At 46.2% G+C, this 63,221-nt stretch overlaps 1 protein-coding gene across 1 annotated transcript; it reads left to right on the top strand.

Moving 5' to 3' along the window:
• The first annotated feature begins 34,310 nt into the window (after positions 1 to 34,310).
• LOC143962196 (activated CDC42 kinase 1-like) lies at positions 34,311 to 60,911 on the top strand. Its single transcript, XM_077471526.1, has 12 exons — positions 34,311 to 34,505; positions 45,729 to 46,049; positions 46,155 to 46,307; positions 48,617 to 48,894; positions 49,050 to 49,176; positions 50,525 to 50,671; positions 53,197 to 53,291; positions 54,774 to 54,938; positions 55,014 to 55,075; positions 55,270 to 55,661; positions 56,583 to 56,678; positions 58,832 to 60,911. Exons 1-12 carry the CDS (start codon positions 34,503 to 34,505, stop codon positions 58,952 to 58,954), a joined length of 1,962 nt encoding a protein of 653 aa, XP_077327652.1. The 5' UTR covers positions 34,311 to 34,502; the 3' UTR covers positions 58,955 to 60,911.
• Positions 60,912 to 63,221: the final 2,310 nt, after the last annotated feature.

The following is a 63,221-nucleotide window of genomic DNA, read 5'->3' as shown; positions in this document are numbered from 1 at the left end:
GAAAGGACCTTCAAACCTTGGTTCCAGTGTCTTTCTGGTATGTTTCTTTACATACACATAGTCTCCTGGTTGTAGATCGTGAGTACCTGTGACAGAATTAGGGTCTGGAAGAGAAGAATACACACTCTTGTGGATTTTAGTCAGACGCTGTTGCAACTGTATTACATACGTAGTTAAACTATCACATTGCAATTGCATACTTTGAGGAAAATATAAACCTAATCTAGGTGCACTTCCAAACAGTATTTCATATGGGGATAACCCTGTTTTTCCTGTTGGGGTGTACCTAATAGAGAACAAAGCTAAGGGTAGGCACTCAGGCCATGGTTTGTTCAACTCCTGCATAGCTTTTTGTATTTTCAGCTTGATTGTACCATTTACTCTTTCTACTGATCCTGAACTCTGTGGGTGGTAAGGAGTATGAAAACTTTGTTGAACCCCTAACATTGCCATCACATTTTGCATTATTTCTCCCGTGAAATGTGTCCCCCTATCTGATTCTATTGTTTCTGGGAGACCAAACCTAGGTATCAGCTCAGTAATCAGTTTCTTGGCGGTGGCTTTTGCCGTAGCTGATTTCACAAGATAACTTTCGGGCCAGCCTGAAAATAGGCAGATGCACACGAGAACAAATTCAAAGGGGCCGCTCTTAGGCATTTGTATGTAGTCAATCTGCAGTCTCTGAAAAGGATATTGGGCCCGGACCTGATGTTTACGTGGGGTTTTCACTCTCTGTCCTGGGTTATTAATCAGACAGATTTGGCATGCAGCACAGTAGTTCCTTGCAGTACTACTGAATCCAGGGGCTAGCCATCCTTGGCTTACAATCCTATACATAGAATTGGAGCTGACATGAGTGGGTAAGTGAACAGCCGCTGCCATTGCGGGGTATAGAGAAGCGGGTAGACATATTTTGTCTCCTTCTCTCCATACATTGTCAAGGCCTGGTGCAGCTCCCTCCTTAACCCAACGGTCCTTCTCAATAGCCCCTGCTTGTTCCTGTAGTTCCATTAGCTGCTGCCATGTGGTTTCGGGCATACTCACCTGTACCGTGGCTAAGGTCTCAGGGCTTACTTCCCCTAGAGCTGCCTTCTTTGCAGTTAAATCTGCAAATGCGTTTCCTTTTGCCTCAGTTGTTTTTGCGCTCGTGTGTGCCGCTATCTTCATGATGGCTACTCTTATAACCTTTTGAAGATTGTTCAGGACTCTTTTGATTCCTTCACCATGTTTAACAGGTGTGCCTGCTGCTGTAAGGTAACCTCTAGCTTTCCATATGTGGCCATAATCATGTGCCACACCGTAGGCGTATGCGGAATCAGTGTAAATGTTCCCTTCTTGTCCCTCCAAGTGTTCTAGGGCTTTCTCTAGAGCGGTTAGTTCCGCTTCTTGTGCCGACATGTGTGCTGGTAATGACTTTGCCTCAATTACCTGTGTGTCCGTTACCACAGCATAACCTGTGTGATATTTACCTTTGTCATCGGCAAATCTACTACCATCTATGTACAGTGTGTGTTCTGCATTTGTAATGGGTATGTCTGTGACATGTGGGAACCCCGTGGTTTCTTGTTCCATAAGTTGAAAACAATCGTGTTCATCAGATGTTATGTCATGAAATGAAAGTGTGTCAGAATCCTGAGTATCTTGTGCTGTATCTACACCATTATCATCATTACTCCCCCCTGTCAAATCTGTCTGTAATGGTAAAAGCTGTGCTAAGTTAAAAGAAGTGCATCGCTGAAAGGTAACATTGGGGGGTAGGAGCAAGGTGCATTGTAGACGCAGCTGCCTTGCCATTGATATGTGTTTTGGCTGGACCTGTGACAAGATGGCGTGTATGTCATGTGTGGTATGTACCACTACAGGATTGTCTAAGACAATTTCTGAGGATTTGTCAATGATAATTGACACTGCTGCAACTGCTCGTACACAGGACGGTGATCCTCTAGAGACAGGATCGAGAGCCGCCGAGAAGTATGCTACCGGCCTTTGTTTGATGTGTTGTTGTGTCAACACCCCTGTTGCGTGTCCCGTGATTTCAGCAATGTACAAATGAAATGTTTTGGTATAATCAGGGATCCCGATCGCAGGTGCCGAAATTAGTAACCTTTTTAAGGTGCTAAAAGATTCATGACCTGCTTCTGTGAGTACATAGGGTACTATTTTCAAGCAATCATATAATGGCTGCATCAGAGAACTGGCATGTGGTATCCATTGTCTACAATATGACACCATTCCCAGAAACATACGAAGTTGCTTAAAATTGCGTGGGATATTCATTTGTCTTATGGCCTGGACTCGGTCTTCAGTGAGGTGTCGAGTACCCTGGGATATACAGTGGCCCAAAAAGACAACCTTTTTCTGACATACCTGTAACTTAGTTCTATTCACCTTGCACCCTTTTTCAGCCAGGAATTGTAACAATGAGAGAGTGGCTTTTAAACAAGTATCGTTATCCGGACAACATAACAATAGGTCATCTACATATTGCAACAATACACAAGTGTCAGGCGGTAGCCATTCCCCCTATTTTTACCTTTTAAGGTTTAGTCAGTGGGGCATCGGACAAAAGACCGTCATAACCACTTATGGGTATGGTGTCACGGGACGTCATGTGTGGAGGGACTACTGAATCAGACAACAGACTGCGTGACGCTCCTGTGTCAACCAAACAAGGAATATGTTTACCTTCCACCTTCATCAACATGTGGAGCATTTTGTTCTCTGATTCAGCTAGGACTGGGGCAAGTCATGCGGTTGGATCGTCCCTATCATTGGTACGCCTCTGTCTGTAGTCCCTCGTGTCTCTGTCCGTGTTTCCTTCCTGTTCGTCTTTTTATATGTCCCACCTTGTTGCAGTAATAACAGGTAAGAGGTTTACGGGAGGAATTCCCTCCTTCATTGACCCGGGCAACAGTGTTAACTCCCGGTGTCCTTCTGGGTTTAGTTTCTGCTAAATCAGCCTCTATGCCTTGTGCTTTCTGCAACAATGTTCCTCTGTCCCGTATGGCTCTCCATTCGGGAGTACATGCCTTCAGTTTGTCACCTATTTGGGGTACTAGTCCTTCCATAAACTGTCGATTGAAAGCCCTAATGGTGACGGGTAAGGCTAAATCTAGACCTTCGTCAGCCATCATGCTTTCCATGTTGAGGTAAAATTCTGTAACAGTCTGACCTGGGGCCTGTTTTATGGGCGCTGTCGAACCCCTTTCCTGCTGTTTCCCTTGGCAAAATTCTCGTAACTGAGCTATAAACAGGGGTCTAGAGTCTATATGACGGGGATGTACTCCTGGCGGATCTGCCGCTGGATCCCCTTGTGGTCTATGTGGAGCAATTTCATTCATAAATTGATTAAACATCGTTAGTGTCATTTTATGTCTACACAAATCTTCCCCATCTTGCCAAGTTGCTTCATGTGTGTCTAGTAATTGTGTCACGAATCTACAGAATGCGGCAGGTTTTGCTACGGGATCAGGAGCATTCTGTATTAATGCCATAAGAGTGTCAGCCGACCAAGGTGTCCATGTCCTCAGAACGACTTGTCGGGTCACTGTAGGTGGCTGTCCTGCTTGACCCGCATTTGGATTATTTACTTGTATTACCCTAGTCCGACTATGGACTGGAGCTACGGGCTCTGGTCTTTGAGCGCCGCAATGCACACATTCCTGTGCCCAGTCTGGGTTCTGGGTACCGCATACTCGGCATACCCACCCTCTTCCTCTTAAGGAAGGATAAAGTTTTGGTCTTTCATTACCTGGTGTGGTGATGTTATAAGGAGGTGGAGTATCTCCCGTATTTACCCTATCGCCGGGAGCAGAAGGAAGACTTTTGTGTCGGACCTTCATATCCCATCCACCCTTTTCCTGACAATACTCCCATCCCTCCTCTTCAGCCCTGTTGGAAACCTTAATTAAACATTGTATTTGTGATACCCATCCGTTTTTCAATATCTCTCCCTGTCTGTCTCTCTTTATTTCTTCCCAACCTTCTACACTTAATCCATTTTCTCCATCCATTCCAAATTTCTTGAGAATCCTATTTGTGCCCTGTGCCTTATCCTTCCCATACAACATTGTAATTATGTCTTTAACAGCATAACATTTCTGAGATTCTTCCTGGGGTTTACCATGTGTCTGGCCCATTTTGACAGTCCTGCCTAGGTGGCGTTTGGATCACTTACTAAGTGTCTCGTTGCCTTCTCCTCCTAGGGTGCCAAAATACTAAAAACCTCTCCTGGATGAGATCGAATTACTTTATATGCTAGCCAACTGACAAATATTATGACCAGACTGACGGCTACAACATATACAAGCATTCCCTTTTGGTGGCCAAACACATATGACTAGGTCTCCGGGACTTGTGGAGACCTTATTTCCTTCCCATTACCATGGAATCTCTCAGCATTCGTTTCTTATTCCTGCTTTATCGAGGCAGTCAGGACTTATACTTTCAACCCGTTTTTAGGCTCATGAATCAAAAAGCGTATATCAAACTTAAGTGTCGGACCCCCAAAGTACTTTTACGAGTTAAGGGCGCATTCCGTTACCCATTGGGATGATATATGTTTCAATTCACACCATACAAACAGGGCTTATCTCATTCACAACAGACAGATGACAAGTAGACAGACAAGAAACAACGGTAACATAAGCCAAAATATTAAGTTCAAGACCCGCTTACTACAGAGGTTGGTGTTTACCTGAAGAACAATTCAGACAGATCAGGTGGGCACAAATCTAAGAAGCACAGAGTTTATAAGAAAATAAAGCTTTTCTTACCTGCGCAGGATTTGTCTGTGGTTCTTGATGTGCCCGACCATTTCGTTCCGTCCTTATGTTCGTTCGCCTCTTGTAGTTTCTTCAGCGAGTCCCTATTCGCGGCGCCAGAAATGTTAGGTGTGACCTCAACAAGTCACCTATTTGTCAGGTTATGTTACCGTTTCCCAATTGTTAGTTAGAGTTCTTATCCAAGCAAAGAGACACGGAGGTATTATTCAGTATTTCTGCTCAGAAGTCCGTCGTTAACTCTGACTGTCTCTGACTGACTCTGGCTCTGAGGCTTCTTTATTACATCTTTTATAGACAGAAAAGGGCAAACATCAGCAAATGTAAAAAAACAACATTTTCAAAGAAAAGACAATTCTCCGGGTGTTATCAGCTGATAAGACAATCTTCTGGGCGTAGACTGCTTTTTAGGGCTGATGCGGCCTCTTCTTGATGAGTACGTGACAATAGATGACGAGTCCTTATTTTAAAGAGAAGTATAGAGAAATACATGTATTTAGTAAGACATACGGTCAACCATTTTGTTTCAACATATACCTTAATCCTTACAGAGTGAAGGAGCTTTTCTTCCGTCTGTGATAATAATAATAACATTGAAAGTAAACACACGAGGAGCCAGATGATGATTCAACTTTATTAATGGGAAATTCCGCAAAGGGCAACTTATCAGCAAATATTGTATCAATGCAATATTATTATTGTTAATGTTTGTCAAATACTTGAATGTATTTTGTGACATAAATTGCTGGAATTTTTTATTCTGGATGTTCCATTTCTTCTCAAGTATATTTCATACGAAGATACCAAGAAAAAAAAAACAGATACAAGGAATATCTAAACCAGGGGTGCCCAACCAGTGGCCCGCGGAGCCCTCTGATGTGGCCCTCAACCTCCTGCTCTAAGATGGCAGGTTGGCAAGCCCAGATCACGGGTTGCCGACCAGCCATCCCAGAGCAGCAGTTTTGCGAAGGAAGCCGCTGGTAGTGGAAGCAAGTGGCTGCGGAGCAGAGCCACATATGCCAATGCTTCCTGTATAGTGCCCACTTCTGTCACAGGCGGAGTGATACCAAATGCTCTCCGCCTGGCACAGCAACAGACAGCAATACCATGAACGGAAGGCAGATATTAAAGGTACGTTTACTACTAAATTCACAGTATATATGGATATATCTGTTTTGCAGTTGTTACTGGGCTGCTTTCAAACTGATCCGCAGCTGCGGGTTACCCGCATTGAGCCATAGACTTCTGTTATTACCTGCGGGTTTGTTGTGCCTTCAGAAAGTGCGCCACACCTGCAGAATATAATAGAAGTTTATGGCAAAGTGCAGATAACCCGTAGAAAATCCACAGGTTCACTGAGCTGCACCTGCGGTTTGGGCAAATCACGGCGCATCAGTGTGAAAGCAGCCTTAGGCCCCTTTCACATGATTGGTCTGACCCAATCGGACTTTCTGATCACCTCTATGGAGCAGCAGATGTAAAATGGGCTTGTGTCTGTTTACATCCGCCTGCCTAAGAAAAAAAAAAAAAAACAGAAATGGATCTGCCCCTTCCATCTGGACAAATCAGATTGGATCAGAGGGCCCATAGAGTAAAGTGGGCTGTGTCTGGACACAGACCTGTCATCCTCCCACTCCGCGACCAGTTACCAATTCACTTAAGTGGCCCTCGCTCTTCAAAAGGTTGGGCACCCCTGATCTAAACCCAAGCAGAAAAATGCCACAACTGTCCTACAACCAGGTACCCATCGTCTTATCAGCCTATAGCAACTTGCGCGATTACAACTGATCCAAAACACGGCGGCAAGGCTGATAACAGGAAAAAAACCCTGGGAATCCATCTCTCCTTCGCTGAGGAGCTTACATTGGCTAACCGTAAAAAATCGGATCACGTTCAAGACCCTTTGCCTCACCCACAAATGCGTGCATAGAGAAGCTCCGCAATACCTAATGGAGAAAATAAATCATTACACACCAAACCGCAGTCTTCCATCAGCCAACAAAAACCTCCTCCTCGTGCCCAAAGCCCGGTAAAAAACCAAGAGGGATCGGAGATTCGCTGTCCAAGAGCCTCGGCTATGGAATGCTCTACCAATCAACATCCGCCTGGAAGAAAATCACCTGGCTTTTAGGAAAAAACTCAAGACCTTCCTCTTTTAGCAGATGTTCAAAGCTCGCCACAGCGCCTAGCGGCGATTCAGTTCTCATTGTGCGCTATACAAGTATTTCATTCATTCATTATAGCAATGACCAAGTACTGTCACCTGTTGTTGGCGTGTCTAGGCCAGCGGTTTTCAACTTGCAAGGTAAAGGGAGCCTCAAATGTGGCCCTTAATGTCTCCGAAGGGTAGCATATAGATTTTGTACACGTAAAGCTACAGAAAACTGTCACAGACTGAGTACTTGCTAGAGGAAACGGTCAGAGACTGTTCTTCTGGAGTGGTTATAGATGAAAGTCATGCTATAGGAGACAGTCAGAGACTAGGGAGATGTTTCATGAAAGCGCTAAATTTTACTACTATAAAGGGCCCCTTTACAAACGAATCCTCCCTCTACAGACTGCTGGGGTCCAAGGGCTGCACTCCAAATATCAAAGGGTTGCAGGTTGGGCACCGAGGGCCTAGGCCTCTTAGCCATCAGAAAGTTAATATATGTATAGGATCTTGGATGGTTCCACTGGGATAATCAGCAACGAGGAAGGTAACATCTGACACGTTGTGATGCCCACCATCCTGGAAATGACTTTGTGGGTAGGTGCAGGATGGTGCAGCATGGTGCAGCAGAGTCATTATACAGTCCAGTTGTAAAGAACAAGAATTTGTATTAAAGGAAAGGCCCAACTCAACAGATAACCCAGTGGGAGAACGCCATGCCAGGAAACACTCACAGTTCTGTGTGACTTGAGAATACAGTAGGTTCAGATGCACTGACAGCATCTGTTTCAGAGGGCGGAATGTGGCCTAGCCGGTCCGGTCCCAATAGGAAGGCTTCCGATGTAGGATGGCATATGCCTCGGCTATCCCTACTCGTCTGAAACCTCTCCCAGCCACTATCACTTTCCCTAACAGATGGGTGTTCTTTCTCTACCCTATCCACTTCAAAAAATGCATCCCAAAGTCTGGGATTAGGTAATTAAAAAAACAAACAACAAACAACATACAAAAACATACTTGTGGGCACACCCTAAAATGCTTGACCAGTGCAGATAAGAGGTACACCACCTTATGCAACTGCCTGCTACCCCTTTATTACACCCCAACCCGTTTACCGCCATCTTAACTATAAGAACGAGACCACACTTGCTTTTTGGGGTATAACTGGCCACAGCAGCCTTTATTTACAAAATATAAATATATATCAACTTTAACCATAATAATAATAACCAAACAAACTATCAGTTCTTTTCCCCGGTGGTCTTGTGCGGCACTTCCCCAAATCACATATCATCTTCTACACTGCGGGCCCGCTACCGTAATAGGCCTCCGGCCGTGATAACTTCAGCCCGGAGACAACTCCTTACCCGCAGTGTCCACTTTACCATCCTCAGCTAACCCGTGTTAGCTGTACCAAGGGAGCCCATGGCACTAATGAGTCCCCCACACTTCCATCTCCTGGGTCAGTTACCACCATACAAGACCACCACCACCACTTTACAGAATGCTGCCATGAATCCACAACCGCACCTAAAAGGTAAAAATGAGTACAGCAAACAACACACAAAAACAACAATCAGGGAGGGTGGGTGGGAAACTTCTTCCCTCCTGTCTCCCCACTCGAATGCCCGGGAACCCCTCCTCCTCCTCGTACCTAACCAAACCCCTCCCCTCCTGTTGCTTACTTGGCCACCCCCCTTCCTGAGCCAAACACTTCCCAAATAAATTAACCCTTGCTGCACCCTTCTCACACTAGTCATGCTGGCCCTTCTGCTATGCTCCACTTTGTTCCTCTCGCCCCCCCCCCTGGGCCTCTCTTTACATTCAAGATGGTGCTGCTGTAAGACCAAAAACAGTACAAAACAGATTACATCGCACACATGCAAAAATTACATTTATTCTGCAAGGCTAGTGTAGCACTGACCCCCGAACGAGCTGCTGGTTTTCTTTGGGCTTACCGTTACCTCACCTGTTCACTGTGTCCGTCTTAGGGGTCCCGTTGTAGAGTGGATTAAAAAATATTGGCTCCGACACTTATTCCTTTTTCCAAAGATTTATTTGAAAGAACATGAAGTTTTGCAATAGAGGGATTGAGGGTTAAGGGGAATTCAGGTGCCTTGTAATTGCGGGTTAGAGGTATTTCCTTGATCCAGAGGACAAATGGCTTCCACAGGCTGGATCTAGCAACCACCGGATAGGCCTCTCTCACTGACCTAGCAGCCGGTGAGATGCTCCAACAAAGTCTCTGCCACAGACTTGTCACTATAACACAATCTTCTGCCACAGGAAGGTACAACCATCAGCTTGTTGAGAAATTAAAGAACTGTCACACAGTACCAGTTTCTTTCAGCCAGTCCAGCAGTACTGTGTGGTAGGTGACCCGGGATGCGTCCTCCAACTGAGTCTCCAGGCTCTTTCTGAGATACCAGCCTTGTTGCTCGGTCCTCGCCTGAGAAAGTCCTCCCCTGGATTCTCCAGTCGCTTGGCTTCTCCCCGCAGGCAAGACAGCACAGGACCATCCCTGGATCGGTAGGCCCCAAGACTTTTGGGCCCACCATTTAAGTTACAATGCCTCGGGCCAGCTGGCCAGAGACAGGCAGCACACACCTCAGGCCAGGAGGGCCAGGAGGTCGGGATAACAAACCACAAAAATATGGCGCCTGTACTTTAAGTACCCAGAATGCACAGGGGGTGAACCACTCCCACTGGGCTATTTCTGAGTAAAAGGGGTACCCAATGCATTCAGCTTGTTGCATTTCCCAGTGGTGACAGCGACACCCACGGCCAAGTGGAAACCAGCACAACCCAGCTGAACTGGTACAGAAACCAGAACTTTGACATAATTAGTCTGAACCAAACTGCAGCTGCAGACAAACTTAAATTTACAAAAACAATAGCGTCTGCTCATTAGGAGCAGGGTGCTACACTAGTTAAAAACACCTGAACATGGTCATATAGTGCTAAGCCCACTTACTTTGACAAAGTACCCCGAATTAGTGGGTCTTACCCTAGTAATAGAACGAAAGTACCTGTGTTTCAACCATGGGAGATAAACTCTATATGGGAGAACTGAAGGGATTCCTCCTATGCAATGGTGGCCACTACTAAGAGATAATTAAGATTTCTGGGAGTTCTGGGAGAAGAATGTCCCCATAAGTTTTACATATTTCTCCCATCAGCCCCGGGGAGCTTTGTTGTTAGGTGTATCGGATGGAGCCGATTGTAGCTCCTTCAGGGTAATAGGGGAGTCTAGCTTGGTGCTTGCTTTAGAGGTAAGAGTAGGCAAAGTGACTGAGTCTAGAAATTATAACGGGGCGTCCTTCACATACAGGGCTGGACTTACCATTGGGCTTGACTGGGCTCAAGCCCATGGGCCCCGCCCAATAGGGGGCCCCGCAGGCCCCTGAGATACACAGCCGAGTGTACTTGGCTTGGCTCTGATCACAGTCACGCCCAGTCCCTCCCTCTGATGGACATAACACAGGAACTGAGCGTGACTGCGAGCCGAGTCGAGTAGACTTGGCTACTCTCGGCTCTGCTCGGGACTGTGAGAGGACCCAAGAGCCGCCAAGAGGACCCAAGATCCGCTGAGAGGACCTGAGAGCGGCCGAGAGGACCCGAGAGCTGCTGAGATACACAGAACTCTGTATCTCAGCGGCCCCATTTTTAAACTTCAAGGCTGCAATGGCAAGGCTGCAAATAACAAGGCTGCAAATGACACTGGACAAGGCTGCAGATGGATGGACAAGGCTGCAGATGGACACTGATAAGGCTGCATTGATGGGCATTTAAATGTAAGTTTTTTTCCTTAAACTTCCCTCCTAAAAGTTTTTTTCCTTAAAATTCCCTCCTAAACTTGGGGTGCGTGTTATACGCTGGCACGTGTTATACGTCGATAAATACGGTAATGTATAGAAGGTAGGGCCCAAAAGTGACTCAAGCCCAGGGGCCCCCACCACCCTAAGTCCTGCCCTGTCCACATACGATACTTTCCTGCTGTATAGATCGAAGTAGAAGTAGCAAGACACAGAGGCCAAATCTGGGGGGTTATGTTGCTTTACGACCAGCGACGGCACTGATGTAAGCCAGAGGTGGTTAGTATTTGGCTATAAAGAGGTGCCCTGTGTCCCCCCCCATCAAAAAATGCTTGCTGCATAAAAAACTTTATTCGAGCCTCTGCAAGGACGAGGATGTAGGCAGGTGCAGTTATCTACTCCTCCACTATGTGGCTCTGTACCAGAATAGTGTATGGTACAGCAAGTAGTGACAGCAGGTGTTAGGCCTTTTTAGGTAGAGCCGTCTCTCAGTGATGTCAGGGGTGAGTCAGCACCCTCATATAAGCTTGTTGGGGAGGAGCGTGCACACAAAATGGGCAAGGTAACTAAACACCCCACACCTGTGAGGGTGTAGCCAGCACACGTAGACCCTGAACAGGGCAGGAGGCCCGGTGGAGTGGACCTGTTTACAGGAGAAGCAGGCTGTAGTCATTCCTTCCCTTATGGAGGTGGGGGCTACAGTGGAATACAAAAGGCCCTTTAGACCAGGCTGGAGATCCCTGTGTGAGGCTTTTTCCTGGGAGAGATGTACCTAGCAAGGGGGTGACTATAGAGATTTCAGTCCTGCGAGAATGAATGACCCCAGGCCGAGGAGAGACTCTAAGAAAGATGGCTTCTGAGGTGCTGCACATGCATCCAGTTGTGACTACTATGGACCGTCCACTAAATGTGATTGACTGTGTAATGACAAGTGGCTCCGTAATGTATGTCTGCAATGCCATTTCCTGAATACCACCAGTAAAGTGCACAGAATGTATTTCTTGTGTGGACATTCCTTCCTTGGTCTACGGCTGGAAATGTTGTGTGGAGGCCTGTGGCCAAGAGTGGGGAACAAGATGGTGGAGGGTTTGGACTCAGCAGGAAGGACCGTGTTTTAGCAGAGCTGGAGATGGGGGTAGGTGCTTTGGAGCCAAAACCAGCCAACCATGAAAGCACGTAAATGCTGCTGCTGTAGCTCAGGTGATGAATGTGCCAAATAGTTAAGTTTAGTCTGAGTAACAGTTTTCATTACATGAGTTCCCCATCCTGTAGAGGCCCGTTTGATTTGAGATATCATTCTTGGCAATGAGAATACCTTTCAGATAAGCCTTCAGGGCGCCCCATGTCACAAATATGTGCAGATGGTTTACTTACTTCTAGGAACTCCCACATATACTGAATAATTCTGTCATGGGTTATAAAAAGATTCAACTAGTAATGGTTGATATTTCAGAATCCACCTCAATATGGGCTGCTCTTATACTTCCGAAAAAGGATGGGGGGGGGGACGATTTGATGGGCCCCGAGCAGAATATTCTACATGTGTAAGGTAGGGCAAGATAATGGTGTTTCCCAGTGCCATGTGGGCAAAAATATGAATAACGATGTTCAGTGTGGTATTTCAAACTCCAGACCAAGCGATGAGGGTGCTGGGGTGGGATGTGCCCCCCCAGATTTTAGTTGTGCCCCCCCCCCCAGGTCTCTAAGAGTGCATTTACTGATTCATTAGGCACTCTAATGGGGACAACTGATGTAAGGGGCACTCTGATGGGGACAACTGATGTAATCGGGCATTCTGATGGGGACACCTGATGTAAGGGGACACTTTGATAAGGACACCTAATGTAAAGGGCACGCTGATGGGGACACCTAATGTAATGGGGCATTGTGATGGGACACCTGATGTAAGGGGGCACTCTCTGATAAGGACACCTAATGTAAGGGACATTCTGATGGGGACAACTGATGTATAGGGAAATTTAATGGGGGCACCAGATGTAATGGGGCATTCTGATGGGGCTCCTGATGTAAGGGGGCACGCTCTGATAAGGACACCTAATGTAAGGGACACTCTGATGGGGACAACTGATGTATAGGACACTCTGATGGGGGTACTTGATGTAAGGGGCACACTGATGGGGGCACTTGATATAATGGGGCACTCTAATGGGGACACCTGAAGTAAGGGGGCACACTGATGGGGACATCTGACTCAAGGGGGCACTCTGACAGGGACACCTGATGTAAGGGGGCACTCTGAAAGGGACACCATATATAAGGAAGCACTCCCTTGGGGACACCATATGTAAAGAAGCACTCCCTTGGGGACACCCGATGTAAGAAGGCACTCTGTTGGGGACACCTGATGTAACAGGGCACTCTGTTGGGGATACCTGATGCAAGGGGGCACTTCTTTGGGAACACCTGATGTAAAGGCGGCACTCGTGAGGATCCCTGATGGGGGTTATGATAGTGATACTTGATCTAAGGAAGCACATATAAGGAGTTTCCTGCATCTCTGTTACACTGATGACATTATGCCCCCTGACTTTTTATAATGCACCCCCAGATCAGACTAAATCATCCGGCCCTGCTTCAGACATAAGGAAGGCCATTCCAGGCAGTACCATATTTATCCATGTACGGATTCAGATAAATATTGAAATCCCCCACAACCAATAAAGGTTCATCAGGTTCATCAGCCATGAATCTCAGTAGGTCACCATAGGAGAATAGGGGCGATTGATGTATACATTGGCAATAATGCATGGTAACATACTTTGAACGCAATACAAGAATATGTATTGACCTTATGTATAGTCAATAGTCTACCTGCAAGAGAGATCTGCCCCATTGGTGATAAGTGTGGATATGCAGCCCTTGAATAGGAAGTATAGGTTGAATAGTGCTGTGTATGGAATTGATGATGTTTCAAATGGTGAAGCGTATATATCTCTTTCCGGTATGTAGGCAGAGCTCACACTTAGCACAGTGTAGCTACCCCAGCATATAACCACTTAGTGACTGGACCTGCATAGTAAGTAGCCTCTGCAGTACTCCAGAACTCTTCTACTCCAGCATTCTACCAGACCAGCTTCCCATCAGAAGAGCCTTATGCCGCGTGCACACAATTGGAAATTCGGCCAGCAAAAGACCGATGAGAGCATGTTCTCAATTTTTCCAACGGAAAAAGTTTCTATTCGATCGTCTGTGGCAATTCCGATGTGCAAAATTCCGACGCATGCTCAGAAGCATTGAACTTCATTTTCGCGGCTCATCGTAGTGTTGTATGCCACCGCGCTCTTGACGGTCGGAATTTGGTGTGACCGTGTGTAGGCAACACAAGCTTGAGCGGCATTCTGTCAGAAAAACCATCCAAGGCTTTTCTGACGAGAATTCTGATCGTGTGTACACGGCATAAGGGAAAAGGCTCTACTAGTCTCCAATGGGTGTAGTCACCTACTGGTTAGCTCCTCAGCTTACCCTCTACCACCACTCACTGCTCTCTATATTTCTCCCTTCTCTTAAGGTAGTCTCTGCTTCTTAGGTCAATGTGTCCATTCATAGTGTGATTGTTAGTAAAAGTAAATATGGTAGACAATTGATTAACAGCAACCTCTTTTTTTTCTCTCCTAATAATTCAGTTTTTAAACACAGGAACATGTATAAACAAGAAGATCATGCCATAGACTCTGCAGCCAGGTGCTCACGATTCAGCGCGGCTTATAGTGACTCATTAAAGAGCTGGATAAACTGCAATTTGGGAGTATCTCTATTGTTTCTGACCTTGGTGAACTTCTATTTGTCAGGTCACCTGAGACCAGGTGACAGGTGCACTCCGTAGGAGTCAGAAGTGCACCGCTAAGATAGTAGACCCTAGAACTGACTGCTGCAGATAATAGCCAGGGAGGTTCAGGAAGCAAGTCTACTGGATCACTAAAACAGATCCCAGTGGAAGCTAGAGCATAGATTCCCCAGGGCGCAGAGTCTGATGCTGCGTACACACGAGCGGACTGTATGGCGTACTTAGTCCGTCATACAATCCGACGGACAGTCCGTCATACTTTTGACTGAACGGACTTGACCACACACGGATGCACAAACAGTCCGTCGAAAGCTTGCGCGATGACGTGTACAGCACGTACGACGGGACTAGAAATAGGAAGTCCAATACACAGCAAAGCACCCTTCCGCCGTGTAAATCCTTTCTGGGCATGCGCCATTCTTAGTCCGTCGAACTAGCCTACTGACGAGCGGATTGTCCGCTGAAACCAAAGTACGACGGACAGAATTTCGAAAAATCCGAAATTCTTAGTACGCCAGACTGCACGCTGAAAAAGTCCACTGAAGCCCACACACGAGCGGACTGTCCGCTGAAATGTGTTTCGACGGACTAAGTACGCCATACAGTCCGCCCGTGTGTACGCGGCATAATTCTGTGTACAGATGATCGGAATTCTCGTCAGAAAAGCCTTGGATGTTTTTTCCGATGGAATGCCGCTCTAGCTTGTGTTGCCTTCACACAGTCACTCCAAATTCTCACCGTCAAGAACGCAGTGACGTACAACACTACGATGAGCATGCGTTGGAATTTTGCATGTCGGAATTGCCACAGACGATCAGAATTTCTAATAGAAACCTTTTCCGTTGGAAAAATTGAGAACATGCTCTCAATCTTTTGCTGGTCGAAATTACCTCCAGCAAAAGTCCGATGGAGCCTACACACGGACACATTTTCCGATGAAAAGCTCTCATCTGTCTTTTGCTAGCCGAATTTCCGAGTGTGTACAGGGCATAAGAGCCAGCAGGTGTTCACCAGAGCCTCTAGTGTTGAGGATGGACTGGGCTGCAGTCTGGCTCCAGGTCATGGCCCCCAGGGTCTCAAAGCTCACGGTAGACTACAGGAGAAGGAAGCAGCAGGCTGGAACAACAAGGATAGTAAAGAGATAAGGCAGAGGTCAGGGCAACTAGCAGACAGAAACAACGGAGTACACGCTAAAGGTTCAGGGTCACAGGCAAACAAGGATAATGGGGGACACACCAAAGAGTCAGGGTCACGAGCAGACAGGAATAGTCGAGAACACTCCAAGGTTGTTAGCAGACAAATGAAGAGCACACAGCAAGCAGGAAACAGGAAGCCAAACACACAATGGTTGATCAGCACCGCTGGCTTGCAGTGCACAGGTTAATATAGGGTTCCCTGATAGGGCCTGGGGCGTGCTTAGAAGAGAGGTTATAAAAACAGCCAGGTGAGAGTGGCTGGCCTCTTAGTCTGAACCCATGAGGAGAAGTAAGCCGACAGAGAAAGATTACTGCATAACCATGACAGTACCCCCCTCTTACAAGGCCTCCCCCTCCCCTGCCTGGGTCCAGGCTTAAAGGGAAACTCCAGAAACTCCAGATGAAACCGCCTCAACAGACGAGGAGCAAAGCTCTTTCCAAGACCTCTCCTCAGGACCAAACCCTTTCCAATGTACGAGGTACTGGAGAATGCCTCTACAGTCCCAGGAATCCAGAACTTGACTAACCTCGTACTTTAGATTATCCTCAGAGACCAAAACCGAGGTAGGGAGAGGACGAGAGGGTTTATTGAGGACAAAAGGCTTCTTAGGAATGGGTAAGTACATGAGAAGACCATCAGGAGTCTGAGCAGGGTCCCCCAGACTCTTAAAGATGAGCTGGACATCCAGCACAGGAGCATCAGACTGGGCAGAGGTCAGTGGATCCCTGAAACCAGGTTGGTTAGAAGGTGATGTGTCACAGGAGTCAAGCTGGATAGCTGAAACACAAGCAGAATGCAGAGAGTCCTGAAAAAAAGTTTGAAAACTCCGCCTGGCCGAATGGGGCAGTCTATCCAAAGGATGGCTTGAGCCTCTTAGACAGGTTTGAATGGACATAGTAGTAGTAGGGTGAGACCAGGTTACAGAAGGTCCTGAATAAGAAAAAGCAGGAAGCTCACTGGGCATGAGCTGGACTGGCATAACTGGTGCAGAGGCCGACTGAATAGTATCGCCAGGTGTAGCAACCATCTCAATCGCATCATAGTGCGTAGCGACTGTGGAACTTGCGGATAAGTTAGCCTGGCTGTGTGTGCAAGGGAGATTAGGGACAGGCAAAGGTAAATGGTTATGCAAACTGAAGTGAATGATTGGCTCAAGTTCATAGGTGGGCTCCTCATCCAGAGTGCCACATGATCTAGAAAGTGCATCAGTCTGACTATTGCAGGACACATCCCAGAAATCGCTATATACAGTGGGAAGAGCAGAAGATACTGGGATGGTGGCAACAGGAAGTTTCTTTTTTGGGGTAACCTTGAGTAGGCAGGAAGAGAAAAAGGAGGAACCCCAAGCCAGGATCTGTCCAGCAGACCAATCAACGTGTGGAGAATGGAGCCATAACCAAGGAAAACCTAATATGATAGGAGATGAAGCCTTAGGTAAGACAAGGAAGGATATCCACTCCTGGTGGAGTGTCCCTACCGACATTTTAGCAGGAAGGGTCTGTAAGCAGATAGGACCCCCTGGGAGAACAGTGCCATCAATCGCCAAGACCACCAATGGCGTTGTAAGGGGCAAAAGGTTAAGTCTCATGGAGGATGCAGTTTCCCAATCCAAGAAATTGTCATCCGCTCCAGAATCCAGATGTGCCGAGACCGAACGAGAGGAAGCACCGACATGAAGGAATACAGAAAGGAGAAGATGAGAAGGTGAAGGTGATATCTCAGGGTCTAATACTCCACCTTCCAGATGTATTAGCCCCAAGCGTTTTTCCGGATGTGGAGAACAAGTGTCACGAAAATGACCTTTGACCTCACAGTAGAGGCACAGGCCCAGAGTTCTGTGCCTAGCGCGTTCTTCGGGAGATAACTTGGTCCGGCTAAGCTGCATAGGTTCCTCAGCAGGCAGGGGGTGCTCCTTGGATCGAAGAGAAGGGACTGCCTAAAGAACGGGGAGTGCTGGCGTCTTTTTTCCAGGGCCCTCTCCTGAAAGCGAATATCGATCTGGTTACACAAGGTGATGACACTGTCCAGATCAGCAGGAAGGGATCTTCCTGCTAATTCATCCTTCACTCTATCAGAGAGGCCATGTAAAAAGGTTGCAACTAGGGCCTCATTATTCCATCTCAATTCAGCTGTGAGGATACGGAACTGAAGAGCATACTGTCCCACAGACGCGGACTCTTGACGGAAACGTAAAAGAGCGCTGGCCGCTGAGGAGACACGACCTGGTTCCTCGAAGATATTCCGAAAAAGTTTCAAGAAACCAGAGTAGAAACCACTGGATCATTCAGTTCCCGCACAGGGGCAGCCCAGGCTATCACCTCGTGGGACAGGAGGGATATAATATAGGCTACCTTTACCTGACTGGACAGGAAGTTTTGGGGGTGGAGCTCAAAATGAATTGTGCACTGGTTAAGGAACCCCCTGCAAGCCTTGGAGTCCCCAGAAAAGCGGCACAGAGCTGGCAAGTGGTAAAGGATGTGAAGGTGCAGCAGCAGATAGCAGTTGAGGTTGTTGAACCGAGGATCCTAATGAGGCCTGTTCAAACCAGAGGCCAAATACAGAAGGAATCGCATCACCTGGGTCTGATGCGATTCCCGGGGTCTCAAGCCTGCAAACTAGGCACAGCAACGGGTCATCTGCAGATAGCGGCACATCAGCAGGGTCCATGGCTGAACAAACTGTCAGGTCACCTGAGACCAACTGACAGATACACTCCGTAGGAGTCATAAGTGCACCACTAAGATAGTGGACCCTAGGACTGACTGCTGTGGATTGTACCCAGGGAAGTTCAGGAAGCAGGTCTACTGGATCACTAACACAGATCCCAGTGGGAGCTGGAGCATAGATTCCCCAGGGCGCGGAGTCTAAGAGCCAGCGGGTGTTCCCCAGAGCCTCCAGTGGTGAGGATGGACCACGCTGTAGTCTGGCTCCAGGTCATGGCACCCCAGGGTCTCACAGTAGACTACAGGAGAAGGAAGCAGCAGGCTGGAACAAGGATAGTAAAGAGATAAGGCAGAGGTCAGGGCAACTAGCAGACAGCAACAACAGAGTACACGTCAAAGGTTCAGGGTCACAGGCAAACAGGGATAGCCAGGACATGCCAAAGGGTCCGGGTCACGAGCAGAGAGGAATAATCGAGAACACGCCAAGGTTGGTAACAGAGACATAGGAAGAGCACACAGGAAACAGGAAGCCAAATACACAATGGTTGATCAGCCCCGCTGGCTTGCACAGCACAGGTTAACCACTTCCCGACCGGCGCACGCCGATGTACGTCGGCAGAATGGCACGGACAGGCAAATTGGCGTACAGGTACGTCCCTTTAAATTTGCCACCGTGCCATCGCGTGCGCACCGCCAGAGCTGGTCGGAACCTCCGTGAGTCTGATCGCGGGTCCCGCGGACTCAATCGCCGCGGGGATACCCGTGATCGTCTCATGGGGAGATGCTAAAGTAAACGAGCATCTCTCCGTTCTGCCTAGCAACAGTGACACTGATCTCTGCTCCCTGTTATTGGAGCAGAGATCAGTGATGTCTACAACACAGCCACACCCCCCCCCACAGTTAGAAACACGCCCCTAGGACACACGTAGCCCCTACACTGCCACCTAGTGGTTAACCCCTTCACCGCCAGTGTCATAAACACAGGAATGACAGGAATGATGTGTCCGCCATAATGTCGCATTCACAATAAAAATCGCTTATCGCCGCCATTGCTAGTAAAAGAAAAAAAAATGATAAACAAAAATGCCATAAAACTATCCCCTATTTTCTAAACGTTATAACTTTTGCGCAAACCAATCAATAACCGCTTATTGCGATTTTTTTTACCAAAAATATGTAGACAAATACATATCGGCCTAAACTGAGGAAAAAAATGTTTTTTTTTTAGACATTTTTGGGGGATATTTATTATAGCAAAATGTAAAAAATAATGATTTTTTTTGTTAAAATTGTCGCTCTTTTTTTGTTTATAGCACAAAAAATAAAAACCGCAGGGGTGATCAAATACCACCGAAAGAAAGCTCTATTTGTGGGGGAAAAAAATAGTTTGGGAGCCACGTCACTCGACCGCGCAATTGTCAGTTAAAACGACGCAGTGCCGAATCGCCAAAAGTGCTCTGGTCTTTGGCCAGCAAAATGGTTCGGGGCTTAAGTGGTTAATACAGGGTTCCCTGATAGGGCCTGGAGGGGGTGGAGCCATGCTTAGAGGAGAGGCTATATAAACAGCCAGGTGAGAGTGGCTGGCCTCTTAGGCTGAACACATGAGGAGAGGTAAGCAGAGAAAGATTACGGCATAACCATGACCAGTGTTGCCAACCCCCCCATGTGAAATTTACTGGCAAGACGCCAAAATTTACAAATGGGACCAATTTTTTAACTGCCACTGCAAAAAAGTACCCAAAATGTCTGTTTTTGGGGCTAAACTGTGCAACTATTAGCATTTAAACTGTAAGCCTGTAGCTAGTGCTGTTAGCAATGTGTATAACTCTTTCATGACTAAGCCTATTTTTGGCATTTGGTGTTTACAAGTTAAAATCCATATTTTTTGCTAGAAAATTACTTGGAAACCCCAAACATTATATATATTTTTTTAGCAGAGACTCTGGAGAATAAAACGGCGATTGTTGCAATATTTTGTCACACAGAATTTGCGCAGCGGTGTTTTAAACGCACCTGTTTGGGAAAAGGGACAGGTTCATGAATAAAAAAAAAAATGAATCAGTAAAATTAGCCCAATTTTTTTGCATAATGTGAAAGATGATACGCCGAGTAAATGGATACCAAACATGTCACACTTTATAATTGCACGCACTTGTGGAATCGCAACAAAGTACGGTACTTAAAAATCTCAATAGGCGACGTTTAAAAAATTTTTTTTTTACGGTTACCAGGTTAGAGTTACAGAGGAGGTCTAGTGCTAGAATTATTGCTCTCGCTCTGACGATCGCGGCGATACCTCACATGTGTGATTTGAACACCGTTTACATATGCGGGCGCGACTTCCGTATGCTTTTTCTTTGCTTCGTGAGCTCGCGGGGACGGCGGGCGCTTTAAAAAAGTTTTATTTATTTTAAAAATTATAAATTGTTTAAAAAAAAAAAAAAAATTGATCACTTTTATTGCTGTCACAAGGAATGTAAAAATCCCTTGTGACAGTAATAGGTGGTGACAGGTACTCTTTATGGAGGGATCGGGGGTCTAAAAGACCTCCAATCCCTCCTTTACAATTCAATGTATTCAGATAGCCAAAAACTGCGATTCTGAATACCGTATATTTTTTTTAAACCGGCGCCATTGGCAGCCGAGTAAACGGGAAGTGACGTCATGACGTCGCTTCCGTGTTTACTATTAGGAGACTGGAATGAAGCCGCTTATGGCGTCATTCCAGTTCCTCCCTAGCAGCCGGAGGCAGCGGATGTGCAATTCGGTGCTCCCGATCGAGCGGTAGCACCGGTAACAGCGGTGGGAGGGGGGGACGTCCCCTCCCGCTCCTCCGGCATAAGAGCCGAGCGTCTTTTAGCTGCATCGGTTATGGCTGGATAGCCAATCGCCCGCTTGAAAAAATGGTACCGGGATGATGCCTGCAGGTGCGTGCATCATCCCGGTATAACCCCCGGAAGCCGAGTACGCACATCAGAGTGTTAACGTTCTCACAGCTCGGATCCAGCAGGGATCAGCATCAACTGCTTCACAGAAGTGACCCGGCATCTGAGGGAAGCTTGACCCCTTCCCGCCCGGCCGATAGCAGAATGACGGTCGTCATATGACGTCCCTCAGGATAACAGCCACCGCACATCTGTGGGGGCGCGCATCCTGGCGATCGGTGGAGCGGTGTTTCGGCCTGACACACCGCTCCCCCGATCTTGGTAAAGAGCCTCCAATGGCTCTCTACCACGTGATCAGCCATGTCCAATCACGGTTGCTCACGGTGTCAACAGGAAAAGCTTTTCTTGATCGGCTTTTCCTCACTTGTGTCTGACAGACATGAATAGTGGAGAGCCAATCGGTGGCTCTCCTGATGGGGGGGGGGTCTGCGATGATTAGTGCAGCCCCCCCGGGATGCCCACACTAGACCACCAGGAGAGCCGCCAGGACCGCCAGGGAAGAGGGCAACATGTGGATGGCCAGGTATGTACCCCATGGCCATCCACATGTACAAATTATGCCCAATTGGTGCCCACAAATGGGCACTGACTGGCACCATTATATAACATAATGCCCATCAGGGGCACCCATCGGTGTCCATCAGGGGCACCCATCGGTGTCCATCAGGGGCACCCATCGGTGTCCATCAGGGGCACCCATCGGTGTCCATCAGGGGCACCCATCGGTGTCCATCAGGGGCACCCATCGGTGTCCATCAGGGGCACCCATCGGTGTCCATCAGGGGCACCCATCGGTGTCCATCAGGGGCACCCATCAGTGCTGCCTATGAGTGCCCAGGGCCGCTGATAGTAATTATGGGGCCTCGTACAGCTCCACCCCTGGCCCCCCTGCCCATGGTCCCTCCTTCAGCCCCGCCCTGTCCCAGCCCCTCCCCAGACCCCGCCTTGAAACAAAGTGCATGTTTGTCTACAAGTGATAGGTATGGCTGGCACTGTCTGCAGCACATTACAGCATTGGCGGCACTATCTGTAGCACATTATGGCATTGGCGGCACAGGTGGCACTGTCTCTGCAGACAGCACATGCGTTATGGGCCATAAAGCATGTGCTACCAGCAGACAGTGCCGCCAATGCTGTAACGTGCTGCAAACAGTGCCAGCCATGACACTAATGGCATAAAGCATGTGCTAATTGCTGACAGTGCACCCATGCCGCCAATGACATATTGTGCTGCAGACAGTGCCACCCATGCTGCCAATGGCATAATGCCATTGGCAGCGTGGATGGCACTTTCTCTGAAGGCATCACATGCGTTATGACATTAGCGTCATGGGTGGCACTGTCTGCAGCACAATATGGCATTGGCAGCATGGGTGGCACTGTCTGCAGGCAGCACATGTCTTATGGGCCATAACGCATGTGCTACCTGCAGACAGTGCCACCAATGCCATATTCTGCTGCAGACAGTGCCACCCATGCCGCTAATACCATAATGTGAAATTATGTAGAAAAATAGTGGCGCTAAACCTAGTGTCAGTTTGACCAATCCTTAACAGAGGGATTGTAGTTGCGTGATCCTCTGGTGCAATGCTTACTCACAATTACATGCCCCTAATAGAAAACATATAAGTGCCGCAAAAAAAGGAATGACTAAACCCCCATACTTAATGCATAGGTTAGACAATACTATTAATATACTGTGTACTTGCATGAAAAGTGCTGGAACATGTGCTAATTGAATACAATAACCATCAAGGGGGGGAAATAATTTACAAAAGGGGGGGGAGGGTGGGACTTTAAATGCAGCACATGGAAGCAAAACAATAAAAGGGCGAATGTGGAGAAGTTTTATTGGTACATCCATCTAGATATACAAAAATACATGGTAATGATACAAATAAATAAATACAAAATGATAATGCCAGATAACATACATATAATGATACATATGATAATAAATCCATTAAAAATACACTACAATTAAGTGCATTTATAATATAAAGTAAACAGAACCATATAAGAATAAATATAAAAATAAATATACATATATATAATAAATGCATATGATGTAAACAATAAAGTCTTCCCTCATTCGTCTCTAAAGGACATGGTATATGACAATACTTTAAAGGTAAAATCCGCAGGACCTATGACCTCACTAAAGCTGAAGGGGGAGTAAGAATTCTATACTGACATAGAGGTCTTAATACAATTTGGTAAATATATAGAAACCGGTAGCTCTACGCGTTTCGTGACTTAACCGCCACTCATCAGGAGCGAGCATATATGGGATCTAGGAAAATAAATTTTTATATAAAAATAGAGAAATTAATTAAATATATATCAAAAATAAATAAATAAATTATATATATAAATAACTAGAGAAGCAAGGTTGAATAGATAATCCCAACCAAAGCTAACTTACTAGAATTCGCTATGTAGCCGATGCGGTAATGGGACTGAAAACGCGGCCCGGAAAACAGCTCCAACCGGGAGCTGAGGTGGACAAACACCCAGCACCGATATGGGCGATAGCCAGGGTGAGTGACTCGCAGGGACCTGTCCCATGCGAGTCACTCACCCTGGCTATCGCCCATATCGGTGCTGGGTGTTTGTCCACCTCAGCTCCCGGTTGGAGCTGTTTTCCGGGCCGCGTTTTCAGTCCCATTACCGCATCGGCTACATAGCGAATTCTAGTAAGTTAGCTTTGGTTGGGATTATCTATTCAACCTTGCTTCTCTAGTTATTTATATATATAATTTATTTATTTATTTTTGATATATATTTAATTAATTTCTCTATTTTTATATAAAAATTTCTTTTCCTAGATCCCATATATGCTCGCTCCTGATGAGTGGCGGTTAAGTCACGAAACGCGTAGAGCTACCGGTTTCTATATATTTACCAAATTGTATTAAGACCTCTATGTCAGTATAGAATTCTTACTCCCCCTTCAGCTTTAGTGAGGTCATAGGTCCTGCGGATTTTACCTTTAAAGTATTGTCATATACCATGTCCCTTAGAGACGAATGAGGGAAGACTTTATTGTTTACATCATATGAATTTATTATATATATGTATATTTATTTTTATATTTATTCTTATATGGTTCTGTTTACTTTATATTATAAATGCACTTAATTGTAGTGTATTTTTAATGGATTTATTATCATATGTATCATTATATGTATGTTATCTGGCATTATCATTTTGTATTTATTTATTTGTATCATTAACATGTATTTTTGTATATCTAGATGGATGTACCAATAAAACTTCTCCACATTCGCCCTTTTATTGTTTTGCTTCCATGTGCTGCATTTAAAGTCCCACCCTCCCCCCCCTTTTGTAAATTATTTCCCCCCCTTGATGGTTAATGTAATTGGGATGGATATTCACGACCTTACCAGGCCGTGTTATCATTTAAAGTCCCTAGGGATGGAATCATTGGGTCTTATCAGACCTTGTTTTCCTTAAAGTCCCTATCTCTTATAAAATGTTTCTAATTGAATACAAGTAAATTTAGGATTGCCTTCTTTAGATTGAAGATACCAGCACTTTTCATGCGAGTTGGTTGGTAGTTGAGCCGGATCGGCCATGGCTGGAGGATTTTTTTTTTAATATTATCTGCTCAGCTTGCCCGGACCCCCCTGCTGGCCGGGCCCGGTACAACAGGGCCAGTCGTACTGGCCTATCAGCGGCCCTGTGAGTGCCCATCAGTGCCGCCTCATCAGGGCGACCTCATCGGTGCCCATGAGTGCAGCAATATCAGTGCCCCTCATTGAAGAAGAAAACTTATTTACATGGTGTGTGGGCTCCCCGTTCTATAAGTAGCATCACAGTGTTAATTTTAGTCTTAGGACTAAAATGGCATTTTAGTTTTAGTCCCATTTTAGTCTTCTGCAATTGTTTTAGTCGTATTTAGTCGACTAAATCTCCAGTACATTTTAGTCGACTAAAATGTCCTACGTTTTAGTCGACTAAAATCTCCTGTACATTTCATTAATTGCAATGTAGTTGTAGTCATAGTCTTTTGACTAAAATGGCATTTTAGTTTTAGTCGTATTTTAGTCATCTCAATTGTTTTAGTTTTAGTCGACTAAAATAGTATTCATTTAATCAACTAAAATGTTTTAGTCGGTGTGATCTAAAGAGTGATCGGTGCAACTTATTAAAGAGGAAGTAAACCCCGCCAACAAACTCTTTATTTTCTAATATTACAATGTTATTTTACATTGCCAAACAAGAGAAATCTGAATTGCGCCGAAACGAGCTTTAGCGGTACCTTTTTTTTTTTTTGATTGATTCTGTAGTATCTTCCAGGTATCGTCTGCGCCATTCTTCAGTTTTCTGAAACCTATGCGGAAATCATTTCAGCCCCTAGTTAGTATCCCTGCTGAAATCTCGCGCATGCGCTGTAGCGCCCCCCCCCCCCCTGTGTGACGTCTTATTCGGTCACAAGGGGGAGTATCGGGAAGACTGTAATCTTAGCTGCATCATCGCGAGATCTCTCCTCTGTGCCGTTCAGAGGGGGATCTCGCGCGCACACAATTACAGACAGGAAATACGAAAAACGGTATATATACATGCCGCTAATGAGAGAACATACTGCGCAATCGCGCATGACGTCATCAAAGATGGAGGTTGTTTTCATGGAAAAATACACAAGTAATTTCACTTTCGCAGGCAGTGATTAGCTGCTTGTGTTATCTAGTTTCTGATAAGATTAAGTTGTGCTCTGAGGGTTTACAACCACTTTAACAGCTGTGCATATCATAAAATGAATGTGTAAATATTGCTGCGCAAACAACCGTATGCAGCTTCAGTAAACAATGATATACTAGTGATCCTGCATGGGTAAATATGCGTAAACGCAGTGCAATAACAAATCCTATATATAAGGTTAATAAGAATTGCTATTCCCAGTATATGAGTAATAAAATAATCAATTCCATATAATCAGATGATCGCGATGTAATAGTACATTAGCTCTGAAATAAAGGTGCAAGAGTGCAAAAAGTGCTTACGTGTAACAATATATCAAAAAAGTGTGTGTGTGTATATATATATATATATATATATATATATATATAATATATACACGTAAGCACAGTGCAATAGCAAATCCTATATATAAGGTAAATGGTCTATTCTCAGTATGATTAATGAAATAATCAATTCCATATAATCAGATAATTGCGATGTAATTGCCCATTAGCTCTGACATAAAGGTGCAAGAATACAAAAAGTGCTTATGTGCAACAAAGTCTCAAAATAAAGTCTTCAATAGTGTGGTTTGCGATGTGCGATCTTCCTGTGCTCCACTTAGTGCTCTCTATATTCTTACCTCAATATGGGGGAAAAAAACGCCACAGAGATCGCGGTTTGGGGCCTCCACTGGATCCAGCAACAAAGGATGATGGCTTCCTATCGGTCCATATGGCCATTCATTCACAGTGAGTAGGGATGAGCTTTGAGTTTGACTCGAACATCGCCTGTTCGGTGAACAATTTGGGCTGTTCGCGTCAAATTCGAAAAGCCACGGAACACCCTGTACAAGTCTATGGGAGAAATCGAAAGTGCTGATTTTAAAGGCTAATATGCAAGTTTCTGTCCTAAAAAGTGTTTGGGGACCTGGGCCCTGTCCCAGGGGACATGGATTAATGCAAAAAAAGTTTTAAAAATGACCGTTTTCTCGGGAGCAGTGAGTTTAATGATTAGAGTGAAACAAAAGTGAAATATATCTTTACATTTCGTACCTGGGGGGTGTCTATAGTATACCTGTGAAGGGGCGCATGTTTCCCGTGCTTAGAACTGTCCCTGCACAAAGTGTCATTTCGCAAGGAAAAAGTCTTTTAAAATCACTTGAGGCTATATTGTCGGCTCCCCTAATACAGAGAACACTTATTGAAAGTAATTGATAAAAAAGCCTGGGGTTCCCCCAAATAAATTACCAGGCCCTTCAGGTCTGGTATGGATTTTAAGAGGAACTCCACGGCAAATTTAAAAAAAAATGGCGTGGAGTTCCCCCTAAAAATCCATACCAGACCCTTTATCCGAGCACGCAACCTGGCAGGCCGCAGGAAAAGAGGGGGGGACGAGAGAGCGCCCCCCCTCCCTCCTGAACCGTACCAGGCCACATGCCCTCAACATTGGGAGGATGCTTTGGGGGTCTGTGACCCCTCAAAGCACCATGTCCCCATGTTGATGGGGACAAGGGTCTCATCCCCACAACCCTGGGCAGTGGTTGTGGGGGTCTGCGGGCGGGGGGCTTATCAGAATCTGGAAGCCCCCTTTAACAAGGGGACCCCCAGATCCCGGTCCCCCCCTGTTTGAAATGTTAAGGAGGTACAAAAGTACCCCTACCATTTCACAAAGAAAGTGTAAAAGAATGTTGGACACGTACACCGTTGAAAAAGTCCTTTATTAAAAATCTAAAAAATGTAAAGATTCCAGCGGTGGTAATCCACTCTTGCTATCCAGTGGCGGATGATCATCTCTCCGGGGTCCAGCGATGGCTGATCTGATCCAGCGACGGGGGATCTCTCCCTCCAGCGCATCCATTCTCTGTCTCCACTGACGGGGACACTGCGGGTACCCCAGCAACCTGACATTTCTTATGAGGAGGGCGGGGCCATCCGTCACCTGACCCCGCCCCCCTCTGACGCATGTGGGAAAGCCTGGCTTACCCAATGATGCATTGGTGACCCCCTGTCCTGCAAGTCGCATCTTTGCAGCCGCGCATCTTTGTATACACCACTCCTAAAGCGCCCCTGACCATTGAAAACAATTTGTGGGCGGTTTTAACCCTTAAAACCGCCCCGCTTTTGGCTGAATAGCACCGCTAAAATGACGATTGAGGTTCGCTAAAAATAGCGCCCCTTACCGCCGATGCCTGTGAAAGTAGCCTTATTGAGTATATTTATGATTATTTGATAACAAGCTTTTTTACATTTCTAATACAGAGTAGCCTGAGTTGGTGTCTCCTTGGCCACATTTTCTTTTTTTGTTTGCCGTAATAAAGGGCCCCTGCGATGGGAGTAAAGGGCCCTAAGACCAATGCAAAGGGCCCCGGGACAGGGTCAGGGAGGGCCTTTCGTGATTTCTTGCATCGGGGGCCCTAAAGGTATTACGCCTCTGGATTGTAGATATGATACAGGAGATGGTCAGGGGATACGGACATGGCAGAGGACATGGTCAGAGTATATGGACATGTCAGAGGTGGTCGGAAGATATGGACAGGAGACGGCCGTGCGGACAGGAGGCGGCCGTGCGGACAGGAGGCGGCCGTGCGGACAGGAGGCGGCCGTGCGGACAGGAGGCGGCCCAGTATGGTGAGGATGGTCACGGGGCAGACATATTAATGAGGGAGCTTCTTCTCTCCAACAGATGCCCCTCACTCTCCCACACACTCACCCAAGTTGCAGTCAGTGCTGGGTAGCGGCTGTCCCCTTTCAGTGCCCCCGGTGGTCCAGCCTTCAGCTCCCATATCTGAGCCTCCCACCTCCATCGCTACAATCAATGAGCAGAGTCAGGCACACCTGTGGGCGATGCAAACATCTGCTCTCGACTCCAGGACAATCCAGAGAGGACTCAAAGGAGAGAGCAGCGATGGATCTTTAATTCAAACAATGGCACGGCATAACTGTGCATGCGCCCGTCTGGCCGAAAATAGGTGACATTTCCCGAGCCTGGTAGGCTTCGGGATGGCGCATGCACAGTAGCACTGTCAGCCAGCAGCCATCATTTTTACTGGCAACGCTGCCCGTAACGGGCATTCATGAGCAGCCCGAAACTGGCTGAAATTCACGGGCTGCCCGTAAATTAATGGGCAGTTGGCATCGCTGACATGACACTATTGCATCTTTCACATGGTAGGCTAAAAAAAATCACTCTCAACCTCTCAAAATAACTCAACACACAGCCATTAATGTCTAAACCGCTGGAAACAAAAGTGAGTACACCCCTAAGTGAAAATGTCCACATTGGGCCCAATTAGCCATTTTCCCTTCCCAGTGTCATGTGACTCGTTAGTGTTACAAGGTCTCTGGTGTCAATGGGGAGCAGATGTGTTAATTCTGAAAAAAAAAAATTGTTGCTCTACATAAATATGGCCTAGGCTATAAGTTGATTGCCAAGACCCTGAAACTGACCTGCAGCATGGTGGCCAAGACCATACAGCGGTATAACAGGACAGGTTCCACTCAGAACAGGCCTCACCATGGTCCACCAAAGAAGTTGAGGTCACGTGCTCAGTGTCATATCCAGAGATTATCTTTGGGAAATAGACGTATGAGTGCTGCCAGCATTGCTGCAGAGGTTGAAGGGGTGGGGGGTCAGCCTGTCAGTGTTCTGACCATTCGCCGCACACTGCATCAAATTGGCCTGCATGGCTGTCATCCCCGAAGCAAGCCTCTTCTAAAGATGATGCACAAAGCCTGCAAACAGTTTGCTGAAGGCAAGCAGACTAAGGACATGGATTACTGGAACCATGTCCTGTGGTCTGATGAGACCAAGATAAACTTATTTGGTGTCAGATGGTGACAAGCGTGTGTGGGGGCAACCAGGGGAGGAGGATAAAGACAAGTGTGTCTTGCCTACAGTCAGGCATGGTGGTGGGAGTGTCATGGTCTGGGGCTGCATGAGTGCTGCCGGCACTGGGGGGCTACAGATCATTGAGGGGACCATGAATGCCAACATGTACTGTGACATACTGAAGCAGAGCATGATCCCCTCCCTTCAGAGACTGGGCCACAGGGCAATATTACAACATGACACCGAATACACCTCCTAAATCACTACTGCCTTGCTAAAGAATCTGAGGGTAAAGGTGATGGACTCGCCAAGTATGTCTCCAGACCTAAACCCTATTGAGGATCTGTGGGACATCCTCAATCGGAAGGTGGAGGAGCGCAAGGTCTCTAATTCCACCAACTCCGTGATGTTGTCATGGAGGAGGGGAAGAGGACTCCAGTGACAACCTGTGAAGCTCTGGTGACCTCCATGCCCAAAAGGGGTAAGGCAGTGCTGGAAAATAATGGTGGCCACACAAAATATTGACACTTTGGGCCCAATTTGACTTTTCTACTTAGGGGTGTACCCACTTTTGTTGCCAGTGGTTTAGACATTAATGGCTGTGTGTTATTTTGAGGGGACAGGAAATTTACACTGTTATACAAGCTGTACACTCACTACTTTACGTTGTAGACAAGTGTCATTTCTTCAGTGTTGTCACATGAAAAGATATAATAGAATATTTACAAAAATGTAAGAGGTGTACTCACTTTTGTGAGATACTGTATGCTCTTAAAGACCTCTTACACTAATTTTTCTCTTGTTATCTGGCTATTGGGTAGGGGTTCAATGATAGTGGACAGAGATGGTAGGTAAGGGTACAATTTTCTTGGGACGGTTGGCGAGGGTTTGCTCTGGCCACTCCTTGCCAGTCCAGCTGGATTGCACTGGGTTCTCCTTGACCGCAGGTGTCGTTGTCACCGCCGGCAAGAATAGGAACGCAGTCTAGCTGGGTGCATTGAATGCCACTTATCTTGGAACCAGCCCAGTGGGAGTGTTTTCCTGCTGTGCATTCTGGAGGGTGGCATTTAAGGTACCGATGCCACGTTGGCGGGGGATTTTTTGTCTGTTTCTGGTGGTCCTCCTGACCCAGCCCCATGGCCCACCTGGCCTGGGGTGCGGAACTATGCATCTCGAGTCTCGGGACCAGCTGGCCCGAGGTGACGCAACTGCAGGGACAGGCCTGAGCGAATTTCAGGGCCTACTGATCCCGGGATGGTCCGGTGCTGTCTCATCTGAAGGGAGAGGCCCAGCAACTGAAGAACCCCAGGGGAGGAATCTTTCAGGAGAAGACCAAAGGCTGGCTTCTCTGAAGGAGGCTTAGTTGAAGGACGCAACCTGGATCAACACGCATACGGTATCACCGGAACGGCTGAGAGAAACTGGTAACGTATGTCAGTTCTTTCAATTTATTCACATCCCTCGGTAACGCTCAAGTGCATCTCACAAGTCTGTGGCAGAGACTGTTGAGCACCCCACCGGCTGCTAGGCCTAGTGAGAGGAGATCTATCTGGGGGTTGTTAAATCCAGTTGTGAAAGTTTATTCTCTGGATTTTTTCTCTAAAGACTTCCTTCTTGCAATCTAAGTGCCTGAACTCACTCCTCTTCCCCCCTTTATTGAGAGACTGTTTTGTTCTAAATAAATAACCCAAAAGAGGATTCAATGTCAGTTTCCACATTCTTTGGGCCATCTACCACAGGAACCCCAAGACGGAGAAGCAAACAAGTGAGCTTAACAGTAAGCCTAAATAAAACCAGCAGCTCCTTCGGGGGTCAGTGCTACATGTGGGGGTTCGAGTCCGGGATTTGAACCCGGGACCTCTCGCAACTAAAGAGAACTGTTTGTATGGAATTTATACGGTAGAGGGTGTGTTTTTTTTTGGACTGCGCCATTTTTACAAGGAGTGATCGCGGGCCACTGCCTGGCACATATACTGTGGGCGGAGTTGAGAAAAGCTTGTGAGTTGCGTGACTGGAGAAACCAGTGGGAGGAGTCTTGCCTGTTCTTTTCCTGCACAAGGCACCACATGAATGTGTTGAGGGAGAAAGAAGGAAACGTTTGATTTCTTTTCTTTGCTAAAGAGAAAAAATGTTCCGGATACCAGGAACCACCGTCCATCATGGGACCCAGGATGCTCTCAGTAGACATGTGCAAAAGGATAAAATTAGTTCAGTTTTGTTTCGTTTTAATTCGTTAATTTAGTTTAGTTATATTCGTTAAATTCGTATTTGGGTTTTGTTTTCTACCGAATTAGAAAAATCGGTCACATTCGAAAATATTTCTACCGGTTTCGCAATGATTTTAACATTATTCGAAATGATTTTAACATTATTCGGAAATGATTTTAACATTATTCGGAAATGATTTTAACATTATTCGGAAATGATTTTAACATTATTCGGAAATGATTTTAACATTATTCGGAAATGATTTTAACATTATTCGGAAATGATTTTAACATTATTCGGAAATGATTTTAACATTATTCGGAAATGATTTTAACATTATTCGGAAATGATTTTAACATTATTCGGAAATGATTTCAACATTATTCGGAAATGATTTCAACATTATTCGGAAATGATTTCAACATTATTCGGAAATATTTTGAGATCCGAGTTTAGGGCCATGTATCTCAGGATCACTTGGAGCTAGAAACTCCAAATTTGGAAATGTTGTAGTGCTAGTTCTATTGTGTTTGCATACCAAATTTGGTGTTTATAGCTATAAGTGACCCTGAGATATGAGGCCCCAAAGTCGGGTCGCAAAATGTCATTCTCTGCTGCAGAAAAGTACTTGGCATATTGCCCATATCTGGGGTCACTTGGTGGCAGGTGATGTGGCAAGTGGACAATCCACAAACTGGTCACGTGGCACTCGTGGCCAGTCATGTGGCAAGTGGACAATACACAACTTGTGGCAGGTGGACAATACACAACTTGTGGCAGGTGGACAATACACAACTTGTGGCAGGTGGACAATACACAACTTGTGGCAGGTGGACAATACACAACTTGTGGCAGGTGGACAATACACAACTTGTGGCAGGTGGACAATGACATACAGCATATGTACTTGCCTTGCGATCGACATCCGTGACTTCTTCAATCAGGCATGCTGACAACTTCATTGATACCATAAATATAAATTAAATAAGATGTGTGTGTTTTTGCACTGGTACACTGCAAGTATGAGAAGTTGATGTGGCAGATGTATATAAGTAACCATCTTCCAAAATTTCTATTTCAAATAGAAAAATATAATTTAATAGAATAAAATAGAAAGAATATACAACCATCTTCTGAAATTCGAATTTGAATAGAATAAATTTGAATTTCGAATAGAATGGATTCAAATTTGAATAGAAGAGATTAGAATCGAAATGGAGAATAGACTAGAACAATAGAACATAATAGAATATAGATACTATCTATTTCATTTTTAATTTTTTTGCAGATTACCATTTGTTTTAATAAGATCTCCTGCAAACTATTAGCATCTATTTCATTTTTTTTGCAGATCTCCTGCAGACTATTAGTATTTATTTAATTTTTTTCACCAGATCTCCTGCAGACTATTGGCATCTATTTCATATGGTTGTTTGTTTTTATGTATATTTTTTTTAATTAAAATCAGTATTACGCTATGGATTCTTTTGTATTTTTTCATATATACCGCCTGAGTCTGTGAAGGGGGGAAGTATTATCCTGTTATTTCCACCAGCATCTATAGGAGCAGGCATTTACCTGTACAGGCGCTGTTTGACTTTTTTAAATTAAAGTGGTCAAACAAATCTGGTAAGCAGTTTGGACTTGTATCTTCACAAGTGGTGTATTGCTGTTTTCTTGGTGGAGGGAGTCGCAAGCCCTTTGGATCTGCTGCTATACCACAATTTAAAACATTTGTTTCTGCACTTGGGTCATCCAAGAATTTTCCATCAAGGAATTTATAAAGACATGTTTGTTGGGACTTTTTATGTGATTGTCTACTAGTCCCTATGGTATTTTATGTTTTCATTATGCTTTATTTGTATGGTGATTAGATCATGTTCCTAATATTTTGTATCAATGTCATTTTGGTTATTGATATGTTTGATTCATTTTTCACGTTTAGAATAATTTATTTAGAGTGCCCCTAAATTACCGTCACTAATCAGTAAGGTGTTTTTTTCACTTCACTTTATAGGGAGCAGCTTTTTTTGTTTTGTTTTTTTTCTTTACTATTTTTACATGGTGTGGAATTTGCGCAGTTGAGGTTCAATTGCCCTTTTCACAGTAGTATGCTGTATGTAGAGCCCAAATTCTGCCTCCCTCACTGCTCTCCCCTCCCTTCCATAAAAAGAGGAGTTGTTTCAGCCCGCAGTCATATACCTGTCCTACCTGCATCTGCTACATCCCTACTCACACTGCTCTCATCTGTACCTGCAGGGCATCAGACTCACAAGATTTCCCTGGATAGAGAGGACATAGATCATATCAGGTACCGAGGCACCGAGAAGAGCTCATGTAACCTTGGGGGGGCTGAAAGAAAACGGGACACCTGTCATCTCTTTGAAGCTGGACCTTCTGTATGGTAAGTTTAGCAAAAGTTATTTCAATTTACTATAGACTGTCCGTTGTGGAGCTTCATATTCAGCATTTCACCTTTTTTGTTTTTTTTTCCATACTATGTGGTCTTTCCTTATGTTAACTGAGGCATTAGTCACCCATAGGGAAGTGTACCAAATGCTTCAACAATATTCAGATACACGCTTTCCACAGCCTCAGCTTACGTCCTCATAGAAAGGAAGCATTGCTTCCTCACTTTCATCTTTTGTGAATCATTTTTGGCCATCACATATGGTATTTTAGTCTAGCATATTCTATGTGTATGTGTTCTCTTTGTATTCCCTTCATTATCTCCTCTATAAACAGAAGTTACACTTGTAGAGCTGTAGCTATAGGCAACACGGATATTAACGTCCATTGGTACCAAGCCAGTCATTGCTCGGTCTTTAAACATTTAGAAACAATGGCTTAGATATAACTCAACTCTTTTAGGACTCATGGGTGAAAATCATCCAGTCCTTTATTCACATTTTGCTTGTCTTGTTGTCTCTGGAACATAATAAATGTTGAGGCATCGAGCCACGGAGGTTCCTTGTGTTAATACCATTCCCATATTGTGCATCAGCACCACCAACACTTTGTGGCGCTATAAAGTGTTACAGAACATGTGAGCCCTTGTACACACGGTTGGAGATTCCGACGGAATGTCCTATCGGACCGTTTTGTCGGATATTCCGACTGTGTGTGGTCTGCATCGGACTGTTTCCGTCGGAATATCCGACGGACCAACTTTTCCAACTTGCCGGTATCCTGATCTGTTCATTGCTGCTTTGTAGCATTTTGTCTTGTTGGTGACGGCGGGGCTCAGTGGCCCTTTAGTTCCATATGGTGGGGTACAGGTCCTTCCCAAATCTTCTAGGATTTTCCTAGTAGAGGGATAGCCTTGGAGTGGTTGGGGGTAACGCTGACTTGGAGGGCAATCAGTCTGGAGGTGGAGGAACAGAATGGTCCAGACTGCGAGTAGGGCAATACTCTCTGGGGTCATGGAGAAGACAATAATACAGTTGGCCATCATTGACCTTGTAGGATCTGAAAATTGTCAGTCTTGGTTCAGAGAAGACACTTCCTCCAGTGTTAGAGATATCATAAGAGTTATGTTTTAATATGTCTTAGTAATGATTGAATAGTATATGGATTAGTATTTAGAAATTTCATTTAGTGTAATCCCATTTACTTAGACGATATTGCGAGCTTAGCTAAAACCTGTACAAAGACGTTAAATGTCACTACCACTTATTTTTAGCATGCTCTTCAAACTCAACATGTCCTATTTTTTTTTCTGCTCGATTAAACATGTTTGTTTGGAAAATACCTAAAAGATAAGTAGAAAAGACCTTGACGACAACATACTGTTTAGAAAACTGCACTGCGTTGCAAAAAGTGGCCATTATAGATTGAAAAATACGGCAATTAATTACTTAACCTGATGTACAACCATGGTATGACCATGCCCGGAAGAAGTCCTTGTGACGAAATCACTTCGGGCGATAGCGTCATTTTCTGTCATCCCGATTTGAAGATACACGTTTGCAAACCAACGTGTTCGGCCTATGCTGGGTTTTTTTACACATTTTTTTGTTAAATCCTGGTGGGAAAAAAAGGTTTTACACTATTTTGGCGTTCATCTCTTATTTGGGGTACATGATATGATTTCACGGTTGGATTGAGAGAACCCGATATCTCCCTCGCTGGCTGTTTGGAGTTTTTGCTGGGTGACCTCACTGCAGGTTTGGAGTATCCCAGATGCACAAGCCTATGTTGACCTCCCGTAATAGGCGGTCAATGCTTTCTGGTAAGGGCACATCTTGATTACTGGTGGTGGTCTCACAAGATGGAGGAAGTTGGTGATACAACGGTCAAAAATTCACTTATTTATGTCACGGTTGTGACTCTTTGGACTCACCTGATGTTTTATTTAGTTTTTGTTTTATTTAGCGCAACATATTTTTTCATTCATTTATGACCATGGCACTCGTATAGTGTTTTTCGTGAAGCCAAAACTATACCTAAAATGTTTAATACGGGAAATTAATGTTTCTAAAAAAGCAACACCAAAACCAATATTAACACCAGCAACTGCTGGATCCACCATTGGAGACCCCTTAGGGCAGGAGGAGACTGAGGCTACTACTTACCCTCCATGCAGAATGGTAGTGGAGCTCCTTCACATACTGTCACTCACTTTGGATTGCGTGCATATGCTATTGTATATCATGTAAACAAGAGTACAGATTTCATAGTGTCATGGCTGTGATTGTAAAGCCGTGAGGGTGGAAGGAGCAGAGGCCACATCAGTGCCTGGTGGCAGATTGTAAACTTTGGTGAAAGGGTCATAAATCTTATATTGTCCTCAGTCTATAGACAAAGGCAGAACTTCTCTGGAAACCAGGCGCAGAACAAACCTTTCTGGTCTTGTTGCCATCTAGGAATTTTACCTAAACACAGAGGGGTGCGGGTCAGACGTAAAGCTTCCAACGAATTCTATTTACAGTATATGTTACGTAACCATTCCAAACATCAACAATTCAAACACCAATAATATCCCAACCCTGCTCCATGGGCCCCTCATTCCAGATAATTCAGTTTATAAGATACATAAACTTTACAAAATATTAGAAAAATAAATAAACCACTTCATAAATAGAGGTCGAACGATCCCCTGTTCGGAACTTTCACAACTTCGTTCCAGAACATCACAAACGTTAGGAACCAAATAAGGAACCCCATTGAAGTCTATGCCACCCCGATCTGGTAAAGTACCCATTTTGAAGGTTTAAATGCAGGTAAGCATGTCCTGAGGGACGTGTATCAATGAAAAAAGTTTGTAAAGTTTGTGTAAAAACATTTTTTTAAATGAAGAGTGATTTACTGATTAAAGTGAAACATGTTTGCCATGGACAAATTGCCAAATGCCATGGACCTGGCATTCTGGCTAAGCGACGCCAACCTTTCACAAACATTGATGCAAAAAGGGGAGAAAGGCTGGTGCCATGGAAGTCGGCTAAAACATCATTTTACTATTGCAGGTGAACAACAGTCCAAAAAATCCAACATGTTTCCACCATCAGGCCTTAATCATGGTTGAGCCATGATTAAGGTGTCAGGAAAGACAAAATATACTCGGGCGGATAGTTATGTGCAGACGGAGATTTCCTTTTAGCCAGAACTGCACTCGGGCAACCACATATGTGCAAATGCATGTGCTCACCGACGTGTGTGTGTGTGCACACCACTGGATTGGTGCCAAGTGGGCTATTTAAACAGCTTTGCTGCACTAAGACCTTGCCTTATGGTCTACAGTGTTTTGCTACATGTTTCCTATTCCTATGCTTGATCTCCTGTTGCCGTTCTGCTATTCATCTGAGTATGCTTGAACACTGCCTGAACCGACCCCTGGCTTGCCCTTCGACCATGTCCCTGCCTGATCCTTCTGCTTGACTACCTGACTATTCTTCTGCATGCTGCTCTGTGCCTGCTAGTTACTGACCAGGCTTGCCTGACTCTGCTCTGTGTCCAGCCTGTGAAGGCCATCCCTGAAGTGCTTTTTTGACTGTTCACCCGCAATGTTTTAGCTCACTTCCATGGCACCAGCCTTCCTCCCTTTTTTTGCATGAATTACATGGCAGTTTGCAGAAACTTCCCAGGCTGAGTTCTGTGTTTTTGAGGCTCACCAGGCATTACATTGAAGGTAGTAGCTTCGATGCACCTATTCTGTTTCCCAAACATCAACAGAGAGCCAACACCAATCAGTCACCAATTTTCAATTATAAGCCAACCCTGCTCATGGGCCCCTCTTTTAAACCAAGACACTTGACTATTGTATAAGATGTACCTTGTTAATGCTACCAACCCTCATACTCTAACCTTTGCCCCACCTTATCAATAAGAGCCAAACAACTTCTGGAGTAAAACAGGCCGTAGCAGCCTTAATTTATTAACAAACATAAATATATAAATGTATGTATATATGTGTGTATGTATATATATATATATATATATATATATATATAATCAATTAACATGAACAATTAACCAAAAAGACATCTGTTATGTAAAAGTCCGTCCTGTTTTTCAAGTCTGTGTAGCAGCTATAAAGGGATGCCCTTTAGTCCTCACTCTTCGGCTGCCTAGCATTGGGGCCCAATTTTACAGTTGGTACACCTGAGAATAGTCACAGTAAAGCCTGCAGGCAGCAGTAAGGCTACTTAATGGGTGTAGAGTGAGTTCCTAGAGGGCTCAATCTCTCTAGGACAAGATAGTAAATCCCCACAGCAGCTCCAGTCCCAGTGATATTGGAGCTCACATCCAGTCACATTTGTGATCAGTCCACTCTCTGCTCTGCACCCAGGTGACAGTCTCTGCACACCTGAATTTATCCCTCCAGATCCCACTCAGGCTACCGATATGCAGCAATGATGGTGCACACTGGACATTGATGTGTACAATCTCCATCTGAGAAATGCAGTTCAAAAGCTCTTGATTACAATAGAGTCCCTCCTCTGGACTACAGTTCCCACAGTGCAGTGCTCCCTGGCTCATTCTATTGAACTCATTAGATTGTAAGCTATTCTGAGCAGGGCCACCTTAATCCTCTTGTATTTTATTGTATTATAACTGTATGGAGTCGGAATGTGGGTCCATGGAGCAGGGTTGGGTTAAACTGGAAATAATTGGTGTTTTGGTTCTATTGATGTTTGGGAAAGGTCTTGCATCATATAAAGAAAAGCCTGGAGCTGGAGTGTAATGAGGTAAGCAGAGGCCTCTAAAGGGGCCTAAAAGGGGTTTTGGTTTGAGAGAAAGGAGGGGATTGGAGCCCGGCTGAGAGGCTGGAGCAGAGGACAGCTACAGGGGGGAGTGGTTCCTTCCCAGCTCATTCTGGCCACGAGGAGCGAGCTTGCAGGGTGGCTGGGGTCGAGGAGCTATTTGCTAGGCTCAGGGCGGAAGCGGCTTCCAGGGGACCTGGTTGGCTCAAGGAGAGGCTCTCTGCGGCGCTGGGAAGAAGTACTCCGGCGGCTGGGTCGGCGGGGGATAGAGGTGTGCGAGCGCGGCGGTCCAGGCCGGCTCACTTTTCCCCGGACCCCCCTTCTTCCCTCTGCAAGTGAACGGCATGGCAGGCAGGGCCTGCTTGGTGCCGCCCGTGAAGCGCGTGGCGGTGCCTGCAGGGGGGGGGGGCTCGCAACAGTGGCAGAACAGGGAGCCTGTGAGGGACAACGCTGGCAGGTCCGTGGCGGCTGGGCCCAGCAGAGGGACTGGCACGGCGAGGTAGGCCCTGGCTTCTGGCTTGGAGTTGGCGGGGCTTGGACGGGTGAGACCTGGGATGATGGCCATCGGGCTTGCAGAGGCAGGCAGGCTTCGTGTCGGGGAGGGACAGAAGGCGACACGGTGAGCTGGCACACGCTGGTCTGGGAAAAGCGAGGAAGAAGTTGGTGGGCGGGTCCAGCATGCTGCGGAAGAGCTTGGCAAACTGCGGATCCCCGGCAGCCAGTGACGTGTCAGCTGGTGGGCCATCGGCGAGTGAAGAAGAGATGTTGGCCAAGCATTCGGAAGGAGAGCTGTCGCAGTTGGACGGCGATGGGCACCGTGGACAGATGGCGGCAGTGGAGACGGGACCTTCGGCTGGTGGGACCCCATCCAGGCATCAGGGTAAGGCTGCCAAGGAGGTCGTTGAAGTGGCAGAGAAGGAAGCGGTGCAAAAGACTTCGGGGGAGGCAACTGGTGAGGTGGCAAAGAAGCAGGACCTGGTTAGGTTGGCGGATGCAGTGAAGTGTGAGGTTTGTGTGCTTTGAGGGGCCCCTTGGGGCACACTTGAAACTGGAGGTACGTGAAAAAATATGGAAGGGGGAGTACGTCAAACTTTTTGCGCTTTTACAGCTGGAAAAGTTCAATTTGGATAGGATCAGGCCAGAGGACAACAAGGACGAGAAGAGGCGTTTTAGGCTCATTCCCAGGATGTTTACGAACTGGTTGCAGGCATTTGCGATCATGGCGAGTGTGACTGGGGAGAAAAACCCAGAACACTGCTCAGCCCTGTTTTGCTATCTGGACGCTGTGGGAGAGGCATATAGAGTATACGGGGGAACAGCTTGGCTGCGCTACGATGAACAATTCCGGCAGCGTAGGGCGATCCGCCCGTCCTTGTGGTGGGACCACAAGGATATCAGTCTATGGATGCGCCTGATGACCTCAGCGAGACAGAGTTCGTTTTTTCCAGGGGGGTCCGGTGGGTCAAGTAACCCTGGACAATAGGCCGCAAGAAAAAAGGGGGTGTGCTGGCAATTTAATGAGGGCTCCTGCAAGTTCGGGGGGTCCTGCAAGTACAAGCACGAATGTTCTGGCTGTGGCGGCGGACACCCCCTGTCCCGCTGTTTTAAGCAGGGAAAAGGCCAGACAGGAGACGCTATTAATAAAGAGGACAATGCCGGTGAGAGTGGAAAAGTTGCTGCCTTTCCTCGATAGGTACCCCGATAGGGAGGCAGTTCAGTTGCTGGCATGGGGGTTTTCAGAAGGTTTTCGGATTCCATCTAGGCTGGTCAACACTCCCCCATTAACACGCAATCTGCGATCGGCCCTGCAGCATGCGAACGTGGTTTCAGAAAAACTGCAAAAAGGTGGCATTGGGCTGCATGGGGGGGGCACCTTCCTGATGGTGCCGATTCCGGACTTGGTAGTATCACCTTAGGGGGTAGTGCCAAAAAAGGAGCCTAACCAGTTCCGGTTAATGCATCATTTGTCATTAACAGAAGGGGGTTTGGTTAATGATGCAATTGACCCGGAAGTTTGTGCAGTCTCCTATACATAGTTTGCTGCAGTGTTCTGGGTGCGGAAGTATGGGCGGGGAGCGAAGATGGCAAAAGCTGATGTGGAGTCGGCATTCCGTTTGCTCCCGGTCCATCCGGATAGCTTTCGTTTGTTAGGTTGTCACTGGCGGGAGGAGTACTACGTGGATCGCTGCCTGCCCATGGGATGCTCCATATCCTGTGCATTGTTTGAACAGTTCATTCATTGAATGGGTGGTGCGGGATGTCGCGGGAGTGAATTCGATCATACACTCTTTTGGACGACTTTCTCTGCGTGGGCCCACCTGCCTCTGAAGTTTGCGCGATCCTGTTGGCTACGTTGGAGCATATTGCTGAAAAGTTTGACATACCTTTGGCACCGGATAAGACGGGAGGGTCCGACGACAGTGTTAAGTTTTTTGGGCATAGTGTTGGACTCGGACAGGATGGAATGTCGGCTGCCGGAGAACAAGTTGATGGCACTGAAGGCTGAGATTCGTGGGATCATGGGATTATGCAAGGTTCAACTTAGACCATTACAATCGTTGTTGGGTAAGTTGAACTTTGCTTGTCGCATTTTGCCGACGGGGAGGGTATTTTGGAGGTGGCTGTCGGCAAGTACCGCAGGGGTTACGTCTCCCAAGCACAATGTGCGCTTAGGGAGGGTACACAGGGAGGACCTGGCGTGCTGGCACACGTTCCTGGCTAACTTCCACAGCAGGGCGCTGTGGATGTCAGGGCCGGTTAGTAATTTCGATCCGAAGTTGTACACGGATGCGGCGGGAGCGGCAGGCTTCGGAGCATTTTTCCAGGGTAAGTGGAGTGCGGGGCCGTGGCCGGAATCTTGGAAGAAGGCGGGGTTCGTGACGAACTTGGTACTGTTGGAGTTGTTTCCTGTGGTGCTGGCGGTGGAGTTATGGGGGAATCCTTTAGGAATTTGAAGGTTCGGTTTCATGGCGACAACTTGGGGGTGGTTCATGTGATCAACAAAATGACGGCGACGTCGCCCCCAGTGGTCAGGTTGCTCAGGCACCTCATATTGCGGTGCCTGCAGTTGAATGTGTTCATTTATGCTGTTCACCTCCTGGGAGTGGAGAACGTCATTGCGGACGTGTTGTCTTGCTTTAAGTGGGACAGATTCACGGGAGTTGGCACCGAAGGTGGAACAGTGCGGGGTCCCTTGTCCTGAGTGGCTTTGGAGGATTGCCTTGGATGAGTAACGGTATAGATCAGAAGGTCGGTGAGCGAAGCTACGTGGTCAGCCTACCATAGGGTGTGGGGGGAATGGTTAGCCCTTGTTCAGCAGGTTTCAGACGGGCATGAACAGGATCAGCGGCTGCTGGACAAGAAATTGTCTGGTTTGGCGTTCTGGTTTAAGTTTCAAGGTTTGCCGGACATGACCAAGGAATTCTGGGTGAGACAGGAGGTGAGATGTTACCGGAGTGCTAAGCCAGGGAGGGACGCGAGGCGCTCGGTGTCGTTTGAACTGCTTGGTAGGTTGACTCAATTAGTGGTCACCTGTTCATCGGCTTACGAGGTAGCTTTGTTTCAAGCCGCGTTTGCATTCGTGTTTTTTGGGGCTTTCCAGATGAGCGAGTTGGTGATCCCCTCTAAGAAGGAAGAAGGGTGGTTAGGGGTGTCGGAAGTGGTATGTGAGGTGGACAGAATGTCACTGTTGGTGCGGAAGTCGAAAACGGACCAGCGGGGAAGGGGCCGGATGGTGCAGGTTTTTGCACTGCCCGGTTCACCCCTGTGCCCAGTAGAGTTGGTAAGGGGTTTCCTTGCACTGCACCCGGTAGTGGGGGGGTCCTTATTGGTGCACCAAGATGGGTCGTCGCTTTCTAGATTTCAATCTATTGTGGTATTTAAGAAATGTTTGGAGGCATTGGGTTTGGGAAATCAGCAATTTTCATCCCATTCGTTTTGCATAGAGGTGGCGACGGAGGCAGTGAGGTGGGGTTTAGATGAGGCTGCTGTTAAGCGGATTGGGAGATGGGAATCCAGGAGGTTTAAATCATATGTTCGCCCCCATCTGATGCCTGTTTAATGAGGTTTGTTGGGAGGGTACATGGGGGTGCGTTAAGTGGTTATGTGTTAAGTGCTATTGACTGTTATGAGGTTGTTTTTTCTTTTCTTGCAGGAAGAACACAGGGCCTGGTCTGAATTGTAGGCCATTCCTACGTGTGTTGGGGGGCTTGGAGAGGAGATGCTCGACCGGAGAGGAGGGAGTTGGGTTTTTCTAGACAGGATGCCTGTATCAGGTGGTTGGGGGTGCCGGGCATGCTTTGGGGGAGGACAGTGTCAGAGGTGCATAAGTTTGCACATCTGGATAGGCCCCCCGATGTTAGTTTTACATGCGGGGGGCAATGATTTTGGCCTTAAGTCCATGTTGGATCTGGTGCGAGATATTTGATTTTTGGCAGCTTCGTCTGGCCTATCCGCATATAATTATAGTGTGCTCGGACTTAGTGGCCAGGACCACCTGGAGGTTTGCTAGGTCGGTGGACAAGATTAATAGGGCACGGAAGAAGGTGAACAAGGTCAGTGGATTTGTGGTCAGGAATGGGGGGTTGGCTGTCCGTCACCTGAAACTGGAGGTGGACACATGGCGTTACCTGAAGAGAGATGGAGTACACCTAAATGTCGTAGGAATTGACTTTTGGGCCCTGGGGTTACAAGTTGGGCTACAGCGAGCTTTGAGGGTTTGGCAGGGCACACAAGGGTAAGGTTTTCCCCTGGTGTGCGGTGGCGTGGTGTTGGTCTTTGCAGGTGAAGGTTAAACCCCAGATATGAAGGAGTTCGGGACCCATCGGTGGTATGGGGCCCGTGGATGGTGGTCCAGCTAACGGTGGTTTAGCTGGAAGGTGGCTACCGGGTGCACTGCGGTCAGTGGTTTGTGTCTCCGAGCCAGCAGGTCAGCTGGAGGCCTATTTTAGTTTTAAGGTACCGCAGTGCTGGAATGGATATGGTGGTTAGAGTGGTGGGTTTTTTCCTGCAAAGACCAACGGGAGGAGTTAACTGATATTACAGGTTTTATACAGTTATGTTAATTTATTTGAATATTTAATAAAGTTTATTGGCCGCTACGGCCAATATTTACTCCAGATTGGTGTGGTCTTATTTTCTGGTGGGTCAAGTATAGGGGAACGTAGCAGTTTTAGGGGTATTGGTTACAGCAATGGGGAAAGTAGTCGCATCTGTTATACTATGGTCATGGTGCAAAAACATCCTTCAAGAGCAACTTCCAACCATCCAAGAACAGTTTGATGAACAGTGCCTTTTCCAGCATGATGGAGCACCTTGTCATGAGGCAAAAGTGATGATTAAGTGGCTTGGGGACCAAAACACGAACATTTTAGGTCCATGGCCAAGAAACTCCCCAGACATTAATTCCATTCAGAACGTGGGGTCAATCCTCAAGTGGTGGGTGAACAAAAAAAAAACAAATTCTGAAAAACTCCAAGTAATTATGGAAGAATGGGGGACAGCCATCAGTCAGGATGTTGCGCAGAATTTGATTGACAGCATGCCGGGGCGAGTTTCAGAGGAATTGAAAAAAGTGTCAACACTGCAATTATTGACTCTTTGCATAAACGTCATGTCATTGTCAATAAAAACCTTTGACACTTATGGAATGCTTGTAATTATACTTCGGTATACTTCAGTATCCCATAGTAGCATCTGACAAAAAGATCTAAAAACACTGAAGAGGAAGTATAGGGGGAAAAAAACACACCCTGCAAGGCAAAGGCATAATGAGCTAGTATGCATAGCATACTAGCTCATTATGAATAACTTGCCTGAGAACGAAGCCCCTGAAGCGGTCCTCCGTCTTCATGTTCGCCGCTGCCATGGATCCCGGAGTGACTTCCGGGTCTTGCTGTGATTCCCCCGGAGCCACGATGACATCACTCCCGCGCATGCGCACGGGAGCCGACACTCGCGGCATATAGCCGCGATCTGCGGCCTGCCCACTGCACCTGCGTGCTGCTGTCTACGGCGCATGCGCTTAGGCGGTTGAGTCCCATTTCTTCTAGGTTAAGTTCCAGCACATCTATTGGAAAACACTATGGTGTCCCCTATATGTATCCCACCAAATGACCTGCACCACATGGTCTTTTCTACAAAGACCTGAATCGCACAACCTACACCACATGACCTACTCCACACTTCAGCAATGCCACTCATTGATGTTTGTTGGACCCCCTAACTCACACCTTCCACTAATGTCTCTGCTCTTGACTACCAACCCAGTAGGCAAATCCAAGGATTCACTGAGCCATCAGTTCTATCTATACAGGTCTACCAAGGGAAAGCCACCATATTCCACACCATTAAATTGATGAGTTGTAGCTAAAAGCAACTCAAGAGACTAAACATTGTCATATTTTCTGCTTTTTCTGTTTCTTCAGATGTTTGCAGCAACAAGTCAAGAGATCCAGCCACCATTTAATCAGGACTCGATGAATACCCCACCATCTATCCAGACTCCAACTTTTGTATTACCCTCTACTTTCTCACCTTTTCTCACGACCCCCCTCACATTCCGCTCTATTTCACCTATTTGCCCATTGCCCTCTGCCCCATCTCCTGCTTTTATACCACCCAAAACCCCCTGGGAAAACACTGGCTGTCTGATCAATGACCGAGACTTGAACCTATTGGAGCATCTGGGGGGCGGTTGCTTTGGAGTGGTCAAGAAAGGGGAATGGAGGATTTCCAATGGAAGAACAGTGAGTATTCCCTTTATCTTTACTAGTTCTCTGAGGTCTCTGCCCCTCCCCCCCCCCCCCCCCCCCCATCATGTTCTGTCTCAATCATCTACTACATCTTTATAGGTGAGTGTTGCTGTGAAAACCCTCCGGGCGAATGCCAACTGTGACCCTAAAGCCCTTCAGGATTTTCTGCAGGAAGTGAATGCGATGTACGCCTTGGAACACCCACATCTCATCCGACTCTATGGAGTGGTTCTTACACAACCAATGAAAATGGTGAGCGACTCAACCTACTGGGGTAACCGGGAGAGAATTAGGGCTGGTTTACACTTCAAAATGTGGCATTGGAGGCGCTTTATTAAAGCTCTCTGAATAGCAATCAAGGCTCCTGTCACTGAAATGGTCACCTTACAGTCCTGGTCACAGGTTACGTTTGCTTCAAAAATGATCCCCCATGCAACTTGGTGCTTCAAAGTGTCTCCAAAGCCTCCATAGAAGTCTACGAGCTTGCTAACAGTACCCACAACATTTTAGAAGCTTTTCTTCCTAGTTAGCTTTGCTTTGTATTGGGGGTACTGCAGGTATGAGATATCCCAGGATGCACTAGGAAACCAACATACAAACATGAAACATGTCATTAGCAGTCATTTTTAGTTCATGTGTATATTCTGGAAGCGTCTGGCGCAGACGTCACATGTGGTGTGCAGGGAGGAGCAACAGAAAGGTGAATGGGGTCTGCACCGGAGCAGAGCAACTAGCAGACGGCACATGTGGTGTGCAACTATAGTGAAAGGTGAGTGGAGACCGGTGAGAGAAGACTGAGCAGCAAAGGACCAGCAGAACTGCGAGGACCAGAGCAGGAGAACCTAGCAATGTCCATACACACAAAAAAGTCCAGGGGCATGAGTCACTGTCCAAAATGGGAAAATGCATAAACTGAGGTCGCTGCTATCCCAAAACTCATAACCAATGACACTGAATAGACAAACCTAAATTTGAGAGAAAAGCGCTGTACCCCAGGGAAATAATTAAAATGCCATTCCTTGCTAAAAGCATGACATTGTTGGATAAACAAGGGCATACAGAGGCAAGGGATGGTGCCAACCCAGAGGAAATACCTGGAGGTTTGAAGCTGCAAGAGTGACAGGGTGGCTCCTGGTATTATGATCAGTCAGCTTGGACTGTGAGATGAAAGGTGTGCACAGCCAAACTCCTGGGGGTGGAAGGGAGGTCTGTCCCAGCACAATGGCCCACTGGGGGGGTAGCTGTTGGTGAGGTCGGCTCATGGGTGTATGGATCGACCACCTAAGGATACCAAGGCAGGTAGAACTGGCGGCCGTGTTGCGTGATCCATCGCTCAGGGAGGATGTCACAAACTGGGCAGAAGTGGAGCCTGAAGGCCACAAGCTATGGGCAATGCTGGGAAGGAGAGCCAAGCCAAGACCACTGTGCCTAAGAAATGTGAAGAGCCAGCTGCAAAGACTACATGTTTTGAGACAAAAAGCCCCTTCAGGAAAGGGAGAGAGCTGGCTGAAACTAGCAATGTCGCCTGTTGTATGCAGGGGGGGAGGATCAGCAAACTAGAGGATCAGCAGAGCTGGGGGTTACGACTTAGTGGGGGTTGGGTAGAGTTGGGGGCTACTATTTAGGGATCAGCAAAGCTGGGGGCTACTAAGCGGTAGATCAGCAGAGCTGAAGGATACTACTGAGTGGGAGATCAACAAAGCTGGGGGTACTACTGAATGGGGCATCAGCAGAGCTTGGGGGTACTACTGAATAGGGCATCTGTTGAACAAAGGTGCTAATGAGCGGGGTTTTGCTGAACAGGGGTACTAATGAGCTGGAGATCTGGTGAGTGGGGGTAATACTGAGTTGTTGGCTCTACTGAGTCCCTTTAAAACAAACCGACAATCAACACATATAGGGCATTTGCTAAGCTTCATTAAAGCTTCAAAAAAGCACCACGAAGCATCACAAACACATCTTGTGTTGGACGGCACAGTGGTGTAGTGGGTAGTACTCTCGCCTAGCAGTAAAAAGCGTTGCTGGTTTGAATCCCAACCACGACACCACCTGCCTGGAGTTTGCATGTTCTCATTGTGCCTGCGTGGGTTTCCTCCCACACGCCAAAGACATGCTGGTAGGTTAATTGGCGTCTGTCCAAAATTGGCCCTAGGATATGAATGGTGACCTTGGATTATGGACTCCTTGAGGGAAGGGACCAATATGCGTGTGCAATGTATAGGGACAATTGTAGACACTCGTCAGGTAGGTTGTACTGGATGGACTGGTGTCTTTATTCAACCTTTGTAACTATGTATCTTAGAAGCATATTGAAACGGTAGGATCTTTAATGTGTGTTAAAGTTGAAGGAAGTGTAAGTGAGCCCTAAATGTCATTTACACAAGAGAGGCGCACATATAGAAAGAACATCAGTCCCCCCCTATCATCATAATGACCTCCTCCTGTAGGGTGACACAGAAAAGGAACATGAGTCCCGTGTTTCCTTCTGAATGGTCACAGAGGTATTACGTATATACTGTCTCTGTATAATTTGGACCTTTTTTTCTATCTTTGTGTCTCAGGTTACAGAGTTGGCACCGCTCGGATCCTTACTCGATCATCTGCACTCTTTTGATGGCGTGTATTCTCTGCAGCTCTTGTGGTTATATTCCATCCAAATTGCCTCTGGGATGAGATACCTTGAGACGTGCAAGTTTATCCACAGGGACCTGGCAGCCCGGAATGTGTTGGTGGTCAGTGAAAAGATGGTAAAGATCAGAGATTTTGGATTGACGAGGATCTTGGCGGCAAATGATGACCATTACACCACGTCTCCTGGCCGAAAGATCCCCTTTGCATGGTGAGGATGGAGTTCAGCACATAGTTGGGTAGTAGAATCGACTGAAGGATCTGTCCTCTAATGTGAGGAGTAAGATGCTAACCAACTCTAAGGTTGTGTTATGTTTGGAAAGTCTTAATCACTGATGAGTCCATTATTTTCCCTTTGTGTGGTAGGTGTGCTCCGGAGAGCTTAAAGTTTGGCTCGTTTTCACACTCAAGTGATATCTGGATGTTCGGGGTCACCATGTGGGAGATGTTCACCTATGGACAGGAACCGTGGCTTGGCGTAAATAGGAGACAGGTAATGTATAGATCCTGTGGAGCAGTGTTCTGCATATTGTGGCCATTTGCCTTCGCCTGACCCTTGGGGCACTATTCCTGCTACTGACACCAACAGTGGGACATAATTCATCTCATTGACACCAGCAGTAGGGTACTATTTCTCCCATTAGTGCCATTGATAGGGCTCTATTTCTCCTGCTACTGACCTCCGGTGCTATATAATTAGGGATGAGCCTGATGTTCGCCGAACAGCAAACATTATGTGTTTGCAGCAAATTCGAAAGCCGTAGAACCCCATTAAAGGCTATGGGACATAACATTAGCAAAAATGCTAATGTTAAAGGCTTATATGCAATTTATTGCCATAAAGTGTTTGGGGACCAGGGTCCTGCCTCAGGGGACATATATCAAAGCAAAATTTTTTTTTTAAAAAGGGCTGTTTTTTTGGGAGCAGGGATTTTATTGCCTAAAGTGAAACAATAAAAAATGAAATATTCCTTTAAATATCGTGCCTGGGGGGTGTCTATATTATGCCTGTAAAATGGCGCAGTTTTCCTGTGTTAAGAACAATACCACAGCAAAATGGCATTTCTAAAGGAAAAACAAATTTAAACTGCTAGAGACTGTAATAAAATGGCGGGTCTCCATAATACAGATAAAACTTATTGAAAAAAATCGATATGGGTCCCCCCAGTCCATTGCCAGGCCCCTTGTGCCTGGTATGAATATTAAGGGGAACCCTGTTCCGAAAAATGGGAAATGGGGGGCCCTCTCCCCCTGCCGATAAGTGATCTTATGGTGAATCCACCGCAGAGACCAGTTTTATCTAAAAGCGGACTGCCCTCTGAAGAAGAGGATACCTGGGTTATGGTAGCTAGCTGCTACCATAACAATATTCCTCTTGAAAGTAGTGACCTAAACTTGTGGCAGGAGGTCAGTAAGTGATTAATTTTTTTTTGCATTTGATCCATGTCCCCTGGGGCAAGACCCGGGTCCCCAAACACTTTTTATGACAACAACTTGCATATAAGCCTTTAAAATTAGCACGTTTTTTATTTTTCATGTTCGTGTCCCATAGACTTTAACTCTGTTCGTGTGTTCGTCTGAATTTTTTGCCTGTTTGCAAGTTCTGGTGCCAACCGAACCGGGGGGGGGTGTTCGGTTCAGCCTTGTATATCATTTTGAATAGTCCCACTGACTACCAAGCCTGAGGCATTGCTTACTCCCACTGGTCCGAATCTGGTCCCCCTAAAATATGAAAGGACAGTAAACTTCCCCCCGGTTTAGAAAGTTTGGAGCATTATGCTTTAAAGTACCACCAATCACCTTTCCAGTCCTGAGTTTGGTAACTGTGTCCATTTCTCCAGATTTTAGCTGCAATTGAAAGACATTCTGAGCGGCTGGAGTGCCCTGAAGATTGTCCTCTTGCTTTGTACAATGTGATGATGAAATGTTGGGCATATATACCGAAAGAGAGACCAAATTTTACCTCTATCATCAGCCTTCTGCAAGAGGTGAGTGCCTTGTCTATCAGAGATCTGTTTTAAATGTAGCGGCCATAACCCCTTGTAGGGCGGCCTTAATTTATTGGGCTTATCCGTTACCTCCGCTTGGCTTGTCCTTCCACGTCTAGGGGTTCCCAGGGTTGATACCCAACAACTTGAACGCCGACACAAATAAAGTCCTTTTGAAAGGTTTTATTTTGCAGTTGTAACATCCAATAAGTCTCTCATGGGAACAGAGAGCACAGGTGAAGAACTCGGGTACCTTGAACTGCAGATCTAACAAAGTCTCTAATTCCATCCAGAGAGTAGTCATCCGCAACTGGGTACTTCAAGGCTGAACAGATCTTTAGCCAGAGATCATGGCAGTAAGCACGTTGACTCAAAAGTTGAAAAAATCCTATGCACGTGTACAGGTTGTAACTAAGGGTGAACAGGAACCTTTTTCTTCAGTACCTGGAACGTTCTCTGTCTCCTTAAGCCCTTGTACACACGGTCGGAAGTCCGAAACTGGTGTTGCATGGTTGGACAAAGTTGTCGGAAAATCTGATCGTTCAGGAACGTGATGATAGTTCGTTACGACGGGACTACGTTCAGGCTAGTAGTCAATAGCTTTGGTCTCCTAATTTGATCTGAGCATGCGTGGCACTTTGTCCGATCAGAATTCTCTACAAACGATCGGACAAAGTCCGATCAGATCATGTCGGAAAATTTTATATCCAGCTCTTAAACTTTGTTGGTCGGACATTCCGACAAAAAAGTCAGATGGAGCCCACACACGGTCGGATTATCCGACAACACGGTCCGATCAGACATTTTCAGTACAAGAGCTAATAGTAGTGGGAAAAGCATGGATTTGTCAATGTCCTTCCCAGGCACTTCTCAGAATGCCACTTGTGGCCCTCCTCAGAAGAGTCCTCCCCCAGTCACTTCCACGAGCGGTGATGCCTCTCCAAGCCGAGAGCACACCCGGACACCTTGAATCCCCCCTCAGTTACTGCGCCTCGAACCAGCTGGTTCCGAGACTCGGGAACAGACGGATCCCTGACCCAGACCAGACGGGTCCATTGGGGGTAACTAACAGGAACATGTTTTGGGATGTCGGACACCCTTTGACCAGGACCCCTCGCGGGTCTACCCCGGTCCTGGAACCAGAACAGACCACTCGGGCCTCACGAACTCCTCTCCCTAAACACGTGACCCTAACATCTTAAGTACCCCCTCCCAGACTCCTCAGCGAGGCCCGGCACTCCTGCTGATTGGCTCTGAGAAGGCTGATACCCAAAACGTCCAACCAGGCCTGGTTCTGGCCTGTCATGTGCACCTCACCTCACACATGACCAAGCAGAACTTCTAACATAGCCCAGCCAAACTGATGTCAAGGTCAACCTACATAATTAACCCTCAGAACCCCTATTCGGAGGCAAAAACTAAATTTACATTTGTATGACACTTTGTCCAAAATGTCATCCGCTACATAAATATCTTCTAATTCTGAAAGGACTGCCCATGAACTGTCTGCAATATTGCCCTGTAGGTGTACCCTCTGATGGATCTAGGGGAGGCTTTTTGGATACAGGAGATCCATCTCTGATATTTTCCTCTACCCTAACATGTAATGGACTTGGAAGACTATCACCATTTTTGGCTTTTACTTTTATCTTTTATCAGACCTGGGGGTCTGTCTTCAACTTTGGCCTCCTCTCTCATATGAATACATCTATATCGTCTGTCTGTTATCACCTTATTTGGTCTGCAATAGATCTAGGAAGTGATTGACCTCTGCTGGTGGTCTTTCTTCTTTAAAATACTTCCAGGAGATCTATCTCCGATGTTTCCATAAACCAATCTCGAATACAGTAAGTCAGTCTTCCCCACTATGATCTGATATCTCCAATGTTGTGCTTTATACAATAATCATTTCAGGAGGACTATCTCCTAAAGGCTTCTACCCATTGGGAGGTGCAGCTTGGTGGTATAAAATACACAGGGTCCAGTTGCAGCAAACAGAACTTGTATTAAAGTCAAAGTTCAACTTTACAAACAGCCCGGCGGGAAGGCGCCTGACCAGGGACACTCATAGGTTGTAACGGCAATGTGGAACACAGCAGGTCTTGGGAGAGCTGCCAACGTCTGCCTCAGTGGGCAGAATGCAGCTATTTCCTGACAGATGGGTGACCTGTACCTACACTACTCCCAAAATATGCACCAAACCCTTAAATAGACTCTGCTTGACCCAAGATAGCCACCAGGGTCACATGGGATGACATCCAACCGGATAGCTTTCTCAGTGACCCAGGAAACCATAGAGGAGCATTCCTCTTGACTTTCTCCCACTCTACACTTGTGCTGCAGTTGAGTGCCATCTGCAGTGGAGAAAGTGGAGTGCATCTGCCTGCATATGAAACTTGATAATGTGAGGTGTTAATATAAAGTCTCAATTTCTGTAATTTCCTTGCTGCACTCCAATACGACTCCTTACTCATTATGTGACCTCTCTTGATAGTTCTTTAACAGAAATCTTCTTAATTCTACAGGCGAAACCTCTTCAGGTACGAGTTGTGCAGGAAGTTGACAATTTCTCCTGTCTGCCCCTGGATGCTGGGGATGCCGTCATTTTCATTGAAGTTGGGTAAGGAAAAATATTTCTCTGTACTCATCCACCATTCGTCCACCTCCGTCCATCAACCATCCGTCCACCTCCATCAACCATCCGTCCACCTCCATCAACCATCCGTCCACCTCCATCAACCATCCGTCCACCTCCGTCAACCATCCGTCCACCTCCGTCCACCATCTGTCCACCATCTGTCCACCATCTGTCCACCATCTGTCCACCATCTGTCCACCATCTGTCCACCATCTGTCCACCATCTGTCCACCATCTGTCCACCATCTGTCCACCATCTGTCCACCATCTGTCCACCATCTGTCCACCATCTGTCCACCATCTGTCCACCATCTGTCCACCATCTGTCCACCATCTGTCCACCATCTGTCCACCATCTGTCCACCATCTGTCCACCATCTGTCCACCATCTGTCCACCATCTGTCCACCATCTGTCCACCATCTGTCCACCATCTGTCCACCATCTGTCCACCATCTGTCCACCATCTGTCCACCATCTGTCCACCATCTGTCCACCATCTGTCCACCATCTGTCCACCATCTGTCCACCATCTGTCCACCATCTGTCCACCATCTGTCCACCATCTGTCCACCATCTGTCCACCATCTGTCCACCATCTGTCCACCTCCATCCACCATCCGTCCACCTCCACCCACCATCCGTCCACCTCCACCCACCATCCGTCCACCTCCACCCACCATCCGTCCACCTCCACCCACCATCCGTCCACCTCCACCCACCATCCGTCCACCTCCACCCACCATCCGTCCACCTCCACCCACCATTCGTCCACCTCCACCCACCATTCGTCCACCTCCACCCACCATTCGTCCACCTCCACCCACCATTCGTCCACCTCCACCCACCATTCGTCCACCTCCACCCACCATTCGTCCACCTCCACCCACCATTCGTCCACCTCCACCCACCATTCGTCCACCTCCACCCACCATTCGTCCACCTCCACCCACCATTCGTCCACCTCCACCCACCATTCGTCCATCTCCTATTATACACAGCTAATAACTGGTCATCAGTCATTTTCTAACAATTATCTGTCTTCCCACTATTAACATACATTATCAATATTTCCTTGCTGAACATTCTTGATCCATCCATCGTTCACTATATTCCATGTGTGGTCAACTATTTATGATCAGTCTACTTGATCCAGAGAAGGTCACGGTGGCAGTAGACTAATTGGCCAAAGCCTTCATTTATTGTGCTATAGACTCAGGTTTTGCTTGTGGGATTTTTTCCGAGGCCACCTGTGGGAGATTTACTCTGGGCCTTGGGCTTACCTTTGGGGTGCCTCCTCCATGTTTAAGATGCCCGAGACTGTTCCAGCTTTAGATTCTCTGGTGGCAACTATACTATATATAAACCCAGATGTTTTCTAACAAAATTATTTTTTTTTATTTGCATTAGTACATTTACATTCCTTGTATTGTTAAATAAGAATTTTGTAAATTCCTTCCCAAAGGTTTGAACCTAAGCTCTGGAGGGGACAGAATAAGAGGACTCTTAAAATTGGACCTTTTCCCGCTGGTGTCATCTGTCCAGAGGACTTTAACAATGCCTGTAACGCTTTGCACTTGCCTAACAGTCTGGAAAAGCTTTCTCTTAGGAATGTTGACTCAGAGAAAGAGTAAGTCTTTTACCACCCCTGACAAAAGGAAGTAACGGTACTTCTCACATACTCATGAGTTCTTGCTTCTTTCAGCATGAGAGCCAAAGCAAAGGAAGATCAAAGATGTGGTCCTAGACATACAAAACTGCATCGACGTAAGTGTCTGTGTGGTGAACATTGGCCCTTCTCATCTCCTCCCTTCTCCTTTCCATGTCTTCCCTTCTTTCCTTTCTCCTTGCCTTACCTTCATCAGTTATAATACACTTTTACCTTCCAACCTCTGTCATTAGTGCTGTTTTGGTCAGTTTCTTCCATTATGTCCTTACATTTATCTGAATTGCACCCACAGGTATTTCTAAAAGTCTGGAGAACATCCATGACTGCAAGGCAAAGGACAAGCCTCATAACCAGCCCTCGCCTAAGCCCTGTAGACCAGATATGAATTCTACAGCAGCTCTGCCCCGTGAACTGTCTGCACGAAGACTGAGCGACCAGCCCCCAGGGAATTTGATGGAAAATCTAACGCCTCCTAAAACATCCTCCAAGGACAGGTTTCTGGCTGTGCCCACCAGGCATAGCCCCAGTCAGTTCTTAAGCTCCAATAAGAAAGATAAATTTCCATCGAACCCAAATTTGGGTCCAGGAGAGGCCCCGATTGTCACTCAAGTGACACAAGAATGCAAATCTCGAAGATGGAGCAGCAAAATGACTCACAGCGAACTGCTGAGAAAGATCAGAGAGGTGAGGACACCGAGGGATCTACGCATTATTAAAAACATATGCAAGCATTTTGTAGGAGGAGGGGTGCTGTTGAAGGGAATAACAATAAATTAGCTTTGCAGTCCTGGAGTTCTGGTGGCAAGCACTCCTCTCTATCCTGGTGCCCCTTTGTCACCCTCTGGCTCCCATGATTCCCCATAGTCTTCAGTCTAATGCAAAGTGACAGGAGGAGCTCAGAACCAGGAAATTCAATGTGTAGGACCTAAAGTGTCAGAATAGAGGAAAGATGAAAAAGATGGATCAGCGGGGCACCTCTGCCTCTCCTTAGCCAATCTACATGATGTAGACCTTCAGGTATTTTGACTTCCTTTTTAGATGCAACACCATCCTTGATATTCTTCATCTAGAGGATTGGGTGTCTTGGTGAGCCTTCAGTACTTTGCACTTCAGGACACCAGTACTTTGTACTTGGTAGTGATGAGCTGAATGTTGTATAGAAGAAAAGATTTGCCCCAGATTGTTATCTATTGATGTTCCTCGTGGTTTGCTGGTCCACAGTCAGAATAGCTTAAGCTGCTACAATGGTCCTCCGATTCCTTTTGAATGAGGGAATAGATGTTTTCCTAGTGGCATGGCCACATGAGTGTGATGCCTCATAAAGATATAGATCCCTTTTAGGGCCCATACAGGGCCCCTTCACCAGATCACTTTGATGCTGACAAATCCATAAATGATACGTCCAATAAAATATGCAGAGTCATTGGATCAACAGTAAAGAGAATTTATTTGTGGCTGCTCCTCAGACACTGACCCAAAACAGCAGCCTCCATGTTCCTTTCATGACATGTACACTTTAATGTAAGTGGTGCATTATACAGGCGTAGCTGAAATTCTGGCTGATGCGGACATATTTTATAATGTCAATGATCTACTTTTCTGCAGGTGGAGGATCAGATCCATGGCGTGACACCAGGGAAGTGCCATGAAGCCCTGCGTTTCTTTGGAGGGGACGTGATGCGGGCCACCAAGCACTTAAAGGTGACCATTTCCTAATAAATAAGCAAACTATTCAACTCACTGGTGAATATAGATTGGAAGTCACTGATAAATGTCTCCTCTTTATCATTGGTGCTTGGAACAAAGCTTTCTTCATGGAGTGTAAAACAATTTTATTCATTACAGAGGAATGGGAGTGAGTTTTTATACACAGCATTAGAATTAACCAAATATTTTGGGTACCTATCCTAAGATTGGAACTGGCAAAGGCTGGAATTGTTTGGAGGTTTGAGTACAATCTTGTGAGATTTCCTGGTGGCCATTGAGGACCTTCTATGAATGCTAGCTCGCCAGGTTGGCTATAATACTTTCTGCATTACTGACCTAGAACAAGTGTGGAGATCAGGAAAGTCTTGATCCCTCATTTGTATTCTTGGTCCAGGTTAATCTATGAAACCAGTGGATTGGCATAATAACCCTGAAGGTACCATTATAAAATTAGCAATGGAAACTATTGGAAAATATACCAAAAGGGAAAAGATCCATGGGTGATAATTAATTTGGGTTGGAGTTTGACACTTTTCAGTTTGCTAGAGAAGCTTCTTGATGGCTGCTACAGCCCTCTACCATACTTTGTGGCTTGGACACAAGATGTCATGGGCCTGCAGCACCACCACCATGAACTTCAAGGTTAAATCTTTTATATAAATCTATAATATAAAGACATTTCAGAGCAAAATCAGATTCCATATTAAGATCTGAAGTTACTATAAAGAATTGCAACTATATTAAGAAACTAAACTATATTAAAGAAGAATCAATACACATTTATGGGTAGAAAAGAAGCTTTCACCAGAAGGTGGGGGTTGTCAGAAGGTGGCGTGGTCAGATGGTAGGGTGATTGAAAGGTGGAGGAAACAGAAGGTGGGGTTGTCAGGAGGTAGGCTTGTCAGAAGGTGTTGTGGTCAGAAGGTGGGCATTGTCAGAAGGGGGTGTGGTCAGGAACTGGGGTAGTCAGAAGGTGGAAGCTGTCAGAAGGTGAGGTGATCAGCGGGTGGGGGGGGGGGGGAATAAAAAGGCTAGATTGTCAGGAGTTATGGTCATCAGAAGGTGGGGATTGTCAGAAGATGGGGTGGCTAGAAGTTGGGATAGTCAGAAAATGGGTGCTGTCAAACTGCAGGGGCAGTAAGAAGGTACAGTGAATATTAAGGTGAGGGCTGTCAGATGGTAGGGGCAGTCAGAATGTGAGGGTTGTCAGAAGATGGGGTGGTGAAACGGTGGGGGGATAATAAGTTAGGGTGGTGAGAAGGTGGGGTTGTCAGAAGGGGGATGGTCAGAAAGTAGGTGAGGTTGTCAGAAGGTGGGGGGGATCACAAAGGTAGAGTTTACAGAAGTTAGGGTGGTCCGGAGGTGGGGTTGTCGGGTTTGGTGGTCTGGATTTTGGGTTGTCAGAAGGTGTGGTGGTCAGAATGTAGGCAAGGGTTGTCGGAAGGTGGGAGGATCCCAAAGGTAGAGTTGTCAGGTTTGGTGGTCTGGATGTTGGGTGGCCAAGATGGTGGGGTGGTCAGAAGTGGAGGATATCATGATATAGGGTTTTCAGAAGTTAGGATGGTCAGAAGGTCTGGTTGTCTGGAGGTTGGGTGGTCAGAAGGGGGGATGGTCAGAAAGTAGGGATGGGCAAGAAGGTAAGGTGGTCTGAAGAGGGGGTGGTCAGAAATTGAGGGTATCGGGTAGGGTTTTCAGAAGTTAGGATGGTCAGAGGGTTTGGTTGTTAAACATGACTCCAAGTTGAGTTGCTATGACAACCCAACCTTTTGACATCTTGAATTACAACCCCAGTGGGACTGATGGAACAAGTTGGAGGGAATTCTCAATCCCCCATTAATGGAGAAAAGGGGTGTAAACCTTCGGTTCCATATTCACTGCAGGAGAAATCCTTTGCACTTTGACCTATTATGACTATTTCATGGATTTAGGATTTTTGCAATTTATGCAACATTGTGTATGGTGAATGTGGGGGCACCCTGGTACAGTTTTTAATATGACAGATCTGTCACATTTTAATGGATGATGGGTTGTTATGACAAATGGTGAAGTGGGTTTCTTTTTTGTAAAATATATTTCTTGAAATCGGTAGAATTTACATGAATTTACAATGTGAGGCTCTTTGTATCATAGAATTTCTTTCTCTTCAGGTGGTTCATGTGTACAACATGAGCCAATACAGTAAGGAGGAATGCCGCCAAATCCTAGAGAACGTCAATTGGGACCTGGAAGCGGCTTCAAGCTATGTCCTGCGGCATAAGAACCCTCAATAATGGGACTGACTGAAGTTTCTTCCCTCCCTTTACGCAGATCAATTCAAAATTCCTGGTGACCTAGAAAGGTGTTGAAAGTCATGTCTCTACATATTTGGATTTACCATCGCAGCTCTGACTGTACTGGCTCTACACACAAAAAAGCTTCTGGATACATTGGTTGGCTTTTCTTTTTAATTCTGAGCTTGACATGTTTTCAACATCCCATCTGCCATTTTTATCACTCCTAACATCCCAGCACATTCAGATTCCGGTAACGAAGGAATTTCATTGAAGGATTTGCTTTGGCTGAACAGTTTAGTAAAATTGGGCAGCACCATGCAAAATGTTTTGCCTCTGCTTCATCTGAAAGATGTATACTAATCAAGAGGAACCAGAGTGCACTTTCAGGCGTCCGACTTGGAAATGGCGTGTGCTACATTTCAGAATGGCGTCACATTTATTGGTGATCCTCTTGTGTTAGGACATCACTGAGGAATTGTCGATGGTCAGCTTCCACTATATCGTAGATTGCTTTATTGCTCATAGATCAACTGGTACTTCAAAAGCAGGCAGAGCGAGCTCCAGTAGCATGGTCAAGGTCAGTACCACAGACAAGGTCAGGAGCAAGCCAGGTTAGCAATGGGAGGTCAGTCAGGAAAAGCAGGAGCAGAGGAACACAGATTTCAGGATTCAGGGATTAGCACACATCTGGGTCTCCTTTAAATGGGCAGCTCTGTACCATACCTGGGATAGGCCGTGCATGGGTGCGCTGGTGCACGACGACATATACACCAGAGCTCATCTGTATGCTGGCACTTGTGCATGAGCATCAGCTGTATTTGTCTCCTGACATCTCCATTGATCTTTTTTTAGCTTTCTATAATGGTAACATTCTGACCACCACTATAAGGGTTTTGTTCTTTCTGCTAATCACCAATGTAGGAGGCATTTTCTTTCCATTGACCCCCAAAGAATTGGATTTAGTGACCTGAGAAATATTTTGGGGGGTAAAAAAGGCTGCTGTATACTGTACAATCAGTGGCTAGGCACGGAGACTCATGGAGGCCAACATTTTTGGAAATGTTCCATCCCTCTGGACACAGTTCACCTCTCAAGGCAAGGGGTGTGACTCCGTTTTAAAATCTGGAAAATTATCAAGAATTATTTTTTTAACAAACTTTTCGTGTGTGGTAAACAAAGCGAGTTTTATGACAATGGGTTGGGGTAGGGTGACATGAAATGGGAATTAAGAAATCCATGTCCAAGGCATAGGTTCAGCAGATGACGTCCAGGTCTGTCACTAATGTGAGATATTGACACATACTGTGGTTAGTGATATAGGGGGCTGAGGCACTTGGCCATAAGAATGTCTACCAAAGTGTAATTTCTACATAAGTGTATCGGCAGTTTAACACGGCAGTTCAGCTAAGGCATGCAAGCAGGTGCTTCCAAAGGGTTTGATATTGTGTGTATTTTTTGTATATATTTTTGACTGTTCTGAATAATTTGTTTGCATTGCTTTGTAAAATTGTATATTGCTATGTGAATTAATTGCACTGTTTACTTATATTGCCCTGTAGAGTCGGTAAGTACTGAAAAGCAAGGGTTAACACTGCTGGTCTGGTTTTCCTAGGCTTTTTTGGGATGTACCATCCACTGTGGGGGGGGGGGGGGGAGAAACAGTTAAAAGGGTAACTGCAGGATGGGAAGGGAATAGCTGTGCCAGGATGTAACGGAATTTTCTTCTGCCCCCCCCCCCCCTCCCTCCACCTTGTGGGATTAGTCGGGCTTCCAGGGATATGGACTTTAAAAGGACTTTCTCACCTATCTAAAGCATGACCACCTCAAAGTGCACCAGGAAACATCTAAGGGGCACAAAGAGGTGATTTGTAGTAGCAAATAAATGCCTGTATATTTTGTTATACTTAAACAATTTATTCATTTTTTCTAATAAAGAACTTTGTTTTTTGTGTAACTTTGCCTGGTCTGAAGTGACTTCAGGACACCTGTAAAGGGGTGCATGTATGTTTGGTATATCACAGAACGGGGTTTACTTCTGGGGACAAAAGAAGTTAGGAAAGATGAAGTACACATGTCTAACATGCACTGAAGCTATTCCAAGGAGGCTTTATTGCTATTGACTACAATACTAGTGTAGCGACGGCTCCTGAAGAGCACGGGCTATGTGTTTTTCAAAGTTAGTTATGCCTGAACTGCAGTTTGGTTTGGGTACAATTGTCTAAATTTAGACTTCAGCATCAGTCTGACTGGACTGTGAGATGTTCAGCCTGGCCACGGGGGGAACTGTCTCTTCTGGCAGGCATGGAACTATGGTCTGGTTAGGTGCTTAAGTTACTCTCTCTTGGTGCTCACCCAGTCGGAGTGGTGCTCTCACTGTGCTTTCTGGGGGAGGGTATTTAAGATGCGGATGTCGCGTGGTTTGGTGTTCCGGTCAAGAATGATGTACTGGCTTCATGGTCCTGGTCCTCCTGACCAGCCCCCAGGAAGGCTATGGCCTGGGGTGCGGATCCACCTGATTTTGATGTCTCGGGGCTGGCTAGCCCGAGCCAAGGAAACTAAAGAAGGATTCTGAGGTGGTTGGGTTCCGTCTCCGGTTTGGGAGAGATCCAGTGACTTCAAGCATTCCAGGGGAGGACTCTTCAGAAGACCACGTACAGGTTGGTTTCTTAGTAAGAGCCTGGAAGGTCTGAAGTACCCAAGAGAATCTGGTCTTGTGGATATCGCCAAGCTGGCTGAGAGATCCAGGTATCCTAAGAGTATTCTTCAAGTTTAGTTTCCCTACGTGTTCTACAACGTCTGTGGCAGAGACTTGTTCCTGAGTAAGCACCTTGTTGGCTGCTAGACCTTGTGAGAGAGGGACTGTCCAACTTGAGTGATCATCCAGCTGTGAATGGCTGTTCTCTGGATGTAGTCAAAGTAAGCAAGCTCTTCAACGTTTTGACTTTGACACTAAGAGTACCTGGACTTCCTTTCCAACCCTCTGATCCCAATTTAACAGACTGTTCATTGTCTGTTTTGCAAATAAAATCCATTCAAGTGGATCTGTTGTCATTCTCTCGAGTTACTGGGCTATTTACCACGGCACACCCCTAGACGTGAAACGAGGAGAACAGAAGGTAACGGTTGGTAAGCCCAAATCTAACCAACAGCTCCTTCGTGGGTAGTTCTACACTAGTATTGCATGCATAAGCAACCAGTCAGGAAGTGGTGGCAACTTGACATAGGTAATAGAAGACCCTGGTAGTGAATGAACTTGTATGCATAGACTTCTTCCCTAGTGACTGGAACCCCAATACTGGGTCCGACTCATGGCACGAGGTATCCTAGGGACCCAGTCTAGAAGTCACTGAAAATGGAGTGAGGCCTCAGGGAAGAATAAGCATGGGTTATGTACACCGTTGAGCTTCCTAGTATTCAAGAGTAACATTCGAATCAATGTCACTGGGGTGATGTGACGGGCACCTGGGCTGGTGAAGTTCAATGCGCCAGCTCAGGAATGCTTCACAAACAAGAGAAGTGGAATGAAGGACTGTGTTCCTTGTGTACAATGTAAAGAGTTAGACGTTGGGCCATGGATTACTAGGAGATAATTATGTCTGTGTGAAGTGTTGCTTGTAAGAAAAAGTGCTGCCACACTTCCGTTAAGCAACAGCCTCAGCTCGCCTCTAGGGGCACTAGCGAGCACTCTCTCCTTTCCCAGGCTTTAGGATGGTTCTGTATCGTGAAGGGACAAGGGTTAAATGGGCCAGGAATGGTTCCAATGGCTGAAACAAGACACCACCTACAGGCAGTGATATTAACCTGCCTGAGCAACCGACAATCCATCTCCTAGGTCCCGTTTACCTCTAGACTTCTAGAACACCTAGTCTACGACTGCCTGAAGCTGCTACCTCACTAATAACCTTCTTAAGCCCTTTAATTTTATCTTCTGCCAGCAGCAACTGCCCTAAAATTAAACTAACATAACCCTTTCTAAAACTCACTAACAACTTACCAAATGCTATAAACCAACGGTCATCACACCATACTCTTACTACTAGACCTCTCTGCTGCCTTTATACAGTAGGCAACCTATTCCTCAAAAAAACGCCACTTCCAAAGCCTTCAAGACTGTTTCTTCATGGGTCTACTCTCACCTCTCACCATGTTCCTTCAGTGTCACCTACATCTTCATAACTCCCATCTCCTCTTCCTGTACTGATTTCCCAGTTCATCCTCAGACCCCTTTTATTCTTTTTCTACACCACCTTCATTTTTTTCAGCT

This window comes from Lithobates pipiens, unplaced genomic scaffold (assembly GCF_037356315.1).
Source record: "Lithobates pipiens isolate NorthernLeopardFrog02 unplaced genomic scaffold, aLitPip1_a1.2 Scaffold_8, whole genome shotgun sequence".
In the NCBI taxonomy this organism is placed as follows: Eukaryota; Metazoa; Chordata; class Amphibia; order Anura; family Ranidae; genus Lithobates; species Lithobates pipiens.
Note: the sequence above shows the minus strand (reverse complement) of the source record. Positions and strands in the feature narration are given on the sequence as shown.

Excerpts from the sequence above, each read along its gene's own strand:
- LOC143962196 (XM_077471526.1), top strand. Across the intron at positions 48,895-49,049 it reads CGAAAGATCCCCTTTGCATG|GTGTGCTCCGGAGAGCTTAA; the intron begins GTGAGGATGGAG and ends TTTGTGTGGTAG. Across the intron at positions 55,662-56,582 it reads TGCTGAGAAAGATCAGAGAG|GTGGAGGATCAGATCCATGG; the intron begins GTGAGGACACCG and ends ACTTTTCTGCAG.